The following is a 72,089-nucleotide window of genomic DNA, read 5'->3' as shown; positions in this document are numbered from 1 at the left end:
ATCTACCTTGCATCAATGTATAAAATTTGAGTGGGGATGCCGAGAGATTATGGTCCACGGCGAGTGGGGTCACTCCGACTCTCTGGAGTATGTTGTCCCATTCATTGAGGGTCTAGACGGAGTCGCCTTCCACATTGTGGAAATCATGCAGACTACTGAGGTGGAGAAGACTGAACAAAATTTGGGAATGCAATTGATGTATGGATCCAAGATGGCCATGAGGGAGATAATGAAATATGGATACATGCCAGGAACAGGGTTGGGAGCCAAGTCAGATGGAATCACAAAGCCAATCGAACACAATGGGTAAAAAGGAAGGGCTGGCATAGGATATCAGCCTCCGAAAGGGAAAACTCGCATTGTTAGCTCCGGAAAAAGGGTTTCTGTGCCAGAGCATGTTGCAAGTTTGGGACAGAGTTCAACACCCGAAGATGATATCATCGACGAGATAGGAAAGCTGTTCGTGAATATGATTGAAGGATGTTGTGAAGGAACTGACATCAAGACACCGACTATTAGGGATGTCGAACCAGGGGAAGAGCTGCAGAATTGGACAACCAGTCCATCTTTGGTTCGCCAGGAGTCTTGGTAGTATGGAACTATAAAAGTTTTCTTTTGAAAGAGCACGGTCAATTGAGGCATTTATCATGTCTATACCTTTTTGTCATTTGCCTCTTATGAAACTTAAGACGTTCCCCTTTTGATGAAATAAAAAAGAATCATTTTTCTAAATATCGCAACTCTATTTTACTGCTTTATTTATACCTAGATTTTCTTTTCAGTAATCAAACCGATAAAAAATGCATTCTATGATTATGACATGTAACAAAACTGCTGAGTGCAACGACATGGATTACGAGGAATATGATGAGAGTATAATGCAGTCAATCTCCTACAGGAGATCGAACAGCTGGAGAGTCAAAAGAAGCCCAATCTCGAAGAAACTAAAATAGTCAATCTCAGAAGTGAAGAAGGTGCAAAAGAAACCAGAATCACCATTCACCTAGAAGCCGAGCAGAAGGAAAAAATGATTGAACTCCTCCGACAGTACGTCGACAAGTTCGCATGGTCCTATGATGACATACCATGATTAAGCACTGGCGTTGTCTCGTATCGACTACCCACTGACCCTGCTAGACCGCCGGTCAAGAAGAAGCCCAGGAAGTTCAAACCTGATTTAAGTCTGAGGAAAAAGAAGAGGTGACCAAACAAATAGAAGCAAATGTAGTAAGGGTCACAAACTATCCAAGCTGGTTGGAAAACATCATCCCAGTGCCCAAAGAGGACGGAAAGATCAGAATATGGGTGGATTACCGGGATCTTAACAAAGTTAGTCCAAAGGATGATTTCCCCTTGCCAAATGTCCACATTCTCATCGACAATTGTGTGAAGTATGAACTGCAGTCGTTTGTGGATTATTTTGCGAGATACTATCAAATCCTAATGCACGAGGAAGACGCATAGAAGACGACACTCACCACTACTTGGGGAGTCTACTGTTATAAGGTTATGTCGTTTGGTCTCAAAAATGCCGGCGCCACTTACATGAGGGCCATGACGACCCTCTTTCACGACATGATTCATAAAGAGATCGAAGTATATGTGGATGATATCATCATAAAATCTCGAAAAAGTTCAGAGCACTTGGACGACTTGAGGAAATTTTTCGAACGCCTGCGAAGGTACAGTTTGAAGCTGAATCCAGCAAAGTGCACATTCGGAGTCCCCGCTGGAAAACTATTGGGTTTTATTGTAAGCAGGAAAGGAATAGAACTGGACCCATCAAAAATCAAAGCCATCCAGGAATTACCGCCACCAAAGAGAAAGAAAGATGTCATGAGTTTCTTAGGAAGATTGAATTACATCAATCGTTTCATAGCCCAGTCCACGGTAATCTGTGAACCCATTTTTAAGCTGCTAAAGAAGGATGATGCCACGAAATGGACGGAGGAGTGCCAGAAAGCCTTTGACAGAATCAAAGAGTATCTTTCAAACCCGCCAGTGCTGGTTCCCCCTGAACCAGGGAAACCATTGTTGCTCTATTTGTCAGTTTTGGACAATGCCTTCGGCTGTGTTTTGGGGTAACACGACGAAACTGGGAGAAAGGAGCAGGCCATTTACTACTTAAGCAAGAAATTCACACCATTTGAGGCCAAGTATACTTTGATAGAACGCACTTGTTGTGCTCTGACTTGGATTTCCCAAAAGCTAAGGCATTACATGTCGACATACACTACACATCTGATATCTCGGCTCGACCCGCTAAAGTATATTTTTCAGAAGCCAATGCCTACCGGGAAGCTAGCTAAGTGGCAAATTCTCCTCAGCGAATTTGACATTGTATACATAACTCAGAAGGCTATCAAAGGACAATCTTTATCCGACCACCTCGCCGAGAATCTAGTGGATGGGGATTATGAACCACTTACCACGTATTTCCCCGATGAAGAAGTACTATTGACGGGGAAGATATTGCAAAATTATACCCTAGATGGAGAATGTTTTTCGATGGAGCAGCAAACTTCAAAAGAGTCAGGATTGGGGAAGTCCTGATTTCGGAATCTGGACAATACTATCCAGCATCGGCAAAGATAAGATTCCCTTGTACCAATAATATGGCTGAATATGAGGCATGCATCCTTAGAATCGGAATGTCAGTCAACATGAACATCAAAGAACTTTTGGTCATAGGGGATTGTGATTTGCTGATACACCAAGTCCAAAGAGAATGGTCAACTAAGAATGTCAAGATATTGATGTACATGCACTACGTGAAGGAGTTGTGCAAGAAATTCACAAATATTAAGTTTAAGCACATCCCCAGAATTCAGAACGAGTTCGCTAATGCCCTTGTGACCTTATCATCTATGATTCAACATCATGACAAGAACTACATCGACCCCATCGAGATAGAAATCAAGGATCAACATGCCTATTGCTTATATGTGAATGAAGAACCACATGGTAAACCTTGGTATCACGATATCAAGAAGTTCCTTGCGAACCAGGAGTACCCAGAAAATACTACTAATGGTCAAAACCGAGCCCTTAGGAGGTTGGCAAACCACTTTTTCCTCAACGGGGAAGTTTTGTATAGGAGGACCCCAGACTTAGGTTTGCTGAGATGTGTAGACGTCGCCGAAGCAACGAGACTATTGGAAGAAACACATACAGGGGTGTGCGGACCCCACATGAACGGGTTCACGTTAGCCAAGAAGAGTTTGAGAGCTGAATACTTTTGGATGACTATGGAAAGCGACAATATCTACTATGTGCAGAAGTGTCACTAGTGCCAGATTCACGGAGATTTCATCCGGGTTCCACCAAATGAGTTAAATGTAATGGGTTCAACCTGGCCTTTCGCTACCTGGGGCATGGACGTGATAGGACCCATAGAGCCTGCAGCGTCAAATGGACATCATTTCATTTTGGTAGCCATCGACTATTTCACCAAATAGGTCAAGGCATCTACTTACAAGGCCGTCACAAAAAAGGTAGTGGCAGATTTTGTTCGGAGCAACATCGTTTGCAGATTTGGGATACCAGAATCTATCATCACTAACAATGCCGCCAATCTCAATAGCGATCTCATGAGGGAAATTTGCGAGAAGTTCAGAATCGTCTACCACAATTCCACAGCCTATAGACCACAAATGAATGGGGCAAGTGAGGCAGCTAACAAGAATATCAAGAGGATTCTGCAAAAGATAGTGGACAATCACAAACAATGGCAAGAAGTTACCTTTCGCTTTATTAGGTTACCAGACTACCATGAGAACATCTATTGGGAAAACACCATACATGTTGGTATACGACACTGAAGCAGTGATACCCCCAGAAGTCGAGATACAGTCCTTAAGAGTCATTCAAGAAGCAAAATTGGACTATGCAGAGTGGATACGGGTTAGGCAAGAACAACTAATGCTCATTGACGAGAAAAGAATGGATGTCGTGTGTCATGGACAGCTATAGCAAAATAGGATGGCTAGTGCATTTAACAAAAGAGTGAAGCCTCGCCAATTCGCACCGGGACAGTTGGTTTTGAAGAAAACCTTTCCCCATAAATAAGAAGCTAAAGGGAAGTTTATACCAAACTGGCAAGGTCCTTACGTGGTCCACAAAGCGCTGTCTGGTAGAGCTCTAATCTTAGCAGAAATGGATCGAAGAGTCAGCACAAATCCTATCAACTCGGACGCAATCAAGAGATATTATGCCTAAAGACAGATAAAGTTAGGGTTTTTGATGTAACAGAACTACGTTCAACCTGACTTCCCACGGAGGGATACGTAGGCAACCCACGTAGTGGTTCGGTTTCTCTCCCCCTTTCTCTTGTAATAGAAAAACCAAATATTATTTTTTATGTTGTTCAGTAACTATGCCGATTTGATTTCCTCATAAAGGAATACGTAGGCTATCCTTATCGGATTCAGTCATCTTTTGTAATTGAACTACGTTCTGGCCTGACTCCACTTGGATACGTAGGTTGTCTGAGTGAGACTCGACCATTTTCATTTCTTAATCTCATCATTTTGCATCTGTTGTATTTGAACTACGTTCCGACCTGATTCCGTTTTGGATACGTAGGCTGCCTGAGTCAGGCTCGGTCGTTTCATCACATTTCATCTTCATCCTACGAATTACATTCAGACCTGATTCCGCTTTGGATACGTAGGCAGCCTAAAAGGGTTTAGTCATAAACTTAGGAAACCTCTATAATATTAGCTCTAATTAGCACGTCGTCGCAACAGCAAGTAGTTACGTTGTCAGAGACGTCACGAAAGATCGACAGCGACAGGGCAAAGTTCTCGAAGGGATACGTTCGCATGTGGAGAACCTTTTGTAACATGTCATAATCCAGAACGACGGCATTTGCCTTAAAAGAAACAAGTATTTTCAAAATAATTTCTAAAAATATATATATAAAGTAATTTGTTCCATCTACCGAACTTCGTGGAGCAATCATGTCAAAGGCTGGGGCAAATCAATACCATGGTCGACGCAAACCAACGTTTCCCCCTCCCCTACTAAGAAGTTTTCTTTGAGTGCATGGTCAACAGAGAGTAAAGAATCACTGGGACCACACTGGGGCAAATGACGGACCTGTCACTTATCTAAGATTATCTCTCCTCCCTTTTACTTAAAATTTTCAAGCACAACTAAATCTAACTCTTGAATTCTTTGTAGGTGCCTCAGAATCAGACAACTGATACGGAAATTTGTAAATAGCAAATCGCTTGCTCGCCTAATCGGAGTATCTGGTACAAAACGAATGCCGGCTTCGCTAATCGAAGTCTTGTATATAGCAAACCTCCTGCTCAATCAATCGAAGCATCCTGTACAAATCACACGTCGGCTTCACCAATTGAAGACCTGTATATAACAAACCGCCACCTCAATCAATCGGAGCGCCTTGTGCAAATTGAACGTTGGCTTCACCAACTGCAGCCTTGTATATAGAAAAATGCAAACTTCGCCAACAAAAAGCAATTTGTAGCACTGCTCCGTCAATCACGGATGCCGCAATAGACAATCGCAAACCTCGTTCTGCAAATCGATGGCCGCAACCTAGCTTCGCAATCAAGAGTATCTCTTGGGCATGCTTATATTTCATTTCGCTATTACTTTAAATGTTTTAATGTTTTGTTCGTGCAGCTTTAGGCATGGTTACAATTTTTATCAATCACTTCCGAGCGAAGTATACCTTTATATTTCAGTGCAAGGCTCTCCCAACAAGCGGAGACGCACTCTACAAATCAAGCTCTCCCAACAAGCGGATACATTTCTCAGTACAAAGCTCTCCCAACAAGTAGAGACGCACTTTACCAATCAAGCTCCCCCAACAAGCGAAGACAATTTTCAAATGCTCTGACAACTGTGGAACGGTACAGAGCCCGGCTAACAAATCGAGTCAGGATCAAGTATCCCATCATCCTAATCGCGAATAACGGCTCGCCGGTAGCCAGACATCATCATTCCTGCATAATTTACATTGCATCTTAATATATTATGCATGACAATATATCAGTATGCATGTATTTCATTTGCTTTGCAGATACAAACACCGCAGTGTGGAACTATTTCTTAGCAGCAAACCGAACTACAATGCTATGGGGACAGCCTACCCAGTAGCGGGCCCAAGATTCTAGCTCAAGACGACCAGCGAGCTCTAAATTTTGAATCATTCAAATCAGGCCGCAAAATTCAAGCTATCATGAGTGACCAATCTTCCATCTCGCCGTATCGTCGCTATACGATACTGGGGCAATTCATGTGAGTGTTGCTTCCCCAAAATCCCTACTCCAGAACTACATGAGGCTTGATCCTCGTTAAGCCCGAGGTATGTAAGCAATTCAAAGCCAGAATTCGGCCCAATATTCCCAAACTTTCCTAGATTCTTCTTCAACTCAATTCTGCAACTCATAATTTTCATGCCATTCTTGCAATACGTGCCTAAAGTCGGGACAAAATTGGCTTTGGTTCAATTTCTTTGCCCGAAAACTCTTTCATCGTCTCCGGTCAAAGAGGGGCAGTTGTTGACGGCCAATTTTGAACCTCCCTTTCAAAACTAATTTATTTATACTTAATAATTTACAATAAATACTTTAAAAGTATTTTCTATTAATGAATATCTATTTTTACAAATTAATTAAGTACTAGTCTTAAAATTAATCACGTAGTATTATTATTATGTAATTACAAATGTATTTACTATCTTAAGATTACTAAAATAATTTTTGTATATACATTACATAGGTTTAATAATTAATTTGACAAATTTACTCCTTAATTTCTAGTGAATTAGCTTACTATGCTAATATTTTGAAATTAGTGTTATAATTCAAAATATGCGTTATTTATAGATAATTAATCATAATAATTAGTAGCATATATAGTAATTATAATTTAAATTGTTAAGTTTATTTAAATTAATTTTAAAAAGGTTAAAAACTAAAAGACTACAACATTAATTCCTTAATTAAACATAAGATGGCCATTTCTTAAATTATTTTAGCCCAAATACACAGCCCAATCCGAAATACACCTAGCCAAAACACTACCCTCTTTCCACTTTGGCAATCCTTGCCACTCCATGAGAACCAATCAGAGCATGCCATGTCATCCATCTCTATCACTCACAAAAGAAACACAAAGACATCTAGGCCGTTCATTTTTTTATCAATGGCCCACGATTTTACTCTACTTTCCCCTTTAATTTTCATAACACTCAGAGATTTTATCTCCACGGTTCAAATCTCATGATCCAATGGCCATTAAAATTCCTTCTAAAAAAACCTATTTGCCCAAAATTTCAGGGCCGTTGATGTAAGGCCCCGTAAAATTTTTCCTAAAAATTGGGGTTCCGTGATGCCGGGGTAGGCGTAGAGGTTAATAATTGTAGAAATTCTTCGCGGTGAGCTTGCGCACCGCGGTTTGGGATGTTTGGATTGAACAGTGCGCTGGGGAGTTGAAGGAAAATATTTGGCAGAGAAATGCGTTTCTACGGTCCATTATGCGACTGCAGAATCACTCTGCAGGTCGCATAATGGCTGCAGAGTGTGGCAGGTATGAGCTGGGTTGGATGCCATTCTGCGGTCGACTATATGACCGCAGAACTGTTTTGCGGTTCATTATGCGACCGCAGAATAGGTCAGCAGGCTGCATAGTGACCGCAGACCCAGGCAGTTTTTTTCAGTTTTTTGCACCAAATTGTGCGGCCGATATGCGGACCGCATATCCATATGCGACCGCATATCCTGTTCCGGGGCTTCATTTTTGGATTTTTATAACCCGACCCTACTTCGTTATATATACGCAAAGGACCATATTTTGAGCAAAAATCTGATATTTTGAGGGCGAGAGAGTGCCCTAGAGTGGGAGAGAGTTCTTCAACAATTCATTCATCATGTTTTGCTCAAATCTTTGAAGGTTAACAAGGAAAACTCACTAGGTCTTCATCCTAGAGGTAAGATTTTACACCCTAGCCCTTAATTTCAAAATTTATCTAATAATGGGTAATTAGTAAGACAATTCTTGGGTATGGGAGTTGTTATCTTGCATGCATGTGTTATCAAAGAATGTGGGAAGGTTGTGAGCTAAAAATGGTAGAGAATGGGTTGGAGAATGACGAAATCTTTCACAAAAGGGCCTTAAAAATATTAATGCACACCTAGTGTTTGTTAATGTGCTCAAATGAGCTAGAACCATGACCATCTTCCTAATTTTGGTCCAACTTGTTATATTTCTAAAATAGATTGAAGTTGCTAAGGATTTCGGAACGTTTTAGAGTTAAAAGGAAGCTCAATTGAGGTATGTTGGCTAAACCCCCTTCTTCTTAGAATCGAATCCCACGGTGTTCATGTAATCGGTGTAAGTCCCAAATTGATCATTATAGAATTGGCTATTCCTAATGTATTTGTATTGAAGGATGTATGTTCAATATTTATTCTAAATGCTTTCATCATGTCATCTTGCCATTTGAGGATGTGTTCAAAATGTGGAATATGTATTAGGAATGTTAAGACTTGAAGTCAAGATCGAAATAAAGGTTGTTATGCCAAATTGTATGAAAAGCCTCTATGTGCCTAAGATTCCTAAATTGCTCGTATGTGAATTTAATGTCTTGAATGGAAAGCCTTATTATTGTTGATAATGATAATGACGTTTGAATGTGGAAAAGGGAACTGGAATTATGAAATACGGCCAAGTACCATGAATGACTTTATAATTGTGGCCACTAGTGCAAATGAATCGAAAGGATATGAAAGAAGTATGATGTGAGATGATTGATTGAAAAAGGTAATGTCTTGGGTGAGACGGCTTAGCCGATCGGGCCATGATCGGACGCCATGCCGCACACATGGTGGTGATTGTGCTAGAAATTATACTGAAATTGTGGTTATGGTTTGATGTCTAAAATGAGACGACCTAGCCAATCGGGTCGTGATCGGACTCCGTATAAGAATACGGTGGTATTGTGAATTATGGTATATCGGCACTAAAGATCACCCAACATAATAACATAGAAATTGACTTGAAAACTTATGTGATCCTTAACTTGATGTTTTAGTATTATTTGAAGCTCTTATTGAATTCTTGACTGTTCCCCCTTATATTATTATTCATTCTATTGAGATGGTGTTTAGTTTTACATACTAGTACTAATCGACAGTACTAACGTCCCTTTTGTCGGGGGCGCTGTATCTTTAAATGGATGCAGGTGGTTCCAAAGCAGGCAATGTTGATCAGCGATAGTGGTACATCTTCTTCCCAACAGACTTGGTGAGCCCCACTTCATCCCGGGGTCACGTATTGTATCTTTTATATCACGTCTCAAGGTATAGCCGGGGCCTTGTTGCCGGCACTACCATAACACTCTTTTGTATCTTTTAGAGGCTCCGTAGACACTATGTGGGTTGTACATGGGTACTAGAAAGGTCAAACATATTATGTTATGTTTTGATCTCGTGTTCCACTCGAATCATAAGAATGTGTGTATCTTGAAACTTAATAATGATGTAACCAATGAGACGATTTAGTATTGTATATATGATCTCCCTACTGTTTAATTAATGAAATCATGTCGACCGGGTTCACTCAGTTGAGCGCCGGTTGCGCTTTCTGAGGTTGGGGCGTGACAGTTGATCACCACATCCAACTGCCTGTATCCTATCTCCTAAGCTTAACCCCAGAGATGGCCCCCAAACCCATTAACCCTAATTCATTTGCCACCTTCTCATTCGCCTCCCTTTCCTCTTTCCCTCACTTTTCTCTCAGTCTCTCATGAATGTCAATCAGCAGACCTTGCATAAATTTGTGCAAGGTCATGAAACTTCTCACCAAATCGTCCTCTCCATCTTCACTATACGAGAATCCCGTTGTCATTTCCTCTTTTATCCACTAAATTCGTAACACCAGAATTCAACTTCCCAAACTCGAACCATTTCGTCTTTGGCTTTTAAATCAAACTCAGAGACCACGTTTTGTCTCTGGGTTATGATGAAGGTTGTTCCCTTTCATTTTTCATTGATAAATGCTTAAAACCCCAAATCCAAAAACCCTAGACCAAATCATGCCAGGGTCAAATCTCTGAAATCCCCTCTGTTTTGTTAAATCCACGGCATGCATGGGCATATCTCAGAGCTCAATCATGGTTATTCGAGGTCCAGAGGTCAAATGCAGTGACCTATGGATATTGAAGCTTTATCCAACGGTCTTTGCTTTCAACGGTTGACTTCTCTCCCTCAGGTAAAAATCTTCAATGATTCTCCCTCTGTTCTCTCTGATTTTACCCGACTATGCTTACATCATCAATTCATCGTCACTCTCCACTATCTTAGTTTGAAATCTGAAACCCTAAGGCCTTAAATGGCACTATAAAAAGGGATCTTCAATGCTCTCACATAACAGACAGATATAAACACACACTAATCACACAAAAAGACACTGAGAAATTTAGGGTTTCGAATCTTAGTTTTTTTACTGTCTCCCTCTCTTTTTCTGAGTTCTATTGCTGGTTTAAACTCGAGTGTTTTGGGATTTTGAGCAACAAAAGAGTTTGTTTGGTCTGCTGCCCTTAAGAAGGTCAACATCTCTCTCATTTTTTTCTCTATTGTTCGTCTCTCTCTGAATGACACAAGTATGCCTAGATAGGTTCTGTTGATTACAGATATTCTATATGTGTTTGACATGTTGATATTCATGCTTTGTTAGTTTAATGATTTCTTATGATTAACTTATTTTGTTATGAGTCTTTAAATGATAGTTGATTAAACCATAATTGATGCTAGTTGATTTTTGCTCTGAGTTTTCCAACAGCCTCCATGCTTAGGTTCTTATGTGTTTATGTTCAATATTAACTTCATAGTTCTCATTGACTTACCGTAAGCTCTTCTCTATCTTGTTGCACCTCTGTAATTTTTTGTGAGCTTTGAAGTTGAGTTTAATACATGATAATATAACTAAGATGACTTATCAAGCAAACCTAAAGGGCTGACTTCAAAACATATGTAGATGAAAAACAAAAGTTTCATACCCTACTATTGCATGAGTGCATCATTAAGTGACAACATATTTAAGAGAAAATGGCTGCAGAACTCATATAGACAGCAGCACAAGAGATGCAGATACCCTTGCCTTAGCAAACTGACTGTGAAGTACGCAGTTTATTATTAACACATGCAAGGATTAATAATACTACTTAACATCTTAAAGATAATCAATACAGATTCAGACAAACAGTCATGGTGAACCATTGTTATCAAGGGTATTAGAAATAAGATTAAACTCTCAACATGACTACCAATTCACAGATTCAAACATGGGATCCCTAAGGTCTCAACAGGGTCATGCTTCTAACAGTATTAGCAGGTCATCATGTTCAGGTAAAATCAATAAAGGACTTCATAAGGCTTGAGAGTCAAGTTCAGTTTTGGATTAATAATAAAGAGAAGAACTGGGCATAATTTAGAACAAAAACATGGTGATGTAGAGTCAAACAGAGATACTTGCAATATTTAATCAACTATACATAGGTAGGGTAAGTAAGGTAGTGACCTTATATAAGCAGGGGAACTTTGCACATTATAGAACCAATTACATAATCAAATCAACATGTTAGTGAAGAGAGGAAATGGAAAACATTGTATCAAAACAAATTCAACTCAAACATAAGTTTAGCTTAGTATGAAGTGACTATGTTTCAGCTCCTAAATTGATTATAATAGAATGTCTGAGTCCTACTTTCATGAAAGACAAGTTGATGATAGATGCATGCAAGCTTTACAGAATTAGTAGTGGCTCAAAGAGATTGAGAACAAGGATATACTGCACAAGTTTTGAATTACACATGTATATGAAGATCACAACTAATCATGGACAAGCAAGCTTAGTTATGCAGTAATTAATAGTTGACTTTATCCAAACAAGATCATGACCTATTCTATGAAAATAAAAGTAGGTTAACCTTAATAGAATGTGTACAATAAAGGTTCATGAAAAAAAGCAAGCAATTTAATACAAATAGGATAGTTTCCCACAAATTCATTCAATAGTTAGGTGTGATCATAAGAATATCATGCTGACAGCCCAAAAATCACCCTCAGGGTAGGCAGATACAACTATAGAGAAGGAGAGTATCTAAACACCTAGATTCTTTCACCTTAGTTAACTGATATGGACTTTTTGAACTTTCAGATGTATCTCAGTTAAGATCATCAAATAATGAACTCAACCATAAGGCAAATAAGATGCAAAGAACATTATGAAGATCACAACAAAATCATCAGTGAAGGGAAAAATATGAAGTTTAGGTAAGCATTATTGGTTTAACAATAATGGCTAAACAAAGTAAAAGACTATAGTAGTAACTCAGAAAAAAAGTTGGACAAACACAAGCAGAGACACTTCAAGTTTAGGATCAAGGTTAAAAGGCAAGTGGATATAAGTCATGTTAATTATATTATCAGGAATTAAACTCAACTACAAAGCTCACAAAAAATTACAGAGGTGCAACAAGACAGAGATGAGCTTACTGCAAGTCAATGAGAACTATGAAGTTCAATTGAACATAAACACATAAGAACCTAAGCATGGAGGCTGTTGGAAAACGCAGAGCAAAAATTAACAGGTGTCAATTATGGTTTAATCAACTATCATTTAAAGACTCATAACAGAATAAGCTAATCATTAGAAATCATTAAGCTAACAAAGCATGGATATCAATATGTCAAACACATATAGAATAATTGTAATATACATAACCTATCTAGGCATACTTGTGTCATTTAGAGAGAGACGAACAAAAGAGAAAAAATGAGAGAGATGTTGACCTTCCTAAGGGCAGCAGACCAAATGAACTCTTTTGTTTCTCAAAATCCCAGAACCCTCGAGTTTAAACCAACAATAAAACTCAGCAAAAGAGAGGGAGACAGTAAGAAAACTAAGATTCGAAACCCTAAATTTCTCAGTGTCTTTTTGGGTGATTAATGTGTGTTTTATATCTGTCTGTAAGGTGAGAGCATTGAAGACCCATTTTTTATAGTGACATCTAAGGCCTTAGGGTTTGAGATTTCAAACTAATATAGTGGAGAGTGACGATGAATTGATGATGTGAGCATAGTCGGGAAATATCAAAGAGAACATAGGGATATTTGTTGAAGATTTTTACCTGAGATGAGAGAAGTCGACTGTTGAAAGAAAGGACCATTGGATAAAGCTTCAATGTCCAGAGGTCACTGCGTTTGACCTCTGGACCTCGAATAACCATGATTGAGCTATGAGATATGACCATGCATGCCATAGATTTAACAAAACATAGGGAATTTTAGAGATTTGACCCTTGCACGATTTGGTCTGGGGTTTTTGGATATGGGGTTTTAAACATTTATCAACGAAAAATGAAAGGGAACAACCTTCATCATAACCCAGAGATAAAATGTGGTCTCTAAGCTTGATTTGAAAGCCAAAGACGGAATGGTGTTTCGAGTTTGGGAGGTTGAACTCTGATGTTACGGATTTAGTGGATAAAAGAGGAAATGACAGCGGGATTCTCGTATAGTGAAGCATGAGAGGACGATTTGGTGAGAGGTTTCATGACCTTGCACGAATTTGTGCAATATCTGTTTATTGACATTCATGAGAGACTGAGAGAAAAGACAGGAAAAGAGGAAAGGGAGACGGTTGAGAAGGTGGCAAATGAATTAGGGTTAATGGGTTTGGGGGCCGTCTCTTGGGCTAAGCTTAAGAGATAGAATACGGGCCGTTGGATCTGGTGATCAACGGCCCTGAAATTTCGGGCATTTAGGGTTTTTTAGAAGGAATTTTAATGGGCATTGGATCATGAGATTAGAACAATGGAGATAAAATCTTTGAGGGTTTTGAAAATTAAAGGGGAAAGAGTAGAGTATAATCGTGGGCCATTAATCAAAAATGAATGGCCTAGATGTCTTTGTGTTTCTTTTGTGAGTGATAGAGATGGATGACGTGGTGTGCTCTGATTGATTGTCATAGAGTGGCAAGGATTGCCAAAGTGGAAAGAGGGGAGTGTTTGGGCTAGGTGTATTTCAGACTAGGCTGTGTATTTGGGCTAAAATAATTTAAAAAATGGCCATCTTGTGTTTAATTAAGGAATTACAATTGTAGCCTTTTAGTTTTTAACCCTTTTAAAATTAATTTAAATAAACTTAACAATTTTGATAAATTATGGTAAAATTATAATTACTATATATGCTACTAATTATTTTGATTAATTATCTATAAATAACGCATATTTCGAATTATAGCACTAATTTCAAAATATTACCATAGTAACCTAATTCACTAGAAATTAAGGAGTAAAATTATCAAATTAATTATAAAACCTATGTAATGTATATACAAAAATTATTTTAATAATCTTACGATAGTAAATACATTTATAATTACATAATATTAATACTACGTGATTAATTTTAAGACTAGTACTTAATTAATTTGTAAAAATAGATATTCATTAATAGAAAATACTTTTAAAGTATTTATTGTAAATTAATAAATATGAATAAATTAGTTTTAAAAGGGAGGGTCAAAATTGGCCGTCAACATATATAATATTTTATAAAATATGAGGGCAAAATTGGGTATCAATAGTTCCCACGAGGATTTATAATCAACTATTCTCCAATCAAATCTATTTGCTCAAGTGAGTGTGAAGAAGATGATTGCCATTTTTATAACTAAATTACCATATACTAACAAGAAAGCAAGAAAATAAGATCGCAAGTAGAGCAAACAAATACTTCGGAAGAATTCAATGAGATGGGGATATTCCAGGGTTATGGAATTAACGTCTCTCCTATTGCGTTTTTCGGGTTGATGTATTCACTTGACTTATCTAATTTTTTTATTAGCAGGGTTTATTATGCTCGCAAAGTTCTTTCGACGTTTCGCTCTCCTATTCAATCCTACATAAGACTATATGTCTATAGAATCAAACTTGACAAGAATGCATTTATATTTCCTGCAAAAATAACCAAGTAAGGCAACTAGAATATGTCTATCCTAATCACGAATCTATTCTCCGATGCCCGAATTCAAGAACTTACTCTATTCAATCCTATATGTAATTTATAGTTCCCACTTTCGAGTTCAACTATAAATTCGTAGATAGCTACATAATAGAATAATTGAGTGCAAGATTGAATAAACAAATTAATATGATAAAGTCAAGAAAAACAATCAACTGTCAATTTACAATAGTCAATAACGACCCATGACCCTAGAATAATGAGGTTCTTAGCCACTCATGTTAATCACAATAATCAAAATATTATTTTTAAACATAAAAGCTATGAATACTATATGAAAGATGGAAGAATGGATGAATTTCGTGCTCCCGAGTGTTCCGTACTTGTGTTTTTCTCTCAAATTGGCGTCTACCCTTTCCCCAAAACAAAAAACATAGGTTTAGACTTGCTTTTATACGAATTAGGGGCACCTTGGGTCGAAATAACCAAGTCCCAAACGAAATAGGACAAGTTCCCGTCACCTAGCGCCCAGGGTAGCGTGGGGCACTAGCCCTGGCGCTGGAAATTTTGTGCTTCTGGAAACTGCGCCACAGGTAGCGCCCCACGCTAGCCTGGGCGCTACACGGTGCCAATTTTCAAATTTGTTCCATTTTTGCTTCAAATCGTGCACCTTCATTCTACATTGCCTCCGGATGATTCCTACACATAAAAATACCATGAATTAGCATAAATTATTACATTACACATCCTAAATTTATGAAACATGAGTAAAACGCGAGGCAGTATGCATATAAATATACATACTTTAAGTCAAATATCAACACCCCACACTTAAACTCTTGCTCGTCCTCGAGCAACGGAACTATAACTACACCCCAACAACGTACACATCAACTATGGAGGAGCAATTCAATTTCCAATCATACACTCTACCTTTGACTATATTCGATACCGGCAATCAAGCATGAACATACAAAATTCACATTCTTCCAGTTTTAAACATGCCCAAGTATACACAATGTAATGCAACCTATTCAAACAACCTATCCACAACCACCCCACCTCAAGAGCCAACTCGTTACAACTAAGCACCCTCAACTCGCGCACTCACCCAACAAGAGAAGTTCACAACATTACCAATCCGTCATGAGATCATGTGCCCTCACCAAAAAATAAGAGAGTGAATATAGAAATAGTTCACACATTCAAATATGAATTTGAACATAAATTAAGGACATCACACAATTGAACAAAATTCGCTCACTCTCACAAAGAACTTCATGTGCATCTCGTGGTCGTACCATAACCTTGTTCGTAGTGTACATCTCTACTAATCTAAGTTAGCTAAGTCTAGGATCAATTAGGACTTTATGGGTTGTAATGTAGGCTAAAGTACGAGTAGGATATATTTAAGAATAGTGACTAACCCTCCTAAGTACTTTTAATACACTACACTCAAGAATCGAGCACGTTTTCTTCTCAACCAATTCACTCACCACAAACTATACAAAACATAGCCCTTTCTTCAATTAAGCACTTCTACATCCCCACTAGCACGAATTAGTAAGATTAGGAGGTGTGTGTTTTTTTCTTTTCTTCTTGACTATCAACATTGTTTGTCTATTTTTTTTTTCTTGAAATTCTCTTTTCTCTCTTTTTCTTTTTTTTTTCTTTTTCTACACACACTCCATACATTAAGGTTCGTCGGCTAGTGGTATTTTTCATGACTCTACTGCACCTTATGGGCCCTTCTATAGTTCCACTCGAAAGTTACTTCCTAAATCTCTCACCTTACTTCTTTTAGCGACTAAGTGCCTTCGGAGGTAAAGGTTCAACAAGCTCAAATTAAGAATAAAATAGGGATACGGCTTGTAGTGTAGGTGCCAAAGAAAAGATCTATAGGCTCAAAGGGGATAGCAACAGGAAAATTCTATTTGTAAGTGACAAGCACCTCTATGATCAAGAAAGAAGTGCCTACGTCATCTCCTAGACTAGCACAACTTAATGATTTCATTTCGATTAACACACAGGGCAAGTTCTAGATGATACAGGATAGCACAGAATAACATAAATCCTTACAGACACATTGCACATGACTCAATCAAGACGGTTCTGTTCAACTCTCAAGTCAAGCAAGCACATATAGTTGAGAAATCTTTAAGCAATAATGCACTAGGTGACATACAAGTCGAACAACTGAGAAAAAGGTATCACAGAGTAGGCTATTTATTTCACTCGTGCATCACAATTCAAATCAAATATAAAAGAAAGACAGAGTGCATGCTATAGCCTAATGTTCCAGTACCAAACATGTCAACAGGTACCTTAGAGCAACTCAGTTTTCTTCCTATCCTACTTCTAAAAAAATAAAAATAAAATACATGGTTCAAGCTATACCATTGGAAAAGAACCGGAGTCCAAAGAAAAACTAAGGGATACTACCTAACTATCCTAAAAAAATAAAACAAAAACTTTTTGGTATTTTTAATAGGACATTAATCCCTCAAGAAAGTTGTCCAAGAGATCCATCGTCGGGAAAAGTCAGAGCTTTTCTGATTTTTTTTTTTGTTTATTTTAAGTCTACTACTCTAAACTAGACTACTTCTAACTGGGTTATATAAAAAACAATGAGAAAATATTTTCATACAATTACACTTAGAAAGTAATTCCCCCACCCCACACTTATGACATGCATAGTCCTCGATGCATGATCACATAGAAGAATATTAAAACAAGAATGAGAAATACTCCCTAAGACCCTCTACGGCCTATCTAGCATATGATCCTCAATATAGAGGGTCGGGACGACCCCACACTTAAGATCAACATGCTCCTCGGCTTCAACTTCGGGTACTCAGACTTCCCATAATCTGCAGAAAAAAACAAATAAAACAAAATGCTAAAAAAATAAAAATAAGAATAAAGAAAATACAAGGTGGGTTGCCTCCCAACTAGTACCTTATTAATAGTCGTGGTACGACTCTGCTACTCTGCTCAGGTTGGGCGCTTCGTTTCCTCCTCTTTCCATGGAGTTTTGCCTTCTTGCGCGCTCTAGGAGGATCTCTTCTTTCCTCTCTGACCCTTTTCTCTTTTACCTTTACACATTCAGCTCGCAATACCACTTCTTCTAACTCAATTTTCTTTTCCATGTCAGTAGGCTCCACATAAGGACCTCGCTCTATCAACTTTTATTCTACCACAGAGATCAGCACAAATCCCCATAATGCTTATGAAGGTTAAGCGCCTTGTATGTTAAATGTGATTTCTTCATCATGCACTCTCATCTTTAGTTTACCCTCCCTCACATCAATAAGTGCTCCACCAGTAGCCAGGAATGGCCGCCCCAAAATAATTGGAACCTCCTCATCGGCCATGTAGTCAAGAATAATGAAATCGACGGGAAAGATGAACTTCCCCACTCGCACCAGCACATCTTCAATAATTCCTTCAGGCACCGCTAATGATTGATCCGCTAGCTGTATGAGTTATAGTAGTAGGCTTGGGGGCTCCAAGATTGAGCTGCTTGAACACTGATAGTGGCATCGAGTTAATGCTCGCTCCCAGATTGCACAAGGCTCTACCAACCTCGTATTTTCCATTCGCCAAGGGGATTGTAAAACAAACGGGATCCTTCAACTTAGGAGAGAGCTTACTCTGTACTGTAGCACTGCACTCCTCAGTAAGTGCAACTGTTTCAAACTTTGTCAACCTTCTTTTATTGGCCACGATATCTCTCAAGTACTTGGCATATTTAGGAACTTCTTGCAGCACTTTTATCAAAGGTAGATTCACCCGCACTTGGATCAAGATATCTAAGAACTTTTTGTACTTTGACTCATCATTCGACTTTTTCAACCTTTGAGGAAAAGGCGGCGGTGGCCTTACAGATCTCCTGCCTATGTTTATCATCTTTCTTTTCAGCTTCTACCTCTAGTTGAGGTACCAATCTTTCAAAAACTTCTTTAGACGTGTACTTTTTAGGCGGTACCTCCTCCAATGCTTTCCCACTTCTTAGATTAATTGTTTGCACTTGTTCAATAGGATTCTTCTCAGTATCACTTGGGAGTGCCCCATTAGGTCTAGCATTCTGAGTGGAGGCAACTTGCCCAACTTGCCTTTCCAAATTATTGAATTCTGTCCGAAGTTGTTAATTATCAAGCAAATGCTTCTTTAACAAGCAAGAGCTTCTTTAACAATTCATTCGTAGTATCCTATGCATGTTGTGGTGGAGTCTGAGCTACACTGAAATTTCCTTGAGGTTTGTTACTGTTCTAATTACCGCCCCAAGAGAAGTTGGGATGGCTTCTCTAGTTTGGATTGTAAGTATTCTCATACTGAGTATTTTGGTTCATCGGACCCCTGTTGTGCTGCCCCACATAATAAATGGATTCAGGATTCAATGGGCAATGGTTACTCATGTGGCATTCTCCACATATCTCACAACATGTAGACATTTGTTGCACCTGTTGCATCTGTTGTGCTTGTTGCATCGTCATCTTATTTACCTGATTGGCTAACTTTGCAATATCTGCTCTCATGGGTGAGAAATCATCAAGCACAATAACACATGTTGCCTTCTATTTAAGTGCTCTCTGTGGTTCCATGTCTCATTGCCAATTGTTATCGTTAGCTCTGAAATTGTTCAGCGGGATTTGAATTTCAGTGTACGGCCTAGCCATGTAGTTCCTCCACAGGCCGAATCAAGATTCATCTTGGATGATTCGTCTAACCCATAATCAAAAGTATGACTCAGTACTTCATCAGTCTAACAGTGATCTGGGCAATCTCTGAGTAGCTTTTTATATCTCTCCCAAGCTTGATGTAGAGTCTCGCCATCATTTTGTTAAACCCCAGAATTTGGCTTCTCAGTGACTTTTTTTTCTTTGTGGGAAAGAATTTGATAAGGAATTTCCGTGCTAGATCATCCCATGTTCAGATTAAGTTTGTTGGCTCTTTGTTCAACCACTTTTTTGCTTCCCCCAACAGAGAAAAGGGAAACAAGGTTAGTCTGACATAGTCCTTGGGGACGTTCGGATAGTAGTATGTATCCGTAATCTCCAAAAATAATTGTATGTGCCTCTATGGATCTTCACTCAGTAAACCCACAAATTGCCCTATGGATTGGATCAGTTGCACCTTGTACAGTTTTAGCTCAAAGTGCCCAGTTATGTCAGGCTTCACGATAGCCTGAGTCATGTTCGCGAGACTAGGCCTTGCAACCTCAATCACCGGTCTCTCTTCATTTTCTGTCATCTCGATTGGCTGTGGTTGGACTACAATGCCCAACTCTGAAATTCTTGCTCTTACTTCTGCCTCCCTCTTTAACCTTTGGAAAAGTCTTTCAGGCTCAGGATCAGGAGGAGGAAGATTGTTCAAACTGTTGCTTCTTCTGAGCATTCAAGGTGAACACCTGTAGAGTCAGAAACAGACAAACAAATTAACACTCGAACAAAAATATATAAAAGCCTATTTTAGACAAATAGCTAATTTCTAAATCCCCGGCAACGGTGCCAAATACTTGTTGGGTCCAAACACACATGCAAGTATACGCGGTCGACAAGTAATAAAGTGATAAGAAAGTATCGTTCCCACGAGGATTTATGATCAACTATTTTTCAATCTAAGGTATTTATATATTTAATGCTCAAGTGAGTCTGAAGAAGATGATTGCCATTTTTATAACTAAATTACTATATACTAACAAGAAAGCAAGAAAATAAGATCGTAAGTAGAGCAAACAAACACTTCGGAAGAATTCAATTAGATGGGGATATTCCAGGGTTATGGAATTAATGTCTCTCCTATTGCGTTTTTCGGGTTGATGTAATCACTTGACTTATCTAATTTTTTTATTAGCAGGGTTTATTATGTCGCGAAGTTCTTTCGATGCTTCGCTCTCCTATTCAATCCTATGTAAGACTATATGTCTATAGAATCAAACTTGACAAGAATGCATGTATATTTCCTGCAAAAATAACGAAGTAAGGCAACTAGAATATGTTTATCCTAATCACGAATCTATTCTCTGATGCCCGAATTCAAGAACTTACACTATTCAATCCTATATGAAATTTATAGTTTCTACTTTCGAGTTCAACTATAAATTCGTAGATAGTACTCTATTGTTAGCTACACAATAGAATAATTGAGTGCAAGATTGAATAAATAAATTAATATGATAAAGTCAAGAAAAACAATCAACTGTCAATTTACAATAGTCAAGAACGACTCATAACCCTAGAATAATGAGGTTCTTAGCCACTCATGTTCATCACAATTATCAAAATATCATTTTTAAACATAAAAGCTATGAATACTAGATGAAGGATGGATGAATCGATGAATTCCGTGCTCCCGACATTCACACTTACTAGGGGTCAATAAATAAAGTGCAAGAATTAAAAATAGGCATGAAATACAACAGTAACAATGGAATAAGAAGCAATAAATAACGTGATTTTGTTAACAAAATATCAATTCACAATCCCCAAATATCACATGCCATTTCAACAAATAAGATCCCTCAAGTGAATATAAATTCTCAAGTCATGAAGAAAATATCAGGTATAATCGGACTCCTAGCGATATTATGCACGAGTTATGCCGAGGTCGTACGGCCCGATCCATAATAATCGTGTACATACTACCGAGTTCGTATGTCCCGATCCATGGATGCATATCAATGTATATATTGTCGAGGCATTTGACCCGATCCACATGAATAGAGAAACTCTTCGATCTATGGGTCATATAATTAAAACACCAAATTAGGCACATCAAGAAGCATAACTTTCTATCAACAATCGAATATTCCGCCAAAACTCAAAGTAACGAAACCCGGCCTAACATACTCCCTAATCAAATTTTAATTATAAATTCAAGTAATTAAACTAACAAGTTGGGTTCAAATCGTATAAATATTGCATGATAAAGTCCTAAGTCTACCCGGACATAAACATGATTTTAGCTACATACATACTCTTGTCACTTCGTGCGTACGTAGCACCCACAATTATTAACACATAGCAATTTAAATACCTACAGGGATAATTCCCTCTTACAAGGTTAGGCAAGAGACTTACCTCGCTACCAAGTTCACTACTAGGCTCCTCAACTGTCACACCCCTAAACCGAGGAGCGCGACCGGTGCTCAACCGAGTGAGACCGAGCAAGCATGTTAGATTTTCTTCTACCCAAACTCAGAGAAACAAGAAAATTGCATCCGTGAAAGTGTTATGGCGAAACTAACAGATTGAAGAGGCTACTTGGGAGGCCGAGGAAGAAATGAAGAAAAAGTATCCTTATTTGTTTGAATAACTATGTATTTATAAAGTTGTGATCTAGGAAAATTATAAGACTTACTTTCTATGAATTTTGTATCAATTGTACAATTGGCATTAAGGGTGTTGCTTTCTGGTAATACATTGCTTGTGAGGCCACAATTGGTGTTATTTTGTATTATGTTAGTCGTTGGATTATGTATATGCTGTTAGGATGTGTTTCTGGGGCTCTCTGACAGGTGGATAGGCCCAGTTATAGGGAAAACTATTGCATAAGATGTTAATAACTGATTTTTACCCTCATTCAAGGATGATTGATCCTAAGTGGAGAGAATGTAAGGCCCCATAAAAATTTTCAAAAGAAAAAAATAATATTTCGTGGTGCCGAATTGGTTTTACATGTTGTGTACTCGCCACGGCTCGGACTTTTTGGGTTGAACAATGTACCGGAAAGTAAAGAAAAATTTTTGGCAGAAAAATGCATTTCTGCGGTCCATTATGTGACTGCAGAATCACTCTGCGGGCCGCATAATGGCCGCAGAAGTGAGGCAGGAGAGGGCTAGTTTGGATGAAATTTTGCGGTCGAGTATGCGACCGCACAACTGTTCTGTGGTTCATTATGCGACCGCAGAACAGGTCTTCGGGCCGCATAGTGACTGCATACACGGACATGTTTTCAGCTGTTATGGTCACCGATTATGCGACCGATATGCGGTCCGCATATCGATTATGCGATTGCAGACCTTGTTTCGGAGCTCCATTTTTGGGTTTTTAAAACCCGACCCTACTTCGTTAAATATACTATTTGGGCCATTTTTGAGTTATAATCTGACATTTTAGAGTGAGAGAGAGTTCCCTAGAATGAGAAGGTGTTCTTCAATAATTGTTCTTCAATTCTTGCTCAAGTTTTGGAAGATTAAGAAGGGAAACTCACTAGGGCTTCATCCTAGAGGTAAGATTCTACACCCTAACCCTCAATTTCGAATTTTGTCTAGAAATGGGTAATTAGCAAGATAAATTTTGGGCATGAGAGTTGTTTATTTTACATGCATGTATTATCAAAGGGTGTAGGAAGATTGTTGAGCTAAAAATGGTAAAGATTGGGTTGTGGGATGATGGAATCCTCCATAAAAGGACCTTGAAACCTTAATGCATACCTAGTGTTTGATAAAATGCTCAAATGAGCTAGAACCATTATCATCATTCTAATTTTGGTTCAACTTGTTATATTTCTAAAATAGATTGAAGTTGCTAAGAAATCCAGAACATTTAGAGTGTAAGGAAGCTCAAGTGAGGTATGTTGGCTAAACTCGTCTTTAAGAATTGGAATTCCCATTATGCTTGTAAGTTCCAAGATGTTGATTACAAATCGAGTATTCCGATAAGTTTTGTGATAAAGATATATGTTCAATTCGTGTTTCAAATGCTCTTATCATATTACATTATAAATTGAGGATGTGTTTCAAACTATGGATTATGTATCCACATGTTATAAATTCAAGTCGTGATTTATGTGAAAGTTATTATGCCAAGTTGTGTAGAGATTGGATTGTGATACACCTCCACCCGCATATAATGGGGTGAGGCGGCAGGACCGCTTTGTGTAGGGATTATGGTATTGTGGGACTGCACCTCCACCCGCATACATTGGGGTAAGGCGGCATAGCCGCTTCGTGTTGGTCATGGTATTGTTGATGCATTTCCACCCTCATACATTGGGGTGAGGCGGCATAGCCGCTTTGTATAGGTTCTTGGTACTGTGGTTATACATCCACCGGCAAAAATCGGGGTGAGGTAGCATGGCCGCTTGAGTAGAGTTGTGGTATTGTACTTACACCTCTACCTGCATACATCAGGTGAGGCGGCGGTGCCTCTTTGTGTGAAGATGGTTACAGAGGATCTCATCTTAAATCCTATAAATGTTATTGATAGCTCTTAAGAGGCTTGCTCTGGTTTAAACGGTTAGCTCTATCATTCTATTGTCGCCTTGATTCATCATATTCATTTTGTATTTCTAAATTCTTAAATTGGTATTTGGTTTTAATATTAGTGCTATTCAACAGTACTAACGTCCCTTTTGTCGGGGGCGCTGCATCTTTAAATGGATGCAGGTGGTTCCATAGCAGGAGATATTGATCAGTGATAGCAGTACATCTACTTCCCAGCTGACTTGGTGAGCCCTACTTCATCCCGGGGTCATATATCTTTTGTTCTTTGTGTATTCTGTTTGAGGTATAGCCGGGGCCTTGTTGCCGGCATTATCATTGTACTTTTCTTTATCTATAGAGGATTCGTAGACATAGTGTGGGTTGTGTATTAGTATTGGGAAAGACAAACTATGTTATGTTGTGGTTGTATTACTTGTCCCATTTGAGACTTTAAAAATAATGCAAACTATTGGTAATGAGTTGGTATTGTAGACCATGATCAAATTTTTGTCTAATTAATGAAAATATGTATTATCTTCATTCGTGGATGAGTATGGGTAGAAGAAAATCCAACATGCTTGCTCGGTCGGGTTCACTCGGTTGAGCACCGTTCGCGCTCCTCGGTTTAGGGGTGTGACAGTTGAGGAGCCTAGTAGTGAACTTGGAAGCGAGGTAAACACTACAAGGTTACCTAAAACCCGGGGTTTTGTGGTACCAAAGTAGGCTTATGTGTTGACGATTGTAGGGATTCTTTGCAGCAAGCTTGCTCGCTACGGTTCGGACTTTTGGGGTTGAACAGTGTGTTGGGAAGTTGAAGAAATTTTTTTGGAAGTGCAAGGCATTTTTGCGGCCCAATCTGCGGTCGCAGAACTGATCTGCAGACCGCAGATCTGCCGCTGACTGAGGCAGAAATCAAGGGAAATGTTTTGACCATTATGCGGTCCATTATGCGGCCGCATAATCATTTTGCGGGCCGCATATCCCATCGCAGACCCAGAATAAATATTTCCGGAGGGAGGTTCTGCGGCGTATTATACGACCGCATAATAGGTCTGCGGACCGTAGACCGATCGTAGTGTGAGGCAGAACTGCCCAGTTCCGGAGGGCCATTTTGCTGCCCATTTTGCGGATCACAGAAGCGTTATGTGGTCACATATGCGACCGCAGATCTGCATCTGCGCTTCATTTTTTCTAATTTTTGAACCCGACCCCATTCTTATAAAACAGTCTTAGGAATCATTTTAGAAGGCTAAAACTTATATTTCAAGAGAGAGGGAGTGCCATTGTTACACCCCATATTTTCATACATGAGAGTACGCCATAAATAAATTGATCAAAGCTCGGAAATGAGAGGTCACATCCCGCAGTTTTGTACGTTAAAAATTTCGTCGTAAGTTAATCGACGTAAGCTCGGGAATGAGATTATTTTGAGATTATAAGCATTATGCCATTTCAAACAAGTGATGAATAAATTTGTGAAGGTGAGAGGGTAAGCAAATCGAAAAAAATGAGTTTCGTCGAAATTTGGCATTTTGGGATAAAATACGGCCCGAGCTAAAATACCCGATATTTATGGACTAGTACCATACAAAATACCACATGACCATGATAGTAGGATGTATAAGGTATGTGAGAAGTGAGTAGTATTTTAAGTAAGTGGAAATAATTCTTAGTTATATGGGTAATTGGTTAATTATTGGACTAGTGGAGAATTACCAAGTTAATTAAGGGATTGGTAATTAATTAAAATATTTTGGATAAGTTTACCCCCCAAACGTGGCAGCCCTATATGACTTTGATGATGAGTCTTAAATTACAAGACTAGGTGGCATGTGTTAGGGGAGTTTGGTGGCTAGTCATCACAAGTGGAGCCCACTCTCTTTGATAAGAAAGCATCTTCCAACATCATTGAAGAAAAATGTCACTGCCAATGTGAAAAACAGAATGGTGTTAATAAAAGGTTTAAGACTTTGCCACCGGCTGAATTTTTGCCAAGAAATGAAACTGTTGGTGAATATATTTTTGTTTGCAACAATGATACTGTGGCCGAAAATCTCAAAAGGGAGCTATTTGTAAGTACAAGTCCAACGTGAAAATTCTTTGAAGAGATGATGCTACAAGGTCCAACGTGAAATTCTCTGAAATTCTACAAGATCTAATGTGAAATGCGAATTCAAAGAAAGCCCGGTACAATCTTTCTCAAGAATATCATACGAATTTTTCCCTACTTCGATCCGCCGTTATGTAAAAGAGAATCGGTTCAGGTATATTAAGGCTATCCCTTCTTTCCTTTTGGCATGATCTATACGACACGAACGAAACGAGCAAATGCACAATTTCCATAAATGACTCTATTCATAGAAATATTAGGGGTGTCTATATTCTTGATTCCCCATGTGAATTATTATTATTATATTTTCTGTTCATGGGTCTCAGAAAAATACGTATTTGATAAAATTTATCCGACAGGTATATTATTTTTATGACATTCCGAGAAATCTTATTAAGTATTTCTTATGCATTTCATGCATTTATACATGTACATACCCATGACCAGATGGCGTTATATACGCGTATATATGTATATTATATTTAAATGGGATATGGGAAAAAGGATACGGCGTTATATATGCACCACCACCTGATCAGCTGGTATACGTTGATGATTTGCCCAGAGTGGCTAAAATGATATGATGGGATGCCCTCAGAGGCTTGATGATGCTATGAACGCATATACCTATGCATGGTATGACATTTATACACATGTGCATGACATTATAAAAATGAAATGACTCACAGAGCTATGCACACGTACATGTCGAGTCTCTTACTCCATGTTTCTCTCATGTCTATTATTTACTGATTTTCATTCCTTACATACTCAGTACATTATTTGTACTAACGTCTCTTTTGCCTGGGGATGCTGCGTTTCATGGCCACAGGTCTCGATAGACAGGTCGAGAGTCCTCCAAGTAGGCGATCAGCTCAGCAGAAGATATTGGTGCACTCCATTTGCTCCGGAGTTGCTTGTTTGGTCAGTATAATTTAGATGTGTATGGTTTGGTATGGCGGGGCTCTGTCCCAACCTTTATGACAATTATGTACTTTTAGAGGCTTGTAAACATATGTCGTGTACATGAAAGATTGTACGGCTTTGTCGGCCTATGTTTTGAGTTTATAAATGATGATGTTGGCCTATTAGGCACATATGTCACGTGTATATGATGATGTGATAAGAAAGATACGTTACTTGGTATTTGATTGAGCAAGGTACCGGGTGCCCGTCGCAGCCCTTCGGTTTGGGTCGTGACAACCATAGAGTGAGAGGAGAAGTTCCTAAGCTTATCATTCAACAATTCTTGCTCAAAGTTGAAGAATTTACAAGAAGAATTCACTAGGTCTTCATCCTAGGGGTAAGATTCTACTCCCCAGCCCTCAATTTCGCGATTTTAACTGAAAATAGGTAATAAGCCAAGCAATTTTTGTGTATGGGAGTTATTTATTTAACATGCATGTACCATCAAGGGTAGTGGGAAGATTGTTGAGCTCATTTGGGTAAACTTTGTGTAGTGGGATGAAAGAAACCACCACAGGAGAACCTTGAAACCTTAATGCACAACTAGTATGTGATAAAATGCTCAAGTGAGCTGGAACTATGAACTCCTTCCTAATTTGTGTTCAATTTTGCTATATCTCTAAATAGATCAAAGTGTCTAAGATTTTCGAAACATTGTAGTAATTTAAAAAGCTCGAGGCAAGGTATGTTAGCTAAACTCTTCTCTTAGAATTGAACCCCACGATATCCTTGTAAGTCTCGTGATACTTATTAATTGACTTTTCTGAATACGTTTGGTGTCGAAAAATGTATATATATGAATATGTTCAAAATATATTTTGAAATATTCTTATCATATTATGTTATTCTTCGGGAGCGTGTTTAAAGTATGAGTATGTATTAAAATATTTTGACTTTAAGTCAAGCCCAAATGAAAGTGATCATATCAAATTGTGTAAGAAATCACATGTGCCTAAGGCCCGAAATTGCTCAAATGTGTGCTTAAAGTCTTGAATAGAAATGTTTGTTGTTGACAATCCGTGATAATGTTTAAAAGTGAAATAGTGAGCATGAATTATGAAGTACGGCCAACGTGCCAAGGATGATTTTGCGTTATGGCCAATGGTGCCAATAAAATGTATGTCATGTAAAAGAATATGAAATGAGTGGTAAATCTTTTTAATAATAAATGCCTTGGGAGTATCGTTTAGCCACCGAGGAAGGGTAGGTCGGAATAACCTAACCTCGAAACTACATGTGCCGGTATGAGTGATTGAGGGGTAAATCCCCGTGTTAATGTGATGAGACTGTTTCCCCTTATATGGGATGAGATCGGTGTGTTGAGATGTTTTCCCTTAAATGAGATGAGATTATTGCTAGCGAGATGTGATGTAATGTTGACCCACACGACATTGTGGTAAGACGGCTTAACTGATCGGGCTGAGATCAGACGCACAGGGTAGTATTGTGAGTGTATGTCTCGGGGTGAGATGGCTTAGCCGGTCAGGCTGAAATTGGACTCCGTGCTAAAATACGGTGGTGTATTGGTGCTAATGATCTCCCAACTTAAATTAATGAAACTTACTTGAAATTTACCTTTCCCCTAACTTGACACCTTGATACTGTCTGAGTCTCTTATTGATTTCTTATTTTATTCTCCGTTTACTCTTTCTCGTTCTATTGATAGGGTGTTTAGTTTTACATACTAGTACTATTCCATATTTACTAACGTCCCTTTTGTCGGGGGCGCTGCATCTTTAATGGATGCATGTGGTTCCTTAGCAGGTGGTATTGATCAGTGATAGCAGCACACCCTTTCCTCGCTGACTTGGTGAGCCCCACTTCATTTCGGGGTACTGTATCTCTTATCCTTTGTACATAGCATTTTGAGGTATAGCCGGTGTCTTGTTGCCGGCACTATCGTAGCACTCCTTTATTCTTGTTAGAGGCTCCGTAGATATAGAGTGGGCTGTATCTATTTTTGGGAAGGTTAAACTAAAAATGTTGTAATCGTATCATCCATTCCACTTTATCTATGATTGAACAATGTACTATTTTGGAGATTTGTTAATGACGTAACTAATGGAAATGAACAGGTATTGTTCACATGACCTCTTCCTGTCTAATTAATGAAATGTATTTTTCTCTTTATTCATGGGTGAGTTGGGTAGACGGCATTGTGCAGGCTTGCTCGACCGGGGTAACTCTGTTGAGCGTCGGTCGCGCTCCCCGAGGTCGGAAGAAGTTAGTATCTCATAATTAATCAAACTTCTTTGTAAGTAATATAATGGACATCCCCTCTTTTCTTGCATTCAAACACTCTTTGGATTTTATATACAAACTCTTTTTTTTCTTTTCCTTTGCCTTTTTACGCTCAACAAAACTTTTCTTTTTATCACTTAAACCCTCTTTTACCGCTTTGCTCAAGTTGTTGCCCCCCCTCTCTCTCTCTTGGCCATCTCTCTTTTTTCTATCTCCTGGCCTTCTTTCTTTTCTTTTCCCTCAATATCTCCTTTTTTCCCTCCCTTTTATTTTTCCATTATTTCCCTCAATCTCTTTTGATCTTCAAATACTTGAGAAGGACTTAAAGGTGCAAAAGTATATTTCTTGCTATTAAGCTCAAGAGAATATCTATTCTTTCTTCTATCAAGGAAAACATTCATATCATCTGCCATGGACGACCTAACAAGATGTGTCAGGATTGCATAGGAACCACATCACAAAGAACATCATCCACATACCTACCAATATTGAAGGAAATCATGCATTATTTATTGACTTTCAGTTCACCACTATCCAACCATTGAAGTCTATAGGGCTTAGGATGTTTCATGCATGCAAGCTCTAACATGTTCACCTAGTGTAAACTCACCACATTAGCACAACTACCACAGTCAATAATCATAGAATAAATTTTTCCTTTTATTCCTCACCTAGTATGAAATATATTCTCCCTTTATTCTTTACTGTTGATTCCCAAGTTGATAGTCATAATTCTCCTAACTACCCCAACCAAACCATCATTAAAAGGCAACTCTACATCATCATCACTCACTCCTTCCTCTTCTTCCTCTTCCTCACTTTTTTCTCCCTCATATTCTCTATCTTTAGTCCTCTTAACTACCCCAACCAAACCATCATTAGGAAGTTCTACATCATCTTCAATTACTTCTCCCTCTTCTTCCTCACTTTTTTCACTCTCATATCCCCCATCTTCTCTCAAAAGAATATTTCTTCTAGTTGGACATTCATGCATCATATGACCTCTTCTATGGCATTTGTCACATTAAATGGAACTAGAAGGTTTAGAAGATATAGAATTGAAAGCTTTACCTCCCTCTTTCTCATCAACTTTACATTTCCCTTTGTCTTCTTAAGGTCTAGAAATCAGTTCTTGTCTTGGTCATGGCTTCTTGGTGTTGGGCCGAATTCTCCATGAGCTAACTTGCTCCATTCTTTTATTTTTTTTTTTCTATTTTTACAGCCAAATCTACTAACTCATTTATAGTTATATATTGTTGTATCTCTACTACATCAACTATTTCTCTATTTAAACCATTAAGAAATCTAGCTATAGTGGCCTCTTCTTCTTCCATGCAATTAGCTTTGATCATAGCTATATCCATAGCTTTAAAGTACTCATCAACAATCATGGTTCCTTGCTTCAAGGTCTGAAGACGCAATTATAGGTCTCTTTGAAAGTAGGAAGGCACAAACCTCTTCCTCAGGACTCTTTCATCTCTGTCCAAGTAGCAATGGGCGGTTCTCTGTCTTGTTGTCTATACCTTGTAAGCTCTTTCCACCAAATAGAAGTATAATGAGAAAATTCAACAACAACAACCTTCTTACCTTCATAGTACTTCTGACAGTCAAAGATGGCCTCAACTTTCCGATCCCAATCAAGGTACAAGTTTGGGTCTCTTGTACCCTTGAAAGATGGCATCTTCATTTTTATGTTACTAATAATATCATCTTCTACTCTACATTGTTGTCCCCTCCTATCTCTTCCCACCCTATCTATATTTACATCAAGATCATCAACAAAATCATCTATAGGGTTTTCTTTATTTACAATGGATCATGTGGTACATTTCTTCTATTATGAGGCCTAGGATTATTTCGAGGTTGTACATCAGGTTGATTTCCCCTCCTAAGTGTAGCTATTGTCTCATTTTATTCAGAAATAGTATCCCTTATCTCTTGGAATTGCGAGTTCCCTCTCTCGAATTGTTGGTGCATAACTTGTAAAGTGAAACCATTTCTTGCTCAAATTTGGGCTTCCTAAAGATCCCTCTATTCGTCATCACTAGCACCTTTATGAGACATCTTTAAGAAAAAAATAGTTATCACTCAAACTTTGGCTTTTTCCCTCAATTGTTCACACCACTCTTGCCTTTTCCCCTCAATTAACCTTTGGAAAAATACCTTGTAGATTTATAATTAAACCCAACTCATATCAACGCCCTTATTAGTAAAATAAAGAATTTTGGGGCACTAAAGAAAGTGAAGAACCAATCCTAGAAAAAGTGGGATTTAACTGAAATAAGACTCGAACAAAGGAAATGATTTTTAAAACAAGATCAAAGGAGTAAAAAAATTGATTGTTCCTTATCCTTAATGATTTAGGATCCACTCTTCTTGTTTCCTTTCTTCATTTTGGAAACAAACACAAATAAAATCTGATTTCTTAAAGAGGAATAGGAATTTTCCCTTTTTTTAAAGACATTTCGTTTTTATTATGTTTTACTTTTTTTGCTCTATTGTTCAAGAAATCCCTAAGTGTCACGACCCAAATCTCAACATGTCGTGATAGTTCCTATCGCATTACTAGGCAAGCCGACAATCACAAAATAACTATGCATTTTAAATTAAGAACATGATTTAATAAGTTCAACAATGAAATTTTGATAAATAACTGATAAGAACAACTGCTACTCAACTACAACAATCCCCAAAATCCCGGTGTCACCGAGCACATGAGCTACTAAGTGTCAACACAGTCTAAATCTCTAATACAACTGTCTGAGAAATAGAACAATACAGAATAAAATTGAAAGGAAGGAGAGTCGAGGTCTACGGGTGTCATATCAGCTACCTCAAAAGCCTCCAAGCAGATAAAGCTCCAAATCTAGCAACCACTGTGCCTAGAAGTACCTAGAACTACACACGGAGTGTAGAGTGTAGTATGAATACAACCGACCCAATGTACTCAATAAGTAATCGGATTATCCTTGGGCTGAAAGAAGTGACGAGCTCATATAGGTACAGTCTAAATCCAGATAATGATAGTACAGATATAACAATGAAATGACAGTAATAACTTAGAGAAATTCCATAATCAGTTCCTACACAGTACAGAAATGTAGACATGCTTTCGAGTTCAACAATTTAAGCTCAACAATAATAAATTATGCCATGTATAGCTAGCATGAGGAATGTTTCATCTCTATGTCTACATGTCAAATACGCATGTCAAATGCAATGCAAGACGGTAATACTCCCAGGTACTCACGCTCTCAGAGTACTCAATCTGACTGTCTCAACTCCCACTTATCACACTCAATCACTCAGCACTATACAGTACATGCGCTCACTGCTGTTATGTTAGACTCCGTAGGGCGGATCCTGCCCAAGAGCTAAAATAAGCCAACATGGCATGCTGCAGCGTGTAGCCTGATCCTATAATGAGTTAATAAATCCTGATACGGCGTGCATCCCGATCCCATAAACAACTGATGTGGCATGCATCCCGATCCCATAAATGTCACTCACAATTCTGCTATCAAGCCCCAACTCAGTCATCAATCTATGCACTCTCTCGGGCTCACAAATATTATATCAATCAGCCCAAACAATGGTAACATGGTGTAACAACAAATGATAATAGAGACTGAGATATGATATGCAATGAATAAATATGACTAAGCACATAATTGCAACTTAAGCAAATAACTCAACACCAGAAATGACCTCAGTGGGTCCGAACAGAATAAGCACATAACCCTAACATGATTTCTAACATGGATAAGAGCTCAATTACTTTAACACATAGGAATTACATAGATAGAAACACGACTAGATAAATACACATTACCACTAAGTCATCCGAGCCATAATTACCATGGTGCACGCCCACACGCCTGTCACCTAGCATGTGTGTTGCCCCAACACCAACCACATAACACATATTTCAGAGATTCCTATCCTCAATTGTTACTTACCTCAAACCACGCAAATCACAACTCCAACACCCTCATGAATCGGCCTCCGAACGACTCGAATCTAGTCACAAGCAACTTAATATAATCAATACAAGCTATAGGAATTGATCCCATACGATAAAGCTAAGTTCTTTAACAAATTAAAAAAGTCAACCCCGGGCCCACGCCTTGGAACCCGACAAAATTTATAAAATCTGAACATCCATTCAATAACGAGTCCAACCATACCAAAATCATTCAATTTTGACCACAAATCAACCCTCAAACCCCCAAATCTTACTCTCTAATCCATAGTCCAAAATCCCCCAAATTCTAACATAGATTCATGAAAAATAGGTGAAATTGTCACAACCCAAACCGAAGGGCCACGACGGGCATCCGGTGCCTAACTCAACCGAGTACCAACGTAACGTATCCTTCTTATCATACTATCATGGGTAAATGAGCCGGAAAGGCCGTCATGAGATAACCAGAATTAAACATAAGAGAATACTCGACATAGGACGACCCAACATGGAATACAAACTTATACATGTGACATATGGGCCTATAAGATCGACATGATCATTTGTACACTCAAAACATAGGCCGACAATGCCATACAATCATCCATATACATGACATATGTCTATAAGCCTCTAAGAGTACATAAATGTCACAAAGTCTGGGACAAGGCCCCGCCATACACATCTATATATGTCCAAAGCATACTGACCAAATAGGCAACTCTGGAGTAAGTGGAGTGCACCAATACCTTCCGCCGAGCTAATAGCCTACTAGGAGGACTGTCAACTTATCTATCGGGACCTGCGGGCATAAAACGTAGTGTCCCCAGGAAAAAGGGATATCAGTACAAATAAAGTACCAAGTATGTAAGGCATGAAAAGCAGTGTATAAAAGACATGAAAGAAACATGGAGTAAAGAACTCAACCTGTAAGTTTGAATAGCTCTGTGAATCATGAAACTTATAATTCCATGCATATGCATAAAAATGTCATATCATGCATAGGTATATGCGTACATAACGTCATCAAGCCTCTGAGGGTATCCTATCATATCATCTCGACCTCTGTGGGCGAAATCATCAACGTATAGCAGCTGATCAGGTGGTGGTGCGTATATAACACCGTAACTTTTCCCCATACCCCATGTACATATAATATACGCGTATATAACGCCATATGGTAATGGGTCAATATACATGTACACAGAACTGCTCTGATACCACTTTTGTCACGTCCCGAGCCTGGGGGCAAGACCGGCACCCGGTGCCTCATCTATCCTTGCGTACCAACTTGCGACTCAGGAATTCTGGACATATAATGTCATACTTTGGCCAGGGACCACATTACAAGACAATTTGCGAATCAAAATATAAAACTGAATAGAGACTAACGCTGACTAAATGTCAACATAAAGCTGGGCCGGCAAGGCTGTCATAACTACTATAACTGACAAGCCAACAAAATATACGTACAGGGCCTACAAGCCCAACATACTGCACTAAATGACAGGATATGTCTACAAGACTCTACTGATGGATGTACTGTGATCGGAATAGGGCCCCGACCTACCCATAACCTATCTACATACATATACAAGATGTACATAAAACTTCTAGACCCGGCAACTCCAAAGGACGGGGAGCTTACTGATAAAGCTGAACTCGAGCAACACCTACTGAGGAGGTCTACCCTTCTGTCTGTCTGAACCTGCATGCATGAAATGCAGCACCCCCAAGAAGGGACGTCAGTACGAAATAATATACCGAGTATGTAAGGCAATATACTGAAAGCTAAAACTGAACTGATAATATAATAACTGAAAGCAACTGGGGGTCAAAGATAGATATGCTTACCTGCTGATACTGACTCAACTCTCTCAATATAGTAAGTAAAATAGTTGTCCGGCCTTATAAGGCTCGGTATATATATAACTGCTCTGCCATAGTAGGCTCGCTCATAGGCGCTCGGCCATACTAGGCTCTGTATCTCGGCCAACTGGGCTCGCTCATAGGCGCTCGGCCATAGTAGGCTTGGTATATAACTTACCATCTGATCAGAGGTTGCCCAATAGGGGCCTGCCCATCGATTATAGCTCGATGGTAATGAAAATACTGTAATACTATATATATAGATTCTTTGCTCTCATGACTGGAAAAAAGGAAATACTCAATTGGATATGAAGTACCGATAAGGAGAATACTGTAACTTACAAGACTAGGAAAATATACGTAAATTCCGGGATATGAATTTTTCTTTATGCCTCGTTATCAAACTCGTGTAATTACGAGATCATGCCAAAATGAAGAAAGGGCTTAGCCTTAACATACCTGGAGTAGGAAAAAATTCCGTATGATATTCTTGAAAAAGGTAGCACCGTACTCCCTTAGAATCAGAAAATCTTACATTGCTAATATGTAAATAATTCTCGCTGGAATTGTTGAAACATGTAGGAATCACGTTGCTTAATGTAAGATTTAGAATCTGACTTAAGTGTTTGAAAATGAAAAGATGGAAACTTATCAGTAATGGCCAACGTTCCCCACTTCTAAATGTAGTGTTATTTTGTAGGAATTTGTAAGCACTCACTTGCTAATTTGCAAAGCTCACATCTTAATTGTATTAACAATGTTGGAACGTTACTAACTTTGCCCAAGGCTACACATTTTGATTTGTATTGAAAGTGTTGGAATTGATGTGTCTTGAAATCCATACATTAGGTTGCCACCTAATCCCAAATGACCCTTAGTCATTTGTTTGGTCAACTCCTTGCTGCCATGTGGGGGTGGGGTGGGAAATGTTAATCTTTATCCACTTATTAGGTAATTAGGTAATGTCCCATTATCCTGTAATTAATCAATTACCCGCATAATTAAGAATTGTCTCAAATTACTTAAAACTCTACTCATTTTTAATATACTTTATACATCATACTAATCACGGTCATATGGTACCTTGTATGGTACTAGTCTATAAATATCGGGTATTATAGCTCGGACCGTATTTTATCCCAAATCGACAACCTTCAACGAAACTTATTTTCTTAATTCGTGGACCCTTTATCCTTCATGACTCTTACTTATCGCTCGTTATAAATAGCATAAATATGCTAACCTCAAGATAATCTCATCCCCGAGTCTATGTCAATTAACTGAAGACGAAACTTTAACGTACGAGAAACGCGAGATGTAACATCCTTCCCCCCTTAGTAACATTCGTCCTCGAATGTTTACTCTTAGATACCTTGGAAAACTTTTGCCAGAGTCTCCTCCGTATACTAGACTAAAACCACCCTTGCACGCAGCCAGATAATAGACTATATATGCCACACTTGGCCCCACACAACTGTCTATTATAATTTCGGAAAGTCAAAAATAAAAGCTTACCTGATGACCTATTGGCCTGAATAGAGCGGTGCTGAGGTATCCCATCTTGAGTCATATCTAGAGTTTGAAATAGGTGGGGGTATTTAGACTTCATTTCTTCCTCCGTTCCCCACGTCATCTCTTCCACATTCTTGCTTCTCCATAAAACCTTCACGGAGGCCACCTCCTTATTCCGAAGCTTGCGGATTTGTCGGTCTAGGATGGCAACCTGAATTTCCTCGTATGACAAGTCCTCCGTAATCTATACATCATCTGTGGGCACCACTAGGGTAGGATTGCTAATGCACTTCCGTAGCATGGATACGTGAAAAACCGGATGGATAGACTCCAATTCTGTGGGCAATTATAACTCATAAGCTACTTGGCCTACTCTCCGAATGATCCTATTAGGCCCAATATACCGTGGGCTAAGTTTGCCTTTCTTGCCAAACCTCATCACACCTTTCATAGGTGACACCTTTAAGAATACCCAGTCATTAACCTCAAACTCTAAATCTCGTCGCTGCATGTCAGAATATGACTTCTGACGACTCTGAGCTGTCAACAGTCGCTCCCGGATGAGCTTTACTTTTTCTATGCCCTGCTGAACCAGGTCTGGCCCATGTAATCCAGATTCTCCAACATCAAACCACCCTATAGGAGATCTGCACTTATGCCTATACAAAGCCTCGTACGGAGCCATTTGGATACTGGAGTGATAATTGTTATTATGCAAACTCGATAAGAGGTAGATGTTCATCCCAACTTCTTTTAAAAACGACCACACATGCTCGTAACATATCCTCGAGCGTCTGAATTGTACGCTTGACTTGTCCATCAGTTTGTGGATGAAAAGTTATGCTGAGATTCACCTGAGTTCCTAGACCTCTCTGAAATGACCTCCAAAAATGTGCTGTAAACTGGGCCCCATGGTCATATAATAGATACTGGTACTCCGTGTAGTCGCACTATCTCCTTAATATATAATTTTTCATAATCTTCTACTTTATATATAGATCTGACCTGTAGGAAATGAGCTGATTTCGTGAGCCTGTCGACTATCACCCATATGGAATCGAACTTATGATGAGAAAGAGGTAAACCCGTGATAAAGTCCATGTTTATCACCTCCCATTTCCATGTCGGGATCTCTATAGTCTGCATTAGCCCTCCGGGCTTCTGGTGCTCTATCTTCACCTGCTGGCAACTAGGGCACTGAGCGACATACTCAGCAATGTTCTTCTTCATATTGTTCCACCAATACACATCCTTAATGTCATGATACATCTTCGTCGACCCAGGATGAATGGAGTACCATGGATGATGTGCCTCTGACATAATCCTGTCTTGTAGCCCTGCTACATCTGGAACACACAAACGACCCCTGTATCTGAGAGCCCCATCTCCCTTACTTCAGTTGTGAGGGATGATTTTGCAGTATTTTGGAGTATAACTCCATCATTGCCAGGGTCTACTAACCGAACCCCCAAACAAGACAATTGATGAATCTCTCTAGTTAATTGTCTTTTTTCGGCTTCTACATGTGCTAAGCTACCCATAGATCGGCGACTTAAGGCGTCTACTACAACATTAGCTTTCCCTGGATGGTAGAGAATGTTAACATCGTAATCTTTCAATAACTCAAGCCATCGCCTCTGTCGCAAATTCAACTATTTTTGCTTAAAGATGTATTGCAGGCTTTTATGATCTGTGAATACATCAACATGAACACCATATAAATAATGCCGCTATATCTTAAGTGCATGGACAACTGCAGCTAATTCGAGGTCGTGGGTCGGATAATTCCGCTCATGATTCCTTATCCGCCTTGAAGCATACGCAATTACTTTCCCATGTTGCATCAGGACACATCCGAACATGACACTTGAGGCATCACAATACATGGCATAACCATCTGGACCCTCTGGAAGTGCTAGAACTAGCGCTGAAGTCAACCTATTTTTAAGCTCTTGGAAACTCCACTCACAAGCCTCCGTCCACTGAAACTTAGTTGCTTTCTGCGTCAACTTCGTTAATGGTGCTGAAAGAGAAGAAAACCCCTCTACGAACCTCCGGTAGTATCCTGCTAAGCCTAGAAAACTATGAATCTCTGTCGGAGTGGTAGGTCTAGGTCAGGATTTCACAGCCTCAATCTTCTGAGTGTCTACCTTTATACCTCCATCGGATACAATATGCCCCAAGAATGCTACAGACTTTAACTGGAACTCACATTTAGAAAACTTAGCATACAATTTATTATCACGGAGGGTCTGGATATTGGTTGAGTTCCCAGAAGCAAATCGATGCCAAAATCAATCTCTCGCTCTGGAGGAATACCTGGAAGTTCATCTGGGAATACATCTGCGTACTCTTTTACTACTGGAATAGACTGAAGTATATGTATCTCTGCATCCACATCTCTAACTCTCACAATATGATAAATGCACCCTTTTGCGATCATTTTCCTCGCCTTCAGATAGGAAATAAACCTACCTCTGGGTGTCACTGTATTACCTACCCACTCAAGGACTGGCTCACCCGGAAAATGAATTCTAGCTATCTTTGCTCGACAATCAACTATGGCATAGCAAGCTGCCAACCAGTCCATGCCCATGATAGCATCAAAATCCAACATCTCTAGCTCAACTAGGTCGGCTGAGGTCTGACGACCACAAACTGACACTGTACAACCTCGGTAAACCCATCTAGCGATAATCGATTCTCCGACCGGTGTAGATACCGCAAAAGGATCACTTAGTATTTCAGGCACTATACCAGACTTCCCCGAAACAAATGGGGTAATACATGATAAAGTAGATCCTGGGTCTATCAAGGCATAAGCATCGTGAGAGCAAATGGTCAACATACCTGTCACAATGTCTGGTGACGATTCCTGGTCCTGTCGACCTGCTAACGCATAGCTACGATTCTGGTTACCACCTGAACTGAAACCTCTACCTCTGCCTCGACCTCTACCAGCCGAAGATTGAGACTCGCGCCCTGAAGGATGCATAGACATAGATGATCCTATTACTGAATTTGCTGGTTGCGCCATACCCCTAGAATCTCTATTTGGGCAATCTCGCATCATATGCCCCGGACGTCCACATGTATAACAAGTATAGGAACTGGCTCGGCATTGGCCCAAGTGTCCTCTATCGCAGATGGCACACCGCGGCGGAAATGGCCATGCCTGCCCCAAACCTCGTTGTCGCTACTAACCTGACACCTGGGAGCTTTCACCTGGTCCTGACTGAGTATAGCGGTCATACCTGTAACCCTGTAGTTGAGGTGGTGGAGGTCTAGGTGGCCGTTCGAAGTACTGGGGCCTGTAACGACCCTGAGACTGCTCCTGAGACCTGGCAAATCTCGTCCTCTTACGCTGCCCTAAGTCAGTCCTCTCCGTACCCTACTGCCGACGCCTACCCCTTTCTATATTTTGGGCAAATGCCTGAATCTGGGAGATATCCATACTATCCTGTAATGCAACGGTGGTACATGCCTCGGTCAACTCTGGGGCCAACATAAACTTGTGGATTCTATCCCGCATAGTAGCAACTATGGATGGTGCATATCTGGCCAATGAGTCAAAATGGAGACTATACTCTCGAATGCTCATATTGCTCTGCTTGAGGGTTAGAAACTGATCGACTCGAGCCTGTCGGATCTCTCGCGGTAAGTACTGGTCAAGGAAGGCATCTGAAAAATTCTCCCAAATAGTAGGAGGTGCATCACGTCCCCTGGATCTTTCCCATCCCTCGTACCAAAGGATGGCTATGTCTCGGAGTCGTAAAGCTGCTAGCTCAACTGCCTTTTTCTCCGTGGCATGCTTAACCCGAAAGATCCTGTGAAGCTGATCTATGAAATCCTGCGGGTCCTCCCTCTGATCTGTCCCCGTGAACTCTGGGGGACTCAAAGCAATAAACTCTCGAACCCTTGAACTCCCAGATCCCTAAGAAGGTCCTGCACTAACGGATGCCCTAGCCTGTTGCTGGGTAGCTACCAACTGTGCCAACAAATGCACTGCACTCCTCAAGTCCTGATCTGATGGAAGCGGAGGGGGAACTGGATATGCGATCTCCCTAGGAATCTCCTCAGGTGGCGGAGGAGCCGGTAATGGCTGAGTAGGGGTCTCTCCCTGGGCCTCTGATTGGGCCCCATCTATTGGGGGTACCCTGCTAGTCCCCTCACCTACTGCAATTTCTCTTCTCTGGTTAGCCGTAGTCTTCCTAGTTACCGTCATTTGTGCATGCAAACGACAACACGTAAGTTTAACTCAAATTTCCTATAACTCAGTTCTACAACACGATTTAGATTTGAAAGAAGGGTAACCAACTCCTAAATGCCCTGTAGTCCCCTGCTTATATAATGTGGTGCACCACACATCTATAAACAAGACCCTACTAGACACGGCTTCTAGACTTACTAGGACAGAACTGCTCTGATACCACTTTTGTCACGCCCCAAGCCTGGGGGCGAGACCGACACCCGGTGCCTCATCTATCCTTGCGTACCAACTTGCGACTCAGAAATTCTGGACATATAATGTCATACTTTGACCAGGAGCCACATTGCAAGACAATTTGCGAAGCAAAATATAAAACTGAATAGAGACTAACGGTGACTAAATGTCAACATAAAGTTGGCTCGGCAAGGCCGTCATAACTACTATAACTGACAAGCCAACAAAGTATACGTACAGGGCCTACAAGCCCAACATACTGCACTAACTGATAGAATATGTCTATAAGCATATACTGATGGATGTACTGTGATCGGAACAGGGCCCCGACCTACCCATAACCTATCTACATACATACACGAGATGTACACAAAACTTCTAGAGCCGGCAACTCTGAAGGACGAGGAGCTTACCGATAAAGATGAACTCGGGCAATACCTACTGAGGAGGTCTACCCGTCTATCTGTTTGAACCTGCACGCATGAAATGCAGTGCCCCCAGGAAGGGACGTCAGTACAAAATAGTGTACCAGGTATGTAAGGCAATAAACTGAAAGCTAAAACAGAACTGATATTATAATAACTGAAAGCAACTGGGGGTCAAAGATAATCTGAAGATATGCTCACTTGCTGATACTGACTCTATTATAGTAAGTAAAATTATTGTCAATATATATATATATATATATATATATATATATATATATATATATATATATATATATATATATATATATATATATATATATATATATATATATATATATATATATATATATATATATAAACTGCTCTGTCATAGTAGACTCGCTCATAGGCGCTCGTCCATACTAGGCTCTGTATCTCAGCCAACTAGGCTCGCTCATAGGCGTTCGACCACAGTAGGCTCGGTATATAACTTACCATCTGATCAGAGGTTGTCCAATAGGGGCCTGCCCATCGATTATAGCTCGATGGTAATGAAAATACTGTAATACTGTATATATAGATTCTATATATATATTCTCTTTTCTCTTGACTTGAAAAAAGTAAATACTCAATTGGATATGAAGTCCCAATAAGGAGAATACTTAACTTACAAGACTAGGAAAATATACGTACATTCCGGGATATGAATTTTTCTTTATGCCTCGTTATCAAACTCGTGTAATTACGAGATCATGCCAAAATGAAGAAAGGGCTTATCCTTAACATACCTGGAGTAGGGAAAAATTCCGTATGATATTATTGGAAAAGGTAGTACCGTATTCCCTTAGAATCGTAAAATCTTACGTTGCTAATATGTAAATAATTCTAGCTGGAATTGTTGAAACTTGTAGGAATCACGTTGTTTAATGTAAGATTTAGAATCTGACTTAAGTGTTTGAAAATGAAAAGTTGGAAACTTATCAGTAATGGCCAACGTTCCCTGTAGTGTTATTTTGTAGGAATTTGTAAGCACTCACTTGCTAATGTGCAAAGCTCATATCTTAATTGTATTGACAATGTTGGAACGTTACTAACTTTGCCCAAGGCTACACATTTTGATTTGTATTGAAAGTGTTGGAGTTAATGTGTCTTGAAATCCATACATTAAGTTGCCACCTAATCCCAAATGACACTTAGTCATTTGTTTGGTCAGTTCCTTGCTGCCACGTGGGGGTGGGGTGGAAAATGTTAATCTTTATCCATTTATTAGGTAATTAGGTAATGTCCCGTTATCCGGTAATTAACCAATTACCCGCATAATTAAGAATTATCTCAAATTACTTAAAATTCTACTCATTTTTAATATACTTTATACATCATACTAATCACGATCATATGGTACCTTGTATGGTACTAGTCCATAAATATCGAGTATTATAGCTCGGACCGTATTTTATCCCAAATCGACAACCTTCAACGAAACTCATTTTCTTAATTCGTGTACCCTTTATCCTTCATGGCACTTACTTATCGCTCGTTATAAATAGCATAAATATGCTAATCTCAAGATAATCTCATCCCCGAGTCTATGTCAATTAACTGAAGACGAAACTTTAACGTACGAGAAACGCGAGATTTAACAGAAGCAAAGTCAGTAAGATCTCTCGTGATGTCTAAAGATCAATTTGCCTTCGATTAATATCACAAAATAAAATTTATCACTTATGTATTTTCTGAGACCCATGACCAAACGATATAATAATAGGACATATGGGGAATCAAGAACATAGGCAACCCTAGTACTTCTAAGAATAGAGCCATTTGTGAAATTTGTGTGTTTGCTCGTTTCGTTGTATCATATAGATCATGCCAAAAGAAAAGAAGGGATAGCCTTAACATACCTTATGGAAATCTGTCTAATAACAATGCTAAACTCAGCTCATTGCACCTTAATCTACAACAACGATAGTGAAGCTATTGTCAAGTTACGAATGACTCTCTCATTAATATAACGAAAGTAACTTAATCTATAATAAAAAACGGACAGCATTTTCCCTGATTTTACTGCTCCCTCAAGCCTACTATAAGTGAGACAACAACACAATACAATCAGCAACTCAAAAAAAAACTAACTACAATTCGGGGCCTTTAATACAACAAAAACCCCAAATATACCATAACACACCCAATCAACAAGTTATCAAGTAGCCTGAAACTGCAACGATGAGCGACCAACCCACTAACCTACCATATGTGGCATTTCTCCACGCCCTTTTATCCTCCCAAATTCCATAAATCAGAAGCACAAGAGTCCAACACGAGTGGACTACAAAACAGTCCACTAAAAGTGGAATAAATCAAACTCACGACTTCCGATCACCGTCCCATGAGTTCTAACTATTAGGAAACGAATTTATCAACCTTCCTTGATATTTAAAAGCTTATAAACAGAAAGTAGGCATTTTATTAACTATGAAGTACCTTCCAAAACTCAAACTACAAAGAAAAAGAGAGACGGTATAACGGTACTTACGTCATAGAGATCGTTCTAATGTTATTGCTTCTTGATTTCGTACCCGAGATGTTAATTTTCTTTGAAACCCTTGTAGATAGCTTAAGAATAGGTTTATGGGGGTTCTCTGTTCGTGTTCTATGAAAAATGAAGAGAAATACTGACTTAAAACCTATATATATCAACTTTTGAAATGTCAAAGCGGTGCTAGCTTGGCTCCCTAGTATTGGTCCTTATTCAGACGCTCATATCTTTTTATCCGAATGTCGTATGAATGAATGGTTAAGAGTGTTGGAAACTACATTCCAAGACCTTAAATGTTGTATATAATATGTCCCAAAAAGACCTCATATAGCACACGAAATGTATTGTCAAAATGCTTCGTTACAAGGCAAGTCCTTAGTCCGTTTTTCCGCAACTTAAATTCGATTTTTCCCAAACTTTATATTTTATATCAAAACATCATATATAGTCATATTATGACTTTAAACTCATTTAAATCATGATTAACATGTCTCATATTTATTATACATCACCTTGGGATGCACAAGGTGCAACAAATTCCAAGTATATTTGGAGAAAATCGCAGCTACAATTGACCTAATTTTCATCACATTTATGAATGTAACTTGTGATGACCTTTGTCAACTTTTGTTCCACAAATCTCTTAACATAAAAACGTAATACACGACTATCATACGACTAAAATAACTCATAACATAACATCCTTATCATGTTAAGTACCCTATTATTATCCCAAGAGTATATGTTATAATATTCCCAACTTGTCGACTTTTGACGAAACTTATTTTCTTCAGTTTGATTAGCTTCTAAGTCTTTCAACCCTCTTGGTACTTGTTATCCATGATCTTAAAGATTTGTAACCTCCAAGGTAACATGATTAACTTACCTTATGTACTTTAAAAAATGATCTCATTTATGAGCTTATATCAATTGTCTTACGACGTACTCTTATGTACGAAAACATGGGGTGTAACATCCCTTCCCCCTTTGGAACATTCGTCCTCGAATGTTGACTGATGTGCTTATCAGTCTCATAACTTATAGCTCTTGCGAATACTTTAATATTGTCCTCGCCATCTAGGTAATTGTTCTGTGAATAAATTCAAAGGCCAGTGCATTCGCCCCTTTAGGCCTCTTTCTCACACCATGACTTCTAGTCGGAATCCTTTCAATCTCGTAACTATTGCTACCTTCTATCATGCGGCATGTACGACTCTTACCTTGAAAGTGCACCTATGTGACTCTTCTCTCCTTTTTCCTCCAGCTGTTATCCAATCTCTAGGCTTCGCTTTGTGAACATATACAGAACTATGACAAGGTGTCCCTCGGGGCATCTATAGGTGTACTGAAGTTCTTCTCTCGCTAGCTAGTCGAACTTACGACCATTGCTATATCTTGTTTCGTAGCCTCGGTTATCTATGCTTATGGCTTTATTACATCTATGTAGGTTATACTATACCATAACACTTACTTTGGTTTATTATTATTGAGGTCTGCTACCCAACTCCAGGTTACTCTCTCGTTGCTTATCATGTATGTATAAATCTAAGTCCTTTAGCACCCTGTAACTGATCAAAACTCTACTCAACTACGCAAATCAATTTTGGAGAAGTACCTAGCGCCCTGTAACTGATCAAACAAATCATCAAATGTTCGGCGATACTTATTTTTGATTGTAACCTTGTTTAAGTTATAATAAGCTAAATCTTGGTTTCTAGCATTTAATTTCACATTCTTAGTAGTCTAGAAGTCAAGTAAGACATGAAACAAGAAGGTGACATAATTCCACAAGGCAGATGCATATACGCTCGTCACCTCATATATACATCACCCCTGCATGTAGCAAACAATAGAAATTAGTAGGAAAAATTCCCCCAACAAAGTTAGGCAAGACACTTACATCAAACAAACCCAATCGACACACTAGAAGTGCCATCCCACTCAAATCATCCTCCGAATGGCTCGAAACTAGCCAAAAGCAACTCAAAATCTTCAAATACTTCCATAGGAAGCAAACCCAATCGATAAAGTCGAATCATTTTACTCAAAGTCAACCAAAAATTCAAACCCAGGCCCGCACCTCAAAACCCGACAAAACTCACAAAAGCGACAACCCATTCAATTATGAGTCCAACCATACTTATTTCACTCAATTACGACTCCGAATCGGTGTTCAAAACTCAAAAAATCACTTTAGGAAAGTTTAGACAAACCCCCCAATTTCACTTTTAAGATCATCGATCAAATGCCAAAAATAAAGATGGAATCACGGAATATAATTAAAACCGAGTAGAAAATACTTACCCCAATCCATGTTGTGAAAATCGCCTTCAAAATCGCCCAAATCTGAGCTCCCCAACTCAAAATGTGATGAAATAATTCAAATTCCGAAATATAGTACTTTATAATCACTGGGCAGCAATACACATCGCGATCGCGGGACATCCTTCGCGATCGCGAAGATCAAATGCTAGTGCGATCAAAATAGTCAACACGTTTGTGATACTGGCCACGCGTACGCGATGACCACAGATGCTAAGGCTTCACGAGTTATAACTGACTTGTGCGAATGCGATGAAGAATTCTCCAGCTCCCGCTCAACCCTACGCGTCCGCGATACTTCATGCGCGAATGTGAACTGTAACCAATCCAACTATCCGCGATCGCGCAACATCTATCGCGTCCACGATGAACAAATCCACCAGCATACCAAATTACTCTTCGTGATTGCGGCTAGACCTTCGCAATCGCGAAGAACACTAGGGGCATCAGATAATAGCAGAAACCATCAATGCATGAAAACTCCAAAATGGTTCAAAATCAACACGAAACACACCCGAGCCCCTCGCGACCCCGTCCAAACATACCAACAAGTCCTATAACATAACAGGACTTACTCAAGGCCTCAAATCATACATAACAACATCAAAATCACAAATCGCACATCAAATTAAACTTAATGAATGTTTGATCCTTAGACTTCCAAATCTCGTGTCGAACCATATCAAATCGACTCGGAATGACATCAAATTTTGCACTCAAGTTCCAAATGACATAACGAAGCTATTCCAACTCCCGAAACCAAAATTCGATCCTGATATCATTAAAGTCAACTTCCGATCAAACTTATGAACATTCCAAAACTCCAAATTTCCAACTTTCGCCAATTAATGCCAAAACCTTCAAGAAACATCCAAATGCAAATATGGGCATACGTCCAAGTCCAAAATCAACATTTTTACCTAACAAAACCATTAAAAGTCCGATCCGAGGTTAAAGCTTTCCAATTGAGAATCATTGTTCCAAATCATCTCCGGATCACCTGAAAACAAAAACTTACGATTCACACAAGTCATAATACATCATATGAAGCTACTCAAGACTTCAAACAGCTGAATGGAATACAAATACTAGCCATAGGAAGCAATTTCGAATAATAAAGTTTCAATCTTTAAAGAAAATCAAAAGGTTAACTCAAATAGTTAACCCCGAGCCCGCACCTCGGAACCTGACCAAATTTACAAAATCCAAACATATGTTCCGATACGACTCCAACCATACTAACATTATCCAATTTCGACCTCAAATCAACCTTCAAATCCTCAATTTATGGTTCATGAATGTTTTTACAAAAATCCCTAATTTCTCAAACTTAAATCACTAATTAAATAATAAAAATAATGATGGAATCATGAATAATAATCAAATTCGAGTCAAAAACACTTACCCCAATCCAATCCTTGAAAACAACCTCCAAAATCGCCTAAACCGAGCTCTCTAACTCAAAAAGTGGAAAATGGAATTAAACCCTCGATTCCACCCTTTTTAACCCAGTTATTCCATACCTGCAGACCAACAGCCTCTTCTGCGGCTCCGTATCTGCGGAAAATCATCGCAGATGCGGCTTCTCATGAAACCCAGGAGAATCGCTTATGCTGACAAATATGTGTACCTGTGCGTCCGCTTATGCGAAGAATCCACCGCACCTACGGTCCCCCGCCAAAGTCCAAATTCCGCATCTGTGGGGCCCTGCCCGCTTCTGCAGTTGTGCATCGCGCTCCAATATCCTCACCAATGGAGCGAGTCCACCAAGACCAAAACTGCTTCTCCGGCCAAGTAGCCTCTTCTATGGTGCCACACCTGCGACCCCAATTGCGCAGGTGCGAATGCACCTTACTTCAGCATTCTCAGCATTTCCTTCTAAGTGCACTAATGTCTGAATTCAACCCGAATTACACTCGGGGCCCCCGGGACTCCGCCCGAACATACCATCAAGTCCCAAGACATAACACGAACCTACTCGAGGCCTTAAATCACATCAAACAACATCAAATCTATGAATCACAACCCAATTCAAGCCTATTGATTCAATAAATATTCAACTTCTAAAACTAATGCAGAATCATATCAAACCAACTCCGAATGAGCTCACGATTTGCATGCAAGTCCCAAATGATGCAACGAACCTTTACCAACTCCCATAATCACAATCTGATCCCGATATCAATAAAGTCAACCCTCGTCAAATCTATCAACCTTCTAAACCTTAAACTACCTAACTTTTGCCGAAAGGTACCAAATCAATCTACTTACCTCTAAATCAACATCTAGACATACGCCTAAGTCCTAAATCACCATACAAAGCTATTGGAACCATAAAAACTCCATTCTGGAGTCGTCTACAGAAAATTCAAACTCTGGTCAACTCTTCCAACTTAAGCTTTAAACCTTGGGACTAAGTGTCCCAATTCACCTCGAAACCTCCCCGAAACTAACCGAACCACCCCGGTAAGTCACATATCCATAAATAAATATAGAAAAAATAATAAATAGGGAAGAATGGCTACAATACTCAAAATTACCGGTCGGATCATTACAATGTGTTATGCCACATGTGTTTATAAGAAATTCAACTGAGTTACAATGCGAGGTCATGGTAACTGAGAAAGAAAAGTCATTGTGAGTTCTTGAGTTATATGATTGTGGCTTAAAGCCAAGTGGGGGGAATCAGCGATTGGGGCACCTGGTTATGTGTTGTTGTAGTTCGGGACTTCGGAACGCTTGTGGAGTAGTCATAGTTTGAGGAGGATGACTTCAGGATTGATTCGGGCAAGGAATTTGCTAGATGTATATTATATTTTACCTGGTTGCTATATATAGGTTGTGGAATGGCTCAGGTTGGATAGTCCTTGGTGGATGTAGTGTGTAAAGGGAAAAGATTTGCTCGGTTGTTCTTTTGGAGTATTCATGTTCTATCGGAGCATTGGTCCTTCAGCATGATTGGCTATGTGTTCGGGACTGGGTCAGAGTGGGTGACTTTTGCGGATGGTTCTAGTGAGTTCAAGGTTCAAGATGTGGTACCTAAGGATTTTTAGATTCGTTGTTTGGCTGAGGAGTTGAGATTGATGTTGGATTGTGGAAGAGACTTGGGTTATTTCTGTAACATTAACGATTCTGTAAGGAAGTATTTGAGAATTAGAAGGAACAATTTTAGATTCATAGAAGATCTCTTCAAAGTAGGCATTTCAGTTTGAGGTACTATTATGCGTATAAGAGGGGATAAAGTGGATTACGAGTCTTAGTGCGACGAGATTTCATGTTGGGATCACTTGGGATGAGTTTTGATTGAGGTCCATAGTGTACTGGGAAAGAGAAGTGTTGCTGTGAATGAGGCTTATGAGTAATCTTAAGAAGTTGGGTCTGTTTAGCAATGGCTTAGATCAGCATGGTAATAAAGATTATCAGTTCCTTTGGTGTAATAGGGCTTTACAGATATTTTGTGGCAATACCTTTCGGGTTTGGTAGTCTGTGTGACATGTTTGATTTAAAGGGATTCAGTTCTGATGGCTTGGTCCTGTATAAATGGATTCCGAAGAGTTTGTGATGATTTTGACCACGGTGGTTGGTGACTTATACAGGCATGGGAAGTTATGGCGTGTTATGATTTTCTCCTGAACTAAGTTAAGTGGGAGATTTTTGGCCGATGGGGTGTGTATCCTATTCGTGATTCAGAGTTAATAACGGGATTCTCATATTTTTGTGTTGTGGTATGATAGATGCAATGAGCCGTAGGAGATTGAGATTGAATGGACAAGGTTGCGGTTCAGTTTTGGAAGGAATGTCATGAGTTCTAGACAGCATGAGAGAATTTAGATGTCAAAGAGAATTCTAGCAGTATATTGCATCGCCTGGGTAAAGTGTGCATTGTGGGAGGCGCATAATGTTTTCATTTGCGGATGTTGGGCTAGTATTACGGAGATCGTGTGGTTGGTAACCATAGATGGTTAGATTTTTTTTACTTTATGCGGAAGGTTTATGGGAGTATTTCTCATGAGGAGATTGTGTATGCATGATGTATCAGTCATTTAAGTAGGAGAGATAGAGATCATGTATGGAGTTTTTTGCATTCTCGAGGTTAAGCGATTTAATATTTGTGGAGGCAGATTATTTCATTGGTTGCAGGCTAGGAAAGTGTATTAAGGGCTAGAGACTTATTGTATGTGTCATTGATGAGGTCACTATGGATTTTGGAAGGTTATTGTCACGACCCAATTTCTCCTATAAGTCGTGGTGGCACCTAACGTCGCCGCTAGGCAAGCCAACGGTGAACTAACCATGTGATTACTCTTTTAATATGTTTCCAAGTAATTAAATTCCATTTATTAAGAGATGAAGGAGTAGAAAATTTTATAAAATAAAACGAAGGCAACTGAGTGGGCAAATATAGTGACATAAATACTCCAAAACCATAAAGTCTACTAGTATGTGTGCCAAGATCTGGTATCACAAGTGTATGAGCAACTAGTAGAATATACAAAACTCTAACTAGTGTCTGAAATAAAGTAGATAGAAAATGGATACAAAAAGGAGACTCCATGTGCTGCAGAACGGCTTAGGAAGCAGCTCACCACTATGTCTCGGGGTAACGGGGGTGCGCGCCGGTATGACTGCCAGGTGCACCTGCCTCAGATTCTGCATGGTTAGTGTAGAAGTATAGCATAAGTACATAACAACATGTACCTAGTAAGTATCTAGTCTAACCTCGAAGAAATAGTGACGAGGGGCCGACTTCAACACTTACTATGGACTAACAATAAAATACAGAAATTCTAAATAAGCATGGGTTATATAAATAATAATAATAATAACTCAATAACAAGCAGTAAATACATGATTCTTTCACTAATCATAAATTTCAGGTCAAATTCTGTCATTAATAATTATAACCTCTCAAGCCATAAAATAATATCAAGTATAATTAGGCTCCAAGTATTATTATGCACGATTTATGCCGAGGTCGTACGGCCCAATCCAGAATAATGTGTACACTTTCGAGGGTCAAGCGACACAAACCATAGGTGCATATTTTCTATTGTCGAGGCGTTCGGCCCACTCCACATGAAAAGAGGATACTTTATGAACATCTGAATTAAAAGCTATTACAAGGCTAATACGCAAAGAAGCAAAATTTCTATTAACGGTCAAGTAACCCGCCAAAACTTAAGTAAGTGAAAATCGGCCTCTTACAATTTCTTTAACAAGTTCCAATATAATTTAGGCACTTTAATTAACAAGTAGGGTGCAAACATCACAAGTATTTCATGATTTGGGTCTTAAACAATGTCACAACCCAAACTGATGGGCCGCGACGGGCACCCGGTACCTTACTCAATCGAGTACCAACATAACGTATCTTTCGTATCATTCTATCATAGATAAATGAACCGAAGTAAATCATGGGGGAATAAAAACTTATACATATGACATATGGGCCTATAAGACCAAAATAACCACTCATATACTGAACATAGGCCAACAATGATAACGACAAGGTCGGGAATCCAAACTAGAGTAAGAATTTGAAAAGCAAATGCGGAAGCAATAACAATAAGGAATTGAACAACTAGAACTAAAGGGCAGAAAATAAAGGATATGGGAAAATTCAAGGAAAGAATTCCAAGAACTTCCAAGAACGCAAGTTCTATAGCCTTGACAAGATCAAAGCAACAACGTCTTGATTTATTGAAGAAATCAAACGCCTTTACTTAAAAGCAAATCAAAATAATAGATTCGGATCTTGACCGCTTTACGAGTAACTTGAGACAACAATTAATAACTAGTATTAATCGCCTTCTAAGAATACCACAAAGAAATCAAAGATATCACAATAGAGAAGTAATCTTACTACCTTGAACTATGAACTAGTAAAGGTTAAAAGATAAATCTCAAAGCACAAGTAACAAAGGTTCAAAAGAACTCTCAAAGTATGATATACTTAATCAATAATGAAGTGTCTCAATGAATGAGAAGAACTCCTTATTTATAGGAGTACTAAGGCTTAAAAAGTCATTACAATTAGGTAGGGGGCTGCTAAGGGGTAACAAAGTCATCAAAATTAGGTAGGGTGGTTGCTAAGAAATAAGAAAAGTCACAAAATTAGGTAGGGGGCGGCCAAATCCCTTTGGGGCAGATTTGGGCCTTAAAACTACTAGTTTGGATCATTGGTTTGGACTCCAATTGGGCTCCATTTCAAACACCCCCATTTGGACCTCTTTTAAGCTCATTTTAAGCCCCTTTGGTGGATTTCAAGGGCTGATTTGGTGGTCCAATCTTCCTCCTCTTGGACTTCAATTTGGATCACCAAATAATTGTAAAACTTGGATAATTCATCTACTTTGGGCTTGAGCTCTTCCTCTACAATGAAAAGCTTCTTTATTTGCCATTGAAGTCCAGCAACCTTAGAGTGCAACTCTTTAGCTTGAGATCTTGTAAATGGCCTTGGAACTTCCAAAACTCTATCCTTGTCCTTGATGCTATCATTCCCCTCTTCTTGAAAAGAATTTGTCCCCGAATTCGATCCTACATCAAACAAAGACAAGTCAGCAACATTGAATGCAGCACTTACTTGGAACTCACCAGGTAGGTCTAGCTTGTAAGCATTGTCTCCAATCCTTTCAAGGACTTGAAATGGGCCATCTCCTTTAGGGTGCAACTTTGACTTCCTTTTGGAGGGAAATCTCTCCTTTCTAAAGTGAACCCAAACTAAATCTCCAGGTTTAAAAATTACTTATTTTCGACCCTTATTCTTTCTCAAGGCAGTTTGCTCATTTTTCTTCTCAATTGCAAGCCTTGTTTGTTCATGAATTTTTTTCATCATCTCAGCCTTTGTCCTACCATCAAGATTAACAATATCATTAGCAGGTAATGGTAATAAATCAAGGGGAGTGAAGGGATTAAAACCATAAACAACCTCAAAAGGAGACATACCTGTAGAAGAATGGATTGTTCTATTGTAAGCAAATTCAATCATAGGTAAGTGAGCCTCCCAAGAAGTTAATTTACCTTTCAAAACAACCCTCAACATGTTTCCTAAGGTTCTATTAACTACTTTAGTTTGTCCATCAGTTTGTGGGTGACAAGAAGTAGAAAACAATAATTTAGTACCTAACTTCCCCCAAAATACACGCCAAAGTGGCTCAAAAACTTAGCATCCCTATCACTAACAATAGTTCTAGGTATACCATTTAATTTGACAACTTCTTTTACAAAAAGATCAGCAACATGTGAAGCATCATTAGTATTTAAACAAGGAATAAAATGAGCCATTTTGGAGAACCTATCTACCACAACATATATACTATCCTTACCATACCTTGTTCTAGGCAAACCTAACACAAAATCCATAGAAATATCAATCCAAGGTGAAGTAGGAACAGGTAGTGGCGTGTAAAGACCATGTGGTAACACTTTAGATTTAGCTTGTTTACATTCCAAACACTGTGCACACATTCTTTCAACATTTTTTCTCATTCCAGGCCAAAAAGAATTTTCAGCAAGTATGTCTAGCGTCTTTGGGACTCCAAAGTGACCCATAAGCCCTCCACAATGTGCTTCCCTTACAAATACTTCACGTAAAGAGCAATTAGGGATACACAACTTATTTTTCTTAAAGAGAAACCCATCTTGCAGGTTAAACCTCTCAAAAGGACCCAACTTACAATCTGCAAAAATCTTGCCAAAATCAACATCATTAGCATAAAGTCCCTTGATTTGATCAAAACCCATCAATTTAGAAGTCAGGGTAGAAACTAAGGCATACCTTCTTGAAAGTGCATCCGCAACAACATTCTCTTTCCCTTGTTTGTAAGAAATTATATAAGGAAAAGTTTCAATGAATTCAACCCACTTAGCATGCCTTCTACTAAGCTTACCTTGACTCTTCAAGTATTTCAAGGATTCATGGTCAGTTTTAATGACAAACTCTCTTGGCCACAAGTAATGTTGCCATGTGGCTAAAGCCCTTACCAAAGCATATAGCTCTTTGTCATAAGTGGAATAGTTCAATGTGGATCCACTCAACTTCTCACTAAAGTAGGCAATAGGTTTAGAATCTTGCATCAAAACAGCACCTATTCCTTTGCTAGAAGCATCACATTCAATTTCAAAAGATTTAGAAAAATCAGGCAATTGTAACAATGGAGCAGAACATAACTTTTCTTTCAACAAGTTAAAAGCATCATCTTGTTCTTTTCCCCATGTAAAAATCTTATCCTTTTTAATAACTTCAGTTAAAGGAGAAGCAATGGTGCTAAAGTCTCTCACAAACCTCCTATAAAAACTAGCAAGTCCATGAAAACTCCTAACTTCAGTTACACTCTTAGGTTTTGGCCATTCTTTTATTGCTTTAATTTTCTCTTCATCGACCTCAACACCTTTAGAACTAACCGCAAAACCCAAGAAAATCACACGATCCACACAAAAAGTACACTTTTTAAGATTAGCAAATAAGAGTTGCTTTCTAAGAACTTCAAAAACTTGTTTTAGGTGTTCTACATGCTCTTCTAAAGTATTAGAAAAGATCAAGATATCATCGAAGTACACCACAATAAATTTTCCATGAAAATCCTTAAAGATATGATTCATTAATCTCATGAAAGTGTTAGGTGCATTAGTCAAGCCAAAAGGCATAACTAACCACTCATAAAGCCCATATTTGGTCTTAAAAGCAGTTTTCCATTCATCTTCAGGATTCATTCGAATCTGATGGTAACCACTTTTTAGATCAATTTTAGAAAAGATTTTGGATCCATGTAATTGATCCAACATGTCATCAAGACAAGGAATATGATGGCGATACTTTACCGTTATCTTGTTGATTGCTCTATAATCCACGCACATCCTCCAAGTTCCATCCTTTTTGGGTACCAATAGGACGGGAACAGAGCAAGGGCTCATGCTCTCTCTCACAAAGCCTTTCTCAAGCAGCTCCTCAACTTGCCTTTGAAGGTCTTTTGTCTCTTCTGGATTACTCCTATAAGCAGGCCTATTTGGGATTTGTGATCCAGGCACGAAATCAATTTGATGCTCAATGCCACGTAAAGGTGGCAATCCATTAGGAATATCTTCAGGAAAGACATCTTCAAAATCCTGCAAAAGAGAAGAAATACTACTTGGCAAAGAAGAAGTTAGTAACTCAGAATTAATCAAAACTTCTTTGTAAGTAAGTAGTATTATGGGCAACCCCTCTTTTCTTGCATTTAAACACTCTTTGGCTTTTATATAAAAACTCTCTTTTATTATTTCCTTAGCCTCTTTCCTCTCACCAAGACTTTCTATTTTTTTTTATTCAAGCCTCTTTTTATCTCTTCTCTCAAATTGTTGCCCTCTCTCTCTTTCTCTTGGCCATCTCTCTTTTTTTCCAACTCTTGGCCTCCTTTCTTTTCTTTTTCCTCAAGCTCACTTTTAATTCCTCCCCTTGATTTTCCCATTGTTTCCCTTAATCTCTTTTGATCTTCAAACACTTGAAAAGGAGATAAAGGTGCAAGAGTAAATTTTCGGCCATTTAGCTCAAGAGAATATCTATTTTTCTTTCCATCATGAAAAACATTCCTATCATACTGCCAAGGACGACCCAGTAAGATATGACAAGCTTGCATAGGGACTATGTCACAAAGAATATCATCCTCATATCTACCAACATTGAATAAAATCATGCATTGTTTGTTTACTTTTAGTTCACCACTATCATTTAACCATTGGAGTCTATAGGGAGTAGGGTGTTTCATGCATGCAAGTCCTAATTTTTCCACAAAGTATGAACTCACCACATTAGCACAACTACCACTATCAATGATCATAGAACAAGTTTTCCCCTTTATCCCACACCTAGTATGGAATATATTCTCCCTTTGTTCTTCACTATTGCTTCCCAAATTGATAGTCATAATCCTCCTAACTACCCCAATCATGCCATCATTAGGTAGTTCTATATCATCATCATTACTCATATCTCCCTCTTCTTCTCCCTCACTTTTTTCACTCTCATATCCTCCATCTTCTCTAAGAATGATGTTTCTTCTACTTGGACATTCATGCATCATATGTCCCCTTCCTTTACATTTATGACACTGAATAGAACTGGAAGGTGTAAAAGGTTTAGGGTTAAAGGTTTTACCTCCCTGTTTGTTCTCAAATTTACCTTTATCCTTGTCTTCTTGAGGTCTAGAAGAACTCTTCATCTCTTGATTCGACCATGGCTTCTTGGAGATGGTGTTTGACCGACCTTTCCATGAGCTAGCTTGCTTTCTTTTATTTTGATTTTCTACCTTTACAGACAAATCAACTAACTCATCTATTGTTACATATTGTTGTAATTCTACTACATCAACTATTTCCTTATTTAAACCATTTAAAAACCTAGCCATTGTAGCCTCTTCTTCCTCCATACAATTAGCTTAGATCATAGCCATATCCATAGCCTTAAAGTACTCATCCACAGACATGGACCCTTGCTTCAATGTTTGAAGGCGTTGTTGTAGCTCTCTTTGAAAGTGTGATGGTATGAATCTCTTTCTCATCAGCCTCTTCATCTTAGCCCAAGTAGCAATTGGTGCTTGTCCTTCTTGTAATCTGTCCCTACTAAGCTTTTTTCACCAAATAGCAGCATAGTCAGAAAACTCAACAATAGCAAGTTTAACCTTCTTACCCTCAGAGTAGTTGTGGCAGTCAAATATGGCTTCAACCTTTCTCTCCCAATCAAGGTACAAGTCTGGATCCCTTGTTCCCTTGAAAGATGGCATCTTCATCTTTATACTACTTATATTATCATCTTCTACTCTACCTCTTTGTCCCCTCCTATCTCTTCCCACCCTATCAAAATCGATATCATTAAAATCATCTATTGGGTTTTCTTGATTTACAATGGGAGCAAGGGGTACATTTCTCCTAGCTTGGGGCCTAACATTATTTTCCCTTCTAAGTTCAGCTATTGTATCATTTTGCTCAGCAATGGTGTCCCTCATCTCTTGGAGTTGCAAATTCCACCTTTCAAATTGTTGATGCATAGCTTGCAAGGTAAAATCATTTCTTGCTTTGATTTCGGCTTCTTGGAGAACTCTTCGTTCATCATCACTACCTGTATGTGACATCTTAAATAATTAAACTATATAAAAAAATTGATTTTTTCCTTAATTGTTCTCACACACACTTTGCCTTTTTTTTTTCTCTCTCGAAATAACCTTTGAACGAAATACTTTGTAGATTTATAGTTAAACCCAACTCGTATAAAATTTTTAGTAGTAAAATATAGATTTTTGGGGAACAAATAAAAGAAGAACCAAATCCTAGAACTATTAGGCTCGGTTGAAACAAGACACGAACAAAAAGGAAATGATTATATATATTTAGATTAGAAAGAGTAAGAAAATTAAATTTTTCTCTTATCTTTGAAATCTGGGATCCCCTCTTCTTATTTCCTTTGATAGTTTTTGGAAACAAATTAGATACAAAAGAAAGTTCCTAGAGAGCAAGCAATTGTTTTAAAAAAATTGATTTTTGTTTTTTTTTTGTTTGTTTATTTATTTTTTATTTTTTTTACTTTTTTTTTTCGCTGAAATCCCCAGAATTATCAAGAACGAAACATTGATAGAACCGCTCTGATATCACTTGATAACGACAAAGTCGGGAATCCAAACTAGAGTAAGAATTTGAAAAGTAAATGCGGAAGCAATAAAAATAAGGAATTGAACAACTAGAACTAAAGGGCAGAAAATAAAGGATATGGAAAAATTCAAGGAAAGAATTCCAAGAACTTCCAAGAACGCAAGTTCTATAGCCTTGACAAGATCAAAGCAACAACGTCTTGATTTATTGAAGAAATCAAACGCCTTTACTTAAAAGCAAATCAAAACAATAGATTCGGATCTTGACCGCTTTACGAGTAACTTGAGACAACAATTAATAACTAGTATTAATCGCCTTCTAAGAATACCACAAAGAAATCAAAGATATCACAATAAAGAAGTAATCTTACTACCTTGAACTATGAACTAGTAAAGGTTGAAAGATAAATCTTAAAGCACAAGTAACAAAGGTTCAAAAGAACTCTCAAAGTATGATATACTTAATCAATGTCTCAATGAATAAGAAGAACTCCTTATTTATAGGAGTACTAAGGCTTAAAAAGTCATTACAATTAGGTAGGGGGCTGCTAAGGGGTAACAAAGTCATCAAAATTAGGTAGGGTGGTTGCTAAGAAATAAGAAAAGTCACAAAATTAGGTAGGGGCGGACAAATCCCTTTGGGGCAGATTTGGGCCTTAAAACTACTAGTTTGGATCATTGGTTTGGACTCCAATTGGGCTCCATTTCAAACACCCCCATTTGGACCTCTTTTAAGCTCATTTTAAGCCCTTTTGGTGGACTTCAAGGGCTGATTTGGTGGTCCAATCTTCCTCCTCTTGGACTTCAATTTGGATCACCAAATAATTGTAAAACTTGGATAATTCATCTACTTTGGGCTTGAGCTCTTCCTCTATAATGAAAAGCTTCTTTATTTGCCATTGAAGTCCAACAACCTTAGAGTGCAACTCTTTAGCTTGAGATCTTGTAAATGGCCTTGGAGCTTCCAAAAATCTATCCTTGTCCTTGATGCTATCAGACAAGGCCATGCAATCTTTTACGTATATGACATCTGTCTACAAGCATCTAAGAATACATAATTGTCATAAAGGTCCGGACAGAGCCCCGCCATACCAAACAATACACATCTAAATTATACTGACCAAACAAGCAACTCCGGAGCAAATGGAGTGCACCAACATCTTCCGCTGAGCTGATCGCCTACTTGGAGGACTCTCGACCTGTCTATCGAGACCTGCGGGCATGAAACGTAGCATCCTCAGGCAAAAGGGACGTCAGTATAAATAATGTACCGAGTATGTAAGGAATGAAAATCAGTAAACAATAGACATGAGAGAAACATGGAGTAAACGACTTCACATGTATATCTGAATAGCTCTGTGAATCATTTAAATTATAATGTCATGCATATGCGTATAAAATGTCATACCATGCATGGGTATATGCGTTCATAATATCATCAAGCCTCTGAGGGCATCCCATCATATCATCTCAGCCACTGTGGGCAAATCATCAGCGTATTCCAGCTGATTAGGTGGTGGTGCATATATAACGCCGTAACCTTTTTCCATATCCCATATACATATAATATACATATATATGCGTATATAACACCATCTGGTCATGGGTCAATGTACATGTATAAATGAATGAAATGCATATGAAATACGTCAATAAAATCTCTCGGAACATAATAGGACCATTATGCCTTTGATTAAAGTCATGAAATAAATTTTATCAATTTACGTATTTTCGGAGACCCATGAACAGATCATAGAATAATATGACATATGAAAAATCAAGAACATAAGCATCTCTAGTATTTCTATGAATAGAGATATTTATGGAAATTGTGCATTTGCTCGTTTCATTTGTGTCGTATAGATCATTCCAAAAGAAAGAAGGGATAGCCTTAACATACCTGGACTGATTCTTTTAACAATTTCTCTAACACACATCTTTTGCGACGAAACACGTAATGACGAATCGAAGTAGGGGAAAATCCGTGTGATATCTTTGAGAAGGATTGCACCGTATTCCCTTAAATTGCAAAATCTCACATTGCTAAAATACTAAGAATTCTCGTTTGAATTCTTTAAAACACTTATGAGATCTTGTTGAATTATGAAGATGCTATGGAAAATCTTTACATTACTCATGAATATGCATCTTTTTGTTTAAGTTAGAGAGGTCTTATACCTTAGTGGGTATGGGCCCCACTAATGTGATTACTAATCCATTAAAATGATACCTTACCGAGTGACTTGAAGAGTCATCACATTGGCAAAGTTTGCTGCCACGTTTGGGGGGGATTAGGCTAATCAAAATGTCCTAATTATTTAGCTAATCTTCCCCCGAATATTATTAATTATCCAATAAATTTCTTAATTAACTAGGTAATCTCCCATTACCCAATAATCCATATAATTAGGAGTTATCTCAAATTACTTAAAGTACTACTCACTTTTAACACACTTTGTACACCTTACTATCATGGCCATGTGGTACCTTGTATGGTACTAGTCCATAAATACCGGGTATTTTAGCTCGAGCCGTATTTTATCCCAAAATGACAAACTTCGACAAAATTCATTTTCTTAGATTTGCTTACCCTCTCACCTTCACGAATTTACTCATCACTTGTTTTAAATGGCATAATGCTTATAATCTCATTCTCGAACTTACGTCGATTAACTTACAACGAAACTTTAACAAACGAAAATGCGGGATGTAACATCTCATTTCCGAGCTTCCATCAATTTACTTATGGCGTACTTTCACGTACGAAAACATGGGGTGTAACATCATTCCCCCCTTTGGAGCATTTATCCTCGAATGTTGACTGACGTATTTATCATTCTCATAACCCATAGCTCTTGCGAATACCTTAGTACTCTCCTTGCCATTTAGGCGACTGCTCTTTGAATATACTCAAAGGCCAGGCATTCCCCTCTTTAGGCCTCTTTCTCACACCACGACTTGTGGTCAGAATCCTTCCAATCTCGTAACTGTTGATACCTTCTATCATGCAGCCTGTACGATTCTGACATTATAAATGTGCCTTTGCGACTCTTCTCTCCTTTTTCCTCTAGCTTTTAGCCAACCTCTAGGCCTCACTTTGTAACCATATATAGAGCTCGATAAGATGTCTTTCTGGGCATCTATAGGCATACTGAAGTTCTTCGCTCGGAACTTTGTTGAACTTACGAATATTGCTATATCTTATTTCATAGTCCTGGTTATCCATTCGTATGACTTTACTGCATCTAGGTAGGCCATACTATACCATAATTCTTACCTCGATTTCTGTTACCAAACTCCAGGTTACGTTCGTTTCTTATCCCATATCTATAAATCTATGTCCTTTAATGCTTCCTCATTACTATTCATCTTATGAATGACAACTTAATCTCATCTCATACTTTGTGACTTCTGTCCATCCATTATTGATTCACCTCAATATTGATCTACAATCTACCACTGATGACTTAAAACCTCTTACGTAATCACTAGGGCTCACGTTGCATCGGGGAACATATGAAACGATTAGACTGATCCACCTGGGGCAATACCATGCTTTCATAACCGTATCTTCTAGCATCCCAATGTGATTCACCATACATGGGTATTTTAATCCTGTACCATTCATGAAATCCCTTTATTTTCTTCTTCAAATCATTACTCAATTGAAGGACCAAACGTCATCCTTTATACACCCTCATTCTATTACCAAGGCAACATTCCATCTCTTCTAAATGCTACTAGTCTTAGACTCCTTTGAGTTCATTCGGCTATACTGAGCTTTCTACAGCTTAGAGAAACCATCAGCTCTCCTACTCCTATCTTCCTAAAACCTCGTCGCTTTACCATACTTTAGCTTGTGACCTATACATATATATATATATATTTATACTACTCGCAACCTTCCTTCAATTTGCTTGCACCACAGATTTCCTTGTTATATTTTAGAATATCCAGCGAGATATCACATCGTCTCTGACTCTTCTTTACTCTCTTAACTAGATCTCTCGGTACTTAGAAACCATAGGCTGGAAGATATGCCACTGACGACGCCGTTATCATTCCTGGATACTGAATCCCCACGCTTCTAGCCTTCTATCCGAAATATGGACTATTCATAACCTTCTATACCTAAGTATCTCGTACGTTGTTCACCTTTACCTTGCTTACCTTAAATTCTCGCATCGTATCTTCTATCTCTTTCATAACCCCACTTCCACATAGGTATGATTTCCACAACTTGAAACTCTATTATAATACTTGCACCTCTTGTGTATACGCAATCCGGTGGGATCTTTATACTGACTTCTTATAAGGTTGGTACTTTTCTAATTGTCTTTATCGTAGAGCCGTTATAGAATATGGTTGTTGTGCTATCTCTCTTGCACCTCTGATATTAAGATTGATTACGCTATGTTCTCAATCATGATTTCTATAATTCTCTGGAGTCCAATAATCAGACTCCTGATTTACTTAGTTGATTAAACTCTTTAGTTTCCTCTTTCTTCTGATCAGCCTTCATGTAGGCTTAAGCTATCTTCTGATCTGCGGCTCCTGATATTAGTTATTACTTTAGCCTTCCGTGGGCGCATGGAATATTCATGATATAATCTTCTAACAATTCAATCCTTTGTCTAAGCCCTGGGCTCAATTCTTTCTTTTAACTTTATACCGGAGTCTTCTACGGCTGTGTGAATGTCAGTATATATGCTACATGGATAATATTCCAAAATCATAAGTATGTTCATAACGTAACTAATTCTGGATCATTGTTCGAATAATTCCTTTCATTTCTTCTCAGCTTTCTTTGAACGTAAGCTATTACTTTTCCTGGTCTTTCTGCCCCCTTGTAGCGTGCATACTTAGCTTTCCTTAGTTCTTATGCATATTGGAATTCCATACAACCCATATGATCTTGAATATCACCTTTTGACTTTTTTTTCTTCTTCCCATCCATTGGCCACGATAGGTGCCACTTTCTTATGGAGTGCATACGATGTTATTGTGAGATTGTTGTTACAAGATCATTTCCTCTTTAGGTCATTGTGCTTAGGTTGAAACCTTCTTCCTTATTTTCTCAGCTAGCCTTTCGTTGTAGTATTTAGGGAAAACCCTCTAACTCTTGTAAAGGAAGCTAATGAGAAAAGGGAGAAGCAAGAGAACGAGGAGTTCACCATTCATCCTCACTCAAGACAAGGGTTTGGATGTTTTATGTTTTCCTTTGACTTAAACTTAATTGTGATGAATTTCTCCATATCCACGGAGTAATTCTTCCTTAGGGATTGATGGATTTAGTGTTTTGAGAATTGTTTGTAGATATTAACTCTAGTTTTATGTATTGAAGCGTTTTGGGTATTTTTATTATTGCATATATATTCACTTGTTTATGTAATCAAAAGAGGCATAATTTGTGATGTTTTGCATTATCTTATTGGTTGAATTCATTGATTCTTGTTAGTAACAGTATTCTTGGTACCAAGAACTACAATATCAAAGTTACCTATAACAAATAACGTTATAGGTAATATATCTTGAATATTTTTTTATGTGGATATTAACTATTGGTATTGCATATTTATTCACTACTAGCTATTATACTAACAAAAAAAAATATTTACATAAAGAGAAAAAAGAAATTAAACACGACTAATCCCTTACGAAAGTTGTCACGCCATCCATCATAGGGAAAAGTCACCCGATCCGACACAAATTATTTCCTTGAAAAATAACCGCGGCATAAAGAAAAACCAAGAATTTTAATTAATACTCCTACAAGTAAATAAATTAGCAAAATAAGAAAATAATATTAATAAAAAAACTACTGTTAACATGCTGGAATTAAACTTCAAATTATCACTAATAACTATAATGTCAACCAATCTACACAAGTTGTCACAAAAAAAAAATAATCATGTTCCTATCATTCTCCAACTACATCATCACATGTAAATGAGTCACCCCCAACCTAAAGTGTTGCACTGTCCTCAATGCAACTAAACAAAAAAAGATAAAATGAAGGAGGTGCTCCCTGAAACTGCATCACTCGGAGTTGGAGGTGGAGGAAAATTTGAGCTCCTCCTCCTCCTCCTCATCATCATCAGAGTCATTTGAACTGCAAAATGACCTCAGCTTATCCATCATCTTGTTCAGCAATATGCTCTTTTTCTTTTTGTGCTCCCTGAACTTTCTCTGCCGCTTCTCAATCTTCCCCGGCAACGGCGCCAATTTTGATGACGTCCAAATCCACTACTAAAGAGTAAATGGATACAGTCGCATGCAATATAATTTATCCAACTATGAGTTGGGGTCGAATCCCACAACGAACAATATATAGGCGATTAGGCATATAAGAGAATTATCACTTGTTATGCTAAGCCAAACACTTAAAAATATTTTTAGAAATTATTTATGTCTAAATGCAAAAATAAAAAGTAACCTAGAAAGCAAGTAAAATGATCAATGGCTACAAGTATGGATGCATTGGGAATTACACTGAAGTAACGATCCAATGTATTTCACGATTTTACAAATATGAGCGAGTTTATGTTAATTAGCCTCGGGTGATAATTCTATGTTAGCTTCTTTCGATGACTAACAAGACTTCCTAATTAAATTATCCCTAAAATAATTAAGATATTAAGCATACCCGAATATGGCTACAAGTAGTTCAATCATATCCCTAGGTAGAATCTATACAGTGAGGGTTAAAGCCTCAAGTTCTTGTTACTTAATCTTTCCCAACCCCAAATTATCTTTTCCAAAATTAATTCAAATTTAATGGGCGAGTCCTAGGGTTAGCTAATCCCTTTGGAAACATTAAAGAACAAGAATAATTAAAGAAACAATAACTCACTTCATAATAAATAAAAATCATTCAATACATAAGCACAACAAGATATTTAATCCACACTTTAAATATGAATATTCCCATAAACAAGATTCAAGTGTTGGAAAAAATACTGCACACTTAAATATACAAAACAAAGCAACAAAATGAAGAAATGAACATAAATGGGTAAGAAATTCTCAACCAAAAGCTTCAAATCTTCAAGACCCAAGTGTGTGTGTAAGAACCCTAGCTCCAAAAGTTGTGTTCTTCTCTCAAAATAGGTCCAAGACTGCCCAAGAGTTTCCAAAGATCTTTTACAAATGAGCTAGGTCATGTATTAAATGGCTTGGGGGTCAAAAACGTGAAATTCCAGAACTACCCAGTTTTTCTGCCCAGTTGTTCTTCGCGTTCGCGAAGGCTTGTTTCCTTCAGCATCGCGTTTGCGATTATACCTTCGCGTTCGCGAAGGTTTTCTTCCTCCAGCATCGCGTTCGCGGAGGTTTGTTGCCCGATGCTCCGCGTTCGCGTCTAATCCTTCCCGTTCGCGAAGGATAATTCACTGGGCAGTACTTTTGTTTGCATTTTAGCTCCTTTTTGACTCGTTTTCACATGGTTTCTTCACCATCACTTCTAAATCACTTGATACCTGAAAAATGCCAATAAACCTCAATAAATGCCTTAGTTTCTCAACAAAATCATACAAAAGCCTAAGTATCAAGAGGAGCTAAGTTGGTAAAATACCAACTTATCAAACCCCCAAACTTAAGCTTGTCCTCAAGCAATTCAACAACTAAGAACATCCTTCAATAAAATCACCAATCAAGCTCAATGGCATACCAAACATCATTTGAAGTCAAAAAGGTTCAACTTAAGCACAATCTAATGACTTCGGTTGGTACCAACAATTAATCCAAAGCATATGAGTGCTCAACAAAATTTAGTTTCTCAACAAAATCATACAACAATTAAGCACAATTTATAAATGCCTTAGTTTCTCAACAAAATCATACAAAAGCCTAAGTATCAAGAGGAGCTAAGTTGGTAAAATACCAACTTATCAAACCCCCAAACTTAAGCTTGTCCTCAAGCAATTCAACAACTAAGAACATCCTTCAATAAAATCACCAATCAAGCTCAATGGCATACCAAACATCATTTGAAGTCAAAAAGGTTCAACTTAAGCACAATCTAATGACTTCGGTTGGTACCAACAATTAATCCAAAGCATATGAGTGCTCAACAAAATTTAGTTTCTCAACAAAATCATACAACAATTAAGCACAATTTATAAATGCCTTAGGTAGCTCAAGGACACCAGACACCAGAGGTACTACCAGCCTAGCCGATTGCTGCTGCTCGGGCTGAGGTTGGCCCACCTATGAGTGATGAGGAGCAGAAGAGATTGGACTGGTTCGGGAGGCTTATGCCTTCATAGTTCAGTAGGGAGGAATTAGAGAATGCTCAGGATTTCCTAGACCGATGTCAGTGAATACTTCACATAACAGGTATATTGGAGATCAGTGGAGTTGCATATACCACTTTTTAGCTGACAGGGGCAGCCTACAGATGGTGGCAGACCTTTTAGTTGAGCAGGTCCGTTGGCGCAACGCCACTTTCATGGTATGAGTTATCCATTCTCTTTTTAGATAAGTTTGTCTCATAGACCTGCGGGGAGGAGCTGCATAGAGATTTTGAGCAGCTACGCTTGGGAGATATGACTGTCACCCAGTATGAGATGAGATTCGCTGATTTGGCCCATCATGCTATACGGTTGGTTCCCACAAAGAGAGAGAGGATGTTCATTGATGGCCTCAACTATGACCTAAGTTACAATTAGGCCCGAGGGGCCGAGATTGATGTTAGGTTTCACCAGGTGCTCGAGATTGCTAGGTGCTAGGAGTCAGTTCGCAGGCTTGAGCGAGAGGAGCGGGAGGGAAAGAGGCCCTGTGAGTTTGGTGGTTTCAATGGTACCTCATCTGGAGGTCAGTCACACCACAACAAAGGTCGTCCTTACATGCCCGCTTAGATGGTTCGTCCGGTTCATCATGGTGCATCAGCTAGTCATGGTTCATAAAGTACTCATCTAGGTCAATCATCTTTTAGTGCACCTCCAGCTTAGAGTTCGTACCGTGGTCCATCAGTTCAGGGTTCCTCGGTACCGAGTTCTTCAAAAGGTTATTCTAGTTCTCGGGGTCCTATTCAGGCCCCACCATCATTTCCAGATCAATGTTGTTACGACTATGGAGAGTTGGAGCATGTGAGGAAGTATTGCCCTCGTCACTATAGAGGTCCAGTGCAGCAGGGAGGCTAGTCTATGAACCCTGCACCAGTACAGGTCTAAATCTAATAATATAAAATAACTGCATCGAACATAATAATCCTCCAAAACTGGTAATACAGAGTCATGAGCTCTAAAATAGAAATACATGTCTGGGAATACAAACAAAATACTATCTGGATAAAAGTAACATTAACTGAAATGGGAAAAGACGCAAAAGTTTACGGTCGCGATGCAGCTCTACCTCGTCTCCCGAAGATAATCACAATAATGAGTCACATCTACTCACGCCTCAATCCAACACCTAGATTTACACAATTAAGTGTAGAGTGTGGTATGAGTACAACTGACCCCATATACTCAGCAAGTATCATAACTAACCTCGACGAGGTAATAGAGGTAAGAATTATCAATGATACTCGCAATAACCTATTCAGCTCATAAATCTCACAAGTACATAGAAATAATATGATCAAGTCATGTATTAAAGATAAAGCCACTTAGGTGCTCAAGATAACATAACATGCTCTGTTTCAAGGCGTGTATTAGAGAGGATATGCAAAACAAGGCATGTATACATTTATGATCTAGCATATAAGGAAGATATGCGAATAAAACATGTATACAACCAAGGAAATTGCAAGTAGAGAAGAAATGCAATAACTAAATGAAGCACTAGCCAGTTTTCCTCATACCGCGTGTAGACCATCAAGGGAAAAATATGAGAGGGTGACCCTAGGGGGATGGATCCTTATCCACACACTGCACGGACAACTCACGTGATGCACGTACAACTCACGCGCTAATAATATCTCAACCGCATGAATAACTCACGTGCCAATAATATCTCAAATGCGCGGACAAGTCACGTGCCAATAATCACATCTGGGATCTGCACGGACAACTCACATGCTATCATAACTCAACCGCATGGATAAACTCACATGTTAATAATCACAAACGTACGACCAAATCACATGCCAATAATAACAATCGCACGGACAACTCACTTGCAAATAATCATAACTGCACAGACAACTCATGTGCTATCAGTTCAATTCATATCACACAGAAAGCATATTTACGAGATTAAATTTATATGAACAATGAATATCAAATTTCATATGCACGGACTGGTATAGGTGACACGCTAAGATGTGTGCATGTGCGAAGTATACTATCATAGCTCAAATTAGGAAATTTCATCATGAAAGTTGCAATTCTCATGTTCAATCAGAAGATTAACCTATGTGTAACCTCAAACATGGTTCAAATAGCTCACAACAGGGTTACAAATATAAGAAACATTATAGCATAAAGCTTAGCAATCAATTCAAGGCATATCATACCTTAAGCACTACCCCGAGCATAAATAATACTCTGGTGTATGCACAAGGGCTCAAACCCCATACATGTGTGCCACCCATAGAACGTAGCTGTAAGGCCCCGTGAAATTTTTCCTAAAACCCGGGGTTCCATGATGCCAGGGTAGGCGTAGAGGTTAATAATAACAGAAGATGTATCATGATCTCAAGGAAGTCTATTGGTGGAATGACATGAAAAGGAATATGGCGGACTTTGTGGCAAGGTGTCCGAATTGTCAGCAAGTAAAGGCCGAACAACAACGGCTTGGTGGGTTGGCGCAAAACATAGAGATTCCAATGTGAAAGTGGGAAATGATTAATATGGATTTTGTGGTAGAATGACCATGCACTCCGCGCAAGTTTGACTCAATATGGGTGGTTGTGGATCGACTCACGAAATCAGCACACTTTTTACCTGTTAAGGCTACCGACACAGCAGAACAATATGCTCAGTTATATATCAAAGTAATAGTCAGGCTGCATGGCACTCCAGTTTCTATCATTTCCGATGAAGGGGCTCAGTTCACGGCCAATTTTTGGAAGATGTTTCAACCTTCCATCCACAGACCAACGGGCAAGCAGAGTGGACTATTCAGACGGTTGAGGATATGTTGCGTGCTTGTGTTCTTGACTTCAAGGGTAGCTGGGATGATCATTTGCCACTCATAGAGTTTGCTTATAACAACATCTTTCATGCTAGCATTCAGACGCTTGAAAGGGCCAGACCTAGCGCATCAGGCTATAGAGAAGGTTAAGATCATTAAGGAGTGGTTGAAAACTGCTCAGAGTCGTCAAAAATCCTATTCGGATGTTCCTCGTTGAGACTTAGAGTTCAAAGAAGATGATTGGGTATTCTTGAAGGTTTCGCCCATGAAGGGTATAATGCGGTTTGGGAGGAAAGGGAAATTGAGTTCGAGGTATGTTGGGCCGTACAAAATCATTCAGAGGATTGGTCAGGTGGTGTACAAGCTTGAGCTACCACCCGAGATGTCAGTAGTGCACCCGGTATTCCATGTGTCTATGTTGAAGAAGGTAGTTGGAGATCCGCCAGCTATTGTGTTGGTTGAGACCATTGAGGTTAATGAAGAACTGTCATATGAAGAAATTCCCGTTGCCATTCTCAATAGGCAAGTCTGAAAGTTGAGAAATAAAGAAATTGCATCCGTGAAAGTGCTATGGCAAAACCAACAGGTTGAAGAGGCTACTTGGGAAGCCGAGGAAGAAATGAAGAAAAAGTATCCTTATTTGTTTGAATAGCCATGTGAAAATTTTAAGAGTTACTTTCTATGAATTATGTATGATTTGTACAATTGATGTTAAGGGTGTTCCTTTCCTGGCAATATATTCCTTGTGAGGCCATAATTGGCGTTGTTATGAGTTATGTTACGTCAGTGGTTTATGTATATATTTTAAGGATGTGTTTCTGGGCTCTCTAACAGGTGGATCGGCCTAGTTACAGGGAAAAATATGGCGAAATGTTTCGGAATTTAGGGAGTTAGTCAAATTTGGGGTTGCTGGTGTGTGGTATGAAAACTGAGTTGCATAAGATGCTAATACTGAACCTTGACCCTCATTCGAGGATGAATGATCTTAAGTGGGGGAGGATGTAAGGCCCCGTGAAATTTTTCATAAAAACCGGGGTTCCGTGATGCTGGGGTAGGCGTAGAGGTTAATAATAGTAGAAATTTATCACGACTCACAAGCTCTCCGCGATTCAGGCTTTTTAGATTGAACAGTGCACTGGGGAGTTGAAGGAAAATATTTGGCAGAGTTAGGCATTTTTGCGGCCCATTATGCGACTGCATAATCACTCTGCGAGCCGCAGAATGGTCGCAGAGTGAGACAGTCTTCTAGGCCATTTTTATGACAATTTCACGGCCAGTTATGAAATGAATTGTAACTCCCTTTTATAATAAATGTTTTGGGAGTATCGTTTAGTCATCGAGGAAGGGTAGGTTGAAACAACCTAACCCCGAAACTACACGTGCTGGTGTAGGAGTGATTGAGGGGTAAATCTCCGTATTGATATGTTGAGATGATTACCCTTAAATGGGATGAGATTGATGTGGTGAGATTGTTCCCCTTAATTGGGATGAGATGATTGCTAGCAGAAAGTGATGTCGATCCACACAACATTGTGGTGAGACGGCTTAGCCGATCGTACTGAGATCGGATGCCATGCCGCGCACATGGTGGTATTGTGATTGGATGTCTTGGGGTGAGATGGTTTAGCCGATTGGGCCGAGATCGGACTCCATGCTAATAACATGGTGGTATATCGATACTAAAGATCTCCCAACTTAGAGATATTAGAATTTACTTGTAATTTATCTTTCTCTTAACTTGACACTTTAATGTTGTTTGAGGCTCTCAATGATTCCATGTTCCTTTCTCATTTTACTGTTACTTGTTCTATTGAGAGGGTGTTTAATCTTACATACTAGTACTATTCCATATGTACTAACGTCCCTTTTGCCGAGGGCGCTGCATCTTTAATGGATGTAGGTGGTTCCACAGCAGGCAACATTGATCAGTGATAGCAGTACACCCTTTCCTCAGCTGACTTGGTGAGCTCCACTTCCCATCAGGGTCTTGCATATTTCATTCTTTATGTATAATATTTTGAGGGTACACTCAAGGTGCCTGTTTCTACCCCTGGACATCAGGAGACTTTGGCGCATTTTTGAGCATGTTTGGTACCTTGGCTCAGGAGGGATTGATCCTAGTTGCACCAGTAACTTCGCAGGCTGGGGGAGGACCTTAGACTCCTGCCGCTCATACTCCAGAGCAGCGGGCTCATGTTGATCAGGCTACGGAGGTTATGTTGGTGCATCCCGTGATTGCGGTTCAGCCTAAGGTCAGGCTGGTGTCATTAGAGGAGGAGAAAAAGAGGTTTTAAAGGTTCAAGAAGTATTTTTCTCCTACTTTCAGTAGTGCAGCTTCTGAGCATACACAGGGTTTTCTAGACTAGTGTCAACGTATTTTGCACACTATAGGCATAGTGGAGTTGAGCGGGGTCACCCTTACTACATTCTAGCTGACGGGCCAACATATAGATGGTGGAAGGATTACGAGGAGAGTAGGCAAGCTTATGCAGTGCCACTTACTTGGGCTCAATTCACTGATCTCTTTTTGAGGGAGTTCATTTCACAAACCATTAGGGATGTATTACGCACTGAGTTCGAGCGGTTGCGCCAAGGGACTATGACTGTGTCAAAGTATGCTATTAGGTTTGCTGAGTTATCTCGTCATGCACCTGCTTTGGTTTCCACTGTTAGAGAGAAGGTACGCAAATTTTTTGAGGGACTCGGTTATGGTCTCAGATTTGGGATGGCACAGGAGTTGGAGACTGATACTCCATTTCATTAGGTTGTTTAGATCACTAGGAGGTTGGAGCATATCCGCAGTCTAGAGAGGGA

The 72,089-nt window shown here is 38.9% G+C and overlaps 1 protein-coding gene and 1 pseudogene across 1 annotated transcript; one reads left to right on the top strand and one right to left on the bottom strand.

The window, feature by feature from the left end:
• The first annotated feature begins 2,615 nt into the window (after window positions 1-2,615).
• Window positions 2,616-3,290, top strand: LOC107787385 (uncharacterized). The gene has a single exon (XM_016608939.1). It carries the CDS (start codon window positions 2,616-2,618, stop codon window positions 3,288-3,290), a length of 675 nt encoding a protein of 224 aa, XP_016464425.1.
• Window positions 3,291-30,221: 26,931 nt separating this feature from the next.
• On the bottom strand, window positions 30,222-57,995 carry LOC142178138 (uncharacterized; annotated as a pseudogene).
• Window positions 57,996-72,089: the final 14,094 nt, after the last annotated feature.

This window comes from Nicotiana tabacum, chromosome 24 (assembly GCF_000715075.1).
Source record: "Nicotiana tabacum cultivar K326 chromosome 24, ASM71507v2, whole genome shotgun sequence".
Taxonomy (NCBI): domain Eukaryota; kingdom Viridiplantae; phylum Streptophyta; class Magnoliopsida; order Solanales; family Solanaceae; genus Nicotiana; species Nicotiana tabacum.
The sequence above is the reverse complement of the archived record's forward strand: the minus strand, read 5'-3'. Positions and strand labels throughout refer to the sequence as shown.

What these genes read in the sequence shown, in the direction of transcription:
- LOC107787385 (XM_016608939.1), top strand. Translation starts at nt 2,616, where the DNA reads ATGGCTGAATATGAGGCATGCATCCTTAGAATCGGAATGTCAGTCAAC.